This window comes from Pinus tabuliformis, chromosome 5_2 (assembly GCF_031772625.1).
Source record: "Pinus tabuliformis cultivar Carrire ecotype Pingquan chromosome 5_2, CPIR1, whole genome shotgun sequence".
In the NCBI taxonomy this organism is placed as follows: domain Eukaryota; kingdom Viridiplantae; phylum Streptophyta; class Pinopsida; order Pinales; family Pinaceae; genus Pinus; species Pinus tabuliformis.
Window position 1 is genome coordinate 833,030,147 of NC_142306.1, and position 72,089 is coordinate 833,102,235.

The 72,089-nt window shown below is 39.2% G+C and overlaps 1 protein-coding gene and 1 pseudogene across 1 annotated transcript; one reads left to right on the forward strand and one right to left on the reverse strand.

The window, feature by feature from the left end:
• Positions 1-3,330: 3,330 nt before the first annotated feature.
• Positions 3,331-25,853, forward strand: LOC149161914 (phytoene synthase 1, chloroplastic-like; annotated as a pseudogene).
• A 5,070-nt stretch (positions 25,854-30,923) lies between these two features.
• LOC149161915 (cinnamoyl-CoA reductase 1-like) lies at positions 30,924-33,172 on the reverse strand. Its single transcript, XM_089435589.1, has 6 exons — positions 32,920-33,172; positions 32,572-32,726; positions 32,034-32,219; positions 31,765-31,927; positions 31,483-31,675; positions 30,924-31,280 (listed from the first exon to the last, which is right to left on the reverse strand). The coding sequence occupies exons 1-6, from the start codon at positions 33,035-33,037 to the stop codon at positions 31,130-31,132; spliced, it is 966 nt and encodes a 321-aa protein (XP_089291715.1). The 5' UTR covers positions 33,038-33,172; the 3' UTR covers positions 30,924-31,129.
• Between the last annotated feature and the right edge of the window lie 38,917 nt (positions 33,173-72,089).

A 72,089-nucleotide genomic window follows, 5' to 3' on the forward strand; every position in this document is an offset into this window, starting at 1 on the left:
CCCAGGGAAGCTGAGCTTCAGTGTCCTCTCCCCAGCAATGGCGCCAATTATGTTATCACTCCAAGAAACTCTCCTAGGTTGTAGCTCAGAGTTGCCTAGTAACATATAAATCTTCAATATTGTTCTCTGAACTATTGGAATGGATTGGAGTTTGGATCAAGTCAGATGACTGTTTCAACTCTGTTTTAACTCAAGACATGCATGAACACCCTCAACTTGATAAGGCTTTAGACCACTAATGTTCAATAGTTTATAGATTCAATGAATAGGTGGAGAATCTCGACTATACCAGCAGATACATACATAAACACATATGGATGGCTAGCTACAGAAATTAAATGAAGCTCGCAAAATCTAATTTATCAATGCAGAGATAAGATGACAGTTATTTGGCATTAGACACAAAAGAAAACATGAAGAACGTATTCAAGTGCAAGCTTAGAACGGAGGAGAAGATGACAAACTAAACATGTAACAGCAAAAGAAGCTTATATTACTGGAATGAAGATGAGACACTGGGAGGAACAGAGTATCCACAGTCTCCAAAATTTGAACCCTTATTCCTTCAAACTTTCAGCCATTATATGATTTTTACAATACTCTCAAAATCTCTGAGCCTTGAGATGTCTTAATCTATCCCCTCTGTCTTCTAACTACTTGATACCATAACTAGACAAACATAAGCTCAGAGGGCTTTATTTCTAACAAAGACGGTAATAAAATTCTGGTAATTTCTCCACACTGTCAAGTGGCTCGCTCATGCCAGCGATGTTCCATGATCATTTTTGTTGGTTCGGCTGCATCATGTTGTTGTTTTTCCCCTTTCGGCCATGCATTCTGTTATTTCAGTTCAACTGTTTGACTATCAAAAACATTAACAAAGCCAACAAATTTCCTCCCTGGGTGACTGATGGGAAGTGGGGTATGGGGGCGCATAGGCTGTTGGATGGCGTGGATCGACGATTAGGATGTTGGTCAGGTGGCAGAGGATGAACTGTGGTGATCGTGAATGAGGGTCATTAGATCGGGAGTAATGGACGGAGGATATCAATCGCCAGAGGCTTGAAGTCGTGGCGGGAGCGGAATAAGTCGGAGTCGTTAGATCTTGGATGGGTAGATCAAATGCTATCAGGCGGAGGAGGTGTCCAAAGGATAACGCCGGAGAGTGGTTTATTTGAGTGGAAATGGTTTGTATCAGGCGGTAAGTGGTAAAGGTTGGAGCCCGCCCAATTTCATTCATCAAGCACCACGTAGTAGCGGAGGAGAGAGAGGAAATCACTTTTATCAAGCGGGTATCCCTCTCGCTTGTTGCTTGAGCGATATGCACAATAGACATTAGATCTTGCGGAAATGATCTAATGGTGATGATTTATTGAGCATATAACGTTGGTCGGGTGAAGTGCGGACTGTCAGATCAATGGGAAGATCGATGGCAGGGGACAAGAAGGTATGGAACGACCTCGAGAAATGTGCAAAAGGCTGCATATGGATAGAAAGGTAAGGGTTAAGGGGCTTGTGCACATTAGTGCATGGGGGAAAAAATGGATTAATTCACGTAGGGCCAAGGGGAAAGTGAGCTTTGTTATGATCTGGGGGTTGGGTTAGGACATGAGTGAACATGGATGGGAGTAGATGAGTGAGAAAAGTGAGGTGATGGACTGTATGGGAACCTCTTCGCGATAGCAGAATAGACCATTTCCCTCCTTTAGTCTTCAAAATAGCAGCACTGCACCTGAGGGCTAACACATCCCATTCGTCGTCACGCCATGTTTGTTTGTGTACCTGTACCTATAGTCACTCATGAAGAGATGACATCAAATCCAAAAAAATATCCTAGTCTACCATGATACATGATCATTTCAGATGCAGGTGACCAGGAGAGGTAACAAGGTTCTGAGGCAGGATGGAGGCTATGGAAACTGCTGATGAAAATTGCACAAGAGTCACTGGGTGATGAAGATGGGCAATCTGGATTGATAATGACTATCCACTGGGTTCGGCTCAACTGGAGGACAAAACCGCGCCAGTTTTTGAGAGGAACATTCTGGGTTGCGGGAAGGTTGGGCAAGCCAAATCTGCACGATTTCTGGAACGAGTGGGCAGTGGGAGATTAGCGGCCAAAACTATGCAATTCCTGGAGGGAATTGGAAACTGGCTGCCGAGACACTAGAAACAAAAACTATGTAGTTCCTAGAGGGAACTAGCAGTCTACTGTTGGGTAAGTGGCAGCAAAAATTGTGCAAGTCCAGAGGGGAACTGGCAGTCAACTGCTAGAGCTTGGCAGCAAAAATTGTGCAATTCTTGGAGGGAACTGGTAGTCAGCTATCATGAGTTGCTAGGGGGAAAACTGCGCTGATGCTATGAGGTTGGCCTCTTAATCATCTTTGTGCAGCTTCTCAGATGAGTAGATTGCTGGGCAGTAGATGGCTTTCTCATGAAAACTGCACAATTTTCTTCGTGAGTAACTCGTCGACTGTCGAGAGGACTGGCTGGAAAATTTGTGCAATTTGTTGAGGGAGATAGGGATGGGCACTGGGTGTCTGTTTGGTCTATTTGCGCAATTTTCTTAGCCAGCAGATTGGGCAAGTTCTATAGCCTCTACACAGTTTTTCAGGGGAGTCAGTCCTGAGGTGGCTGTCGGGTCAAACTCTCTAGTTGACTAGCATGAAGGCTGATTGATTTGCTTGCAGGCAGTGCAGCTTGAAATGACTTGCTTGGTGCTTCTACACTATTCTGGGTGACAGTCAATCGAATTGATAGCGGGGTGATGGTCTAGCTGTCAGAGGGGAGTCCGGTTGTCAAAACTTCAACAAAATGACTAAGTATGTGAATGAGTGAAAAATGCATATGTGATCTTGTAAACACACACTGACATGACTTGATGATGAGACGAATCAAACCATCCAGACACACACACTCAATATGATTGACCGATGGTGTCAACGACAAGCGCGACACTTGTGATTGATCGTTGGTCGACCGTGATGACACTTTTAGTGATAGTGAATGTGATTCTGTGTGTGAGTGTGACAGATGTTTAGTGAACACAACAAGTACACACGAAGCAAAGACTTTGAGTATAACCAAAACATGGTCACAAGCATGACACTAACATCAACATGAAAAACTTGGATAAAATGTACAAGCAAATCAAGTGAAACTCTCAAGGGAGGCTCCGAAATTGGGTGCAGGCCAAAAAATTTGGAGGGTGGTTGTAGCCGCTACAACAGAAAGATAACATATTTCCAGGATGCAGTTAGAAACGGTCTACAAATGCTCTGAAAAACCCTGTCAAAGGTCAGAAACTCTTTTCTTCTAATCAAGACCTAAATGTTTCTAACAAAATCATGTTACAAAAAGTTCAATTGGCTTTATCATTAATACTACTATGTTACTGGGACAATGGCCTTGATGAGTGTTCCTATAATGGGAATAGATCTAGAGTCAAAAGAAATAATAGAAAGTGTTTATAATGTTTCTTTAGCTTTGGAAGTTTCAAATCATCTTAACCAATATACTAAGAGATTTTGGAGAAGCACTAGATTTAAATTTATATAGTTTGTTTATTGTTTTCCAACATGTTTGAGACTAAGTGGATTATGAAAATGTGTTGAGAAAAAATATATGGAGTTAGTGTGGTTTTGAAATATGCAAAATTTGTTGTTGTTTTTTTCAGGTTCTTGTTTCATTTTTTGTTCTTGGTTTTCTCAAGGGTACTCGACCGTGAAGACGAGTCCCATTCATAGTGTTTCACAACCTAAGGTTTATACCTTACAAATATCCCTATTTTCAATTCTTCTCCTTCTTGTACCTAAATCTTTCATCAATTTTATTTTATTTAGCATTGTATTTTGTCTTGGCCACAGGAACTGAAGAGCAAGCTTGGACCCTTTGCGTGAATGTAGAGTTTTCGTTATAATGATATCCTTCAAAAAATTTCCATTAGTGTTTCTCTTTCTCCCAATGTCATCTTGAAGCTTCTAATAAAGACTCTCGGTAACTTGCTAGTTAAATTTCCCCTTGCCAGAAACACGACTATCACATTTTGGGTTATGGTTGTCGCTTGGAATTATTACCCATCTGGAAGTTATCAAGGTTATTTCTTCATTTTTTGTTTTTTTTTTTTCTCAAGGGTATTCCATCATGAATATGAGTCCCATTCTTAGGGTTTCATAACCTATCATTTATACCCTTACAAAGGTCCTTATTTCTAATGCTTCTGTGTTAAAGTTTTCAAAGGAGTTCTTGTCATATATTGTATATGTTTACATCCATTCTTAGCAACTTTTAAGGTTGAAATTTACACCTAGGCATACTTTATATTATCGAATGTGATTGCATCACCTAATAACAACTTTCAATTTAGGAGTTTGTATAGTTCATAGTACAAGTGATCAAAATCCCCAAAAGACCCAAACTAATGTAGAACAATTGGTTTCAATGCAACCTATATGGACAAGTTTACCTTATATTGCAGATGAATAAGCTTATAATGCACAAGAGTGTTGGTATGATGATTCCCCAAATGGATTTAGCTTGGAGGTGAGTGCTAGATAGTGGCAACTAACAAGTAATATTATGATGGGGTGTTGAATGTGTACTAATTTATGATGTTCATTATCTACAACTTTCTCAATTTGTGATGTTCATATCTGCAAATTTCTCTACTTGCAACTACACAGATAAATTTAGATCAATGGATTACACTAGAATCCCATGCTTCATATGATTTTAAGAGTTATTATCAAAATAACTTTCGCAAAATTTGAACCTATGACTTCGAGGGTGCTTCTTATGTCGTTACCTAGTCTCTAAGTAAGTTAATATTTTCTCCAAGGATTACATTAATTTAGTCTACATATCCCCTACCGTTATCACATTTATTTTGAGGATTAATTTTATGATGTTTTTTTCATTTTATTGTTGCAAAGTATGGAAATTGGCAAATTCTTGACAGGTTATTAGTTTAGAGTAGAGAAGATCAGTAGTACCTAGTATTATACCAAGAGCTAGTTAGCCAATCAATATACTAAGAGATGTTGGAGAAGAGTAAGCACAAAGCACTAGATTTAAATTTATATAGTTTGTTTACTATTTTCCAACATGTTGGAGAGAAACTAGATTATGAAAATGTGCTAAGAAAAATATCTAGAGTCAAAGTGGTTTTTGGCATTGTTTTAAGATCCGGCTGGCTCGGAACCGACTCGGCCAAGTTGGTCCAAGTCGGGAAAAAAAATTCAACCCAACAGAAAATTCGATTCGATCGGCCGAGTTATGACTGACCCAGCCGAGTCATAGCATGACTTGGCTGAGTCAGTCATAACTCGGACGACTCGGCCGGATCCGTAACTACTTGGCTGGTAGCTGACAGTGGCTAGTGAACCATAAAAACATGCCTTTTTTATTTTGTTTTAATTTTTCTAAGTGTGGGGGACTCCAAAGGGGTTTATGAATTAGTTTGCTGGTCTTTGGGGTCCATTTCCCTCTCCAAAACCCTAGTATTTGATCATATTGCCCTACTAAGGCTATGTTATTCATGGTAATGTTAAATTCTTAAAGTAAAAGTGACATTCTCCTTAATCTTCATTTTCATCCTTTTACTTAAGTTTTTAACATTACCATGAAATGACTCAGGATGTTTGAGAGTGGTTCCAGCCTCATTGGATTTCATATGGAGAAAGTAGAATTTTAGATTTCATTCAAAATCCAGCAGACTTATTGGTTTTCCAGGATTTCAGGATTGGGGGATTGCAATGTTTCCATTGAATTTTGTCATGTATTAGGGTATGGAACTCGTATTTAATCAAGAGCACCAATCCCTCTTGTTACACAGTAATTTTTCACTGTCTTCACTCTAGTCTTCCTACTGTGTCATATGTCCAAGTTGTACATGCTCATGTTAGACAAATGCTCTCTAATGCTGCCAAATGACCCACTTTTCCAAAGGTTTCTGCATCATCGCGTCTGTTTGTCGAATAAATGCACTGATGAGCGCTCCAAAACAGTCTAGAAGCGTTGCCATTGCAGAAGTACACGTGATTCCAACGATGGTTGAATTTCATGTGCCAGCGCAATTGTCTCTTATAGTTTCCCACGATGACATGACTAGCTACATTATTCAATAGCGATGTCAGCGCGACAGACCAGTTATGTTCCCGCGATGATCCAGATTGGGCGAATTTGTTTCAACAGTCGACCTTCTAGATGACTCCAGACCTGGTTGTTGGCCTTGTTTATGTCACCTTCCTTTCTCTGGCATGGCTGTTCCATCATTTGTGCTACCTTCCTTTGAGATAAGCTCATCCTCCCACCATTCATGGAGACTCCTTCTCCTATTTAAGCTCTCACCATTGCTATGTGCTGCTAGGTTTGGAATTCTTAGTCTTTGGAGTGTTGCTGATAGTATTGTGAGTTTGCTAGATAGCTGGTGTGAGTGTGACAAGTGTGGGTTTGTTGATAGCTTGAGGAAGGTTGTGAAGTGCCTTTGATCTTGAGAGAGACTTGTGAGTGAGAGAGACTTGTGTATTGGGAGATCCATCTTCAAGAGTGAATGCTTGAGGAACATGCTGGCTGGATCCCTCTGAGAAGGCTTGTGATGTCAAGACTTTGGTTGTAAGCTTACTCTTATTTCATAATTAATGCAATCAATGATGTTTTCCTATGTCTTGTATGTAATGTACTTGATAGCTCATGAATTCTTGACTTTATGAGTAAATAGATCATTTGTTGTATCCGGTTACATGCTTTGTTGTATTTCCTTTGCTTTGTTTCAAGTTGATTACTCATTAGGAGAAGGAAGTGGAAGATGGAGCAGTGCAACGGAACGCCATCGACCATCGGTTGAGTTAGGCCTCCAACTTGAACTATTTAAGGAAAATTGTTGTTGATTCGTCCTTGTTTATGACTAGACCCGCTCTAGGGCTAGAGGGGTTGCCTCTGTCCGCAGAGGGAACACTTTCCTGCATCACAAATTGGTGACTCCACTGGGGAACTTTGGCCTTTGTTCCTTTCTTTTTTACTCTTGTCTTGATTTTTGTTTTGGTCTCTTTTGAAGTTTTGGGGATTAGTTACCTATTTTCTGAGTTTCCTGGTCTGATCTAGGAAATGTCCTTATTTGCTTAAAGATTGACTGTTTTTGATTTGGGAGTTTTTGTTCGCCTATCATTGTTTTTTTGCATCATCGTGGGAAAATTCCTAACAGTCACGACGTCATCACCACTTTGTATCTTTTAACCTGCGATGATCTCGGGTTTCTAGTTTGATTCCCGCGACGACTCTTGAAATCGCATCATCGCAGAAAATAGGTGCTTTTCCGCGATCATCTCAGGTTGTTTGTGTAAAATTTGCGATGACATCTCGGGTTGTCTGTGTAAAATTTGCGATCATATCGGGTTGTCAGTGTACAGATTGCGATGATTCCTGAAAAGTTGTTTTTATAACTTTACCTCCTGAATTCATCAATATTGCTTATCCCCTGTTGTTTCTTGTCTCTCATTAGCTTGTTTTAATTGCTTTTGGTTAGGGGCGCTGTCTCTTTGATTTCATTTGAGTGAGTCTTGTGTTTTTTAGACCATGTGACCTAGCCCTTTAAAAGTTTCATCGAGAAACCATTTGCTTGGGTTACTTGTCTGTTCAAGTTTCATCCATAATCAACTTATTGATTTGCTTGAGGCTTTTTCACTGCTTGTTTCTGGTTGATTTTTAGTGTCGATTATTGAACCAATTTTTTATGTTGATTCGATTTCTTCACTACCAAGCATAGATCACAATTTTTTGGATCGATCAGTTCACACTTGCTTGTTTACAAAAAGAGAAAAATCAACAATTTGCATTCATTTAGCATACGAAAGCGAAAGTATGTTTGCATTACAAATTTTCATGTTTAAGAAATTAGAAAGAAAATTTTAAATCTTTCATTAGTAGTATCGATGCATCATGAGATTAGTTGTTTCTTAGTGCTTTCATTCACTTGTCTTGGTTTGGGAATGATCTCTCTACCCTCCCATAGCGAAGAAAAAGGATATTTCGCTCATTCTAGCTACATCCTAGGTTTTGTTACATACATACGGTAAGGCCTGAAAACTAAAACATAATCCAAGATCAACTTTAAAATGAATTGAATAAATCTAACAACGCATTGGAAAATAACGCACACATTTAGAGGTCTAGGCTAGAGACGTGCTCCGGCGTCGTTAAACCTAGTCACTTTTGTTTCCACTCAAGGTTGGGTGATTCCTCATTCTGTGACTCAATAGTGGTCTAGTACGGAATTGTGCTCCCACGTACCATCGAGTATATGGGGAGACCCCACTAGGTTATCATCCTTTATCCATAAGAAGCCATGACTGCCACCTTACAAGCCGTAACGCACTAAACACAACATTCGAGAAGATTGACTACCGTACGGAAAGTCCTTGGTTTTCATATGACTATCGAGGTGTATATGCAGTTTTACGGATTTGTCTAGTAAACCTTTTGCCTAGTTCTCCAGAGTAGTCACTTTCGTTCCTTTTCGGACTCCCTAAAAGAAAAGGTCCATCTGATCACTTGTCACTTCAGGCTCATTAAATATTCGAAGGCGACTAGAGTCATCTTTTGTCCTTTTCTCGACTCTTTAAAGATGAAAAGGTCAAGTTCTTTTCCTGTGTCTTTAAATTTATTCGGCCACGATTCACATTTACCATGTTAGATCTTTTTTGCGTTAGCTTTAGTAGGGTTCTTTCTCGTTCTCGATGGCAACGTTCCCCGAGTCTACCAACCAAGGTTTTCCCCTAGATGGAAATCCTAGTCCGTTTCCTTCATTTGGAAATGCCAGTGCTCTGTATATGGAAACCTTGTCTTTGCCTAGGTTAACCATCGGTTTGCCTGTATGGTTGTTTTCAACCTCGGTGGTCCCGAGTGTCATGACTCCTGTTCCACCATCTCCTTCGTCCGAACCAAGACATGTTGATTCCAAGGTTGAGCCTACGCCTTCTTCCCCTATTTCTTCCTCCTCCTCTCCTCCTCCGCCTAGTGAAAGTTTCACATCTAGTAACCAGGAACCTAAGAAGAAGAAGAAGAAGAAGACGAACAAGAAGAAGCAGTCCGATAAATCCAAGGCCACCTCTGCAGTTACTGCTCCAAGTCCATCCCAGGTTGAAACACCTTCTGCTCTTGTGCGGAAGGTTAAGTTTCCTTGTAAATTGTGCAAGGGTGACCATCTTCTTCGTGATTTTCCTAGCATTCCAAGTATCCTAGAAGTATGGTCTCACGATCCGGTTCGTCCCTCATCGTCCTCTAATGCTCAAGGCGATGCTATTTTAGCAACTGCCAACGGTAAGAAGGACGGGAAGATTCTATTCCCCTGTAGACTGTGTGAAGGAAACCACCCCCTTCACCTTTGTCCGCTCATGGATAAAGCTTCCGCTGTTTTGGAAAGTCTTATAGCTTCTTCACCCCAGCTTCCCGTTGGCTATCAGCGGCTTTCTTCAGACCCTCCCTACATCGACAAAGAGATTGACTCAGATTCTTCTCTTGTCCGTCCTCCTTCTTCCGAGCCTGGCTGTGCTAAGCCTGTTCCCAACCAACCATTGGCTGGAGAGAGTGTCAACTCGGGTCCACCGCTTGTTGATCAATCTGTTTCGGAAGAGTGCCATGCCCATGTTCTCCTCATCTCATCAGATTCTCCAACGTCCGAGAACGACTCTCCTATCTCAGCCAATCCCGAGAGTCCTTCTCTGGTCCGTGGGGGCAGGGGAGCAATCATACGATTCCCCCACTAGGTAGTTTGGCCGTCACTTTCGATTAGAGTCACCTGACTGCTTTCCGCCTTCCATCCTATGTGCCTTTCGAGATTACAGTATATGCCTACGATAAGGCAGTATCTAGCACTGTCCTGGATGAGGGTGCATCTGTCAGTCTTATGCCTTCCACTACTTGGCAAGCTTTGGGCTCCCCGCAGCTTGTGCCGGTTACACAGAATCTGTTGGCATTCAACGGAGAACCTTGTCAACCTCTCGATATCCTCCCAAAGTTTCCTGTTACTTTGGGAGGCAAAACTGTCTATATAGATGTCATGGTTGTCCAAGGTGCGAATTTTAGTCTTCTCCTTGGCCATGACTATGTTTATGCCATGGGGGTCCTCGTCTCTTCACTTTTCCATGTGGCTTGTTTTCCACATGACAGAGAATAGTGACTATCGATCAATTATCATTATTTAGTCCTTTGGTGCCTCCTACGCAACATTCATCCCCTCTTGGCTCCTGCTCACAAGCAGTGCCTTCCTTGCCACAAGTTAATTATGTGGCCACCCGTTCCATCTCTGCCTCTCCTGATGACCATGTAGCTGGTCTAGTACACAATGTACTGGAGGCATTAGAACCTGATCTGTCATTGGTGCATCCTGACATGGGTTCCTCCCAGAGTGTGTTTCTTCCATCCCGTGAAGACCTCTTGGGAGCCACGTTCTTGGATGGCCCATGAACAGGGTTACGAGCATAGTTCCTGATCTTGTGTCAAGCTCGTTAAAAAATGAAACAAGGGCTACGAGCATAGTTCCTGATCTTGTGTCAAGCTCGTTAAAAAATGAAACAAGGGATATGAGCATAGTTCCTGATCTTGTGTCAAGCTCGTTAAAAAATGAAACAAGGGATACGAGCATAGTCCCTGATCTTGTGTAAAGCTCGTTAAAAAATGAAACAAGGGCTACGAGCATAGTTCCTGATCTTGTGTCAAGCTCGTTAAAAAAAGAAACAAGGCTACGAGCATAGTTCCTGATCTTGTGTCAAGCTCGTTAAAAAATGAAATAAGGGTTGTTAGCGCTTGAGATTTCACCCTAGGCTGAGGAAGGTAAACCTTCAAGGCTACATCAAACCATTTCACCTCGTAGCTAGCCCTACGAGGTATGAGAAGGCTCTCTCGGGTCAGATTCGATAGATCTTTCAATATGATTAGGCTGACCAATTAATAATAAAGATTTTAGGCTAGTAAATTGATAGGGGGTTTGATTTAATGATTTTTGGTTTTTTGATGGAATGACGGGGCTTTTCTGGGCTGCATGGGGAAAATCACAGCTTCAAACAGAGAAATATAATGACTACACAGGTATCAACTGAGGCAAGGTAGGCATGCAATTTAACACCAAATCTGGTTTCAAATGGGATGGCAAGACTGGTGAGGAGCTAAGGAGGGCAGACAATAACTCTGAATCCTCCTTAAACAGTAGAAAACATCGAATGCGAACAAACTTATAGGAGGAGCATATAATACTATGAATTCCTACCTAATCACTTCATTTGTTCAGCTTGAAAGGGTCATGAAATGAAATGGAACATAACTGATTACATATGAGACAAAGGGAAAAACTTATGCTAAATCAACATACCACATGAATCTCAGCAAACAGAGCTTTGAAATTCCATTAAATTCTCTGCAGAAAACTGTACAATACAAAGCTCTCTGCTTCTCCAGCAGCTCCCAGTGCTCAAAAAAAAACTCTCCCTCTCTACCTCTTCACTAACTCTCTTACAAATGATTTTGTTTTTTATACATTAAAAGAAATCTGTAAAGGAAAAAATGAATCAGTCTCCCAAATTCAGCGCGCTGTTTGAACTGCCATAAAAAAAAAAAATCCTCTGATGACTAAAAACAAGCATGGAGCGCAGATCTTTTGGATTTCTGATGTCTTGAAATAGGAAATTAGTTCCTATCTTTCTGTTGCGGTTTGTGGCGTGAATGAGAACCGGATTTAGTGCTCTGGCGAGGTTGACATCACCCGATTCCATATCTAAGAGAAAACCCCTTTTTTTTATTGTAAATATTTGTTATTGGGGCGCCCACATTATTCGTGAAAGTGGCGGTAGTGATAATGAGGAGAAAAAAAGCCACGACATCTAGTTTCATGGGCAAGATGTTCTAGCACTGCATGAGCAATTGCCTGTCCATCTGTTTTGAAAAGGGGCAGAATTACACACAAAATCCGATGATAATCAATGTGGAGGCAACAACTGTAGCTGCATATCCATTCTGAATCGGAACTGAAGCCAGGAATAGACCGCTTACTTTTCTCTGTATCTAGATTCTATTGGCGGATTTTGGCATTTGAAAGATTTACACGTAACCGCATTTCTAATGTCCACGTCATGCTTTCATGCCTCAACATTAGTCACAGAACAGTAAATTGCGTACAATTTGTTGGCGTTTTTCCATCCACTTCCACATCTTACTGCTTTACATGGAGTTCCGTTAACCTCTAGTTGGTCCATGAAATGATGCTCTGGTCAATAATAGCTTTCCCAGGTTCAAACCACCATTGGTTCGATACCTTTTTGTAAAGCTTTGCATAAGCTTCCCATCGCTTTGTCTATCCAAATCTCCACACACGAAAAAGAGCCTGAAGATCATGTGTTGGATTCCAGAAACCATCAACAATTATCACACGATTGGCTGCCGGAAGATTTATACCCAATGATCCAGCTCTAGTTGATATTAATACACACTGGACCTTTTTATTTAAAGGATTATTAAACTTCTACACTAGTTTTTGTCTTTGGGCGCCACTAGTGTGTCCATCAAGCCTGTACCATTCTTTACCTTGCCTCCAGTATTCATCTTTCTTTCCACGCCGAGGTAATTTTGTCAAGAATGACTCAATAAGATCTAATGTACTCAAGCTTTGGCTGGAAACCAATGCCTTATCACCTCGCTCAGAGCTCATGGCCAGGAGATCTAACAACAACACCATCTTACCGCTATAATCAATTTTTTTATAGGCTTTATCTGGAATAATGTCCTCCCACCACTTATCAGCTTGCAGGGGCACCTCTTCCAAATCACTGTCTTTATTTTTGCTTGTCCAATCCACTATGCTTTTCATCTTATCTCCATTCAAGAAATCATGATCCATATCATCATCGCTGAAGCTACCATCCAAAATGAAATTCTCAACTGTGTCATCGCCTTGTTGAGAGTCTCTGTCTTCTTTAGCTATTTGCAGTAACCCTGGATGATTCCAGATCTTGGCTAAAGAATGATATGCATTGAAGAAGCGTTTCTTATGTGCCACTTTTACACATGCATTCTTTTCATTCTTCATAAACCCATGTACTTCTAAATATCTGATGTATAACTGCCGCTGTAATGGAGAAAGTTTTACAGATATCACATATACACGTTTTGGAGGAAGCTCATCCTTCATCACATTCATGCCCATACGTTGTACAAAACCTTTTAACTGTTCATATAAGACATGTGATCTTTGATTCATTATTTTCACATCATCTGCAGTTGAATTAGCATGCTGCCCATTTTTTATGGGATTTTGGAAACGGTTTCTGAACTCTGGTTGTTTTCCCAGGAATCCTTCTCTTACAAAGTCTACCATACAATAGTATTCCATCAAATTATTTTGTAAAGGAGAACCTGTCAATGCAATTCTGCGTTGGGTCTTCACTTGTTTTAATGCCTGTGTTATATCAGCCTTTGTGTTTTTTATCATGTGTGCCTCATCACAAATGAGTAAGTCAAGACCACTCTGTAGTCAATTCAAACGCATGGACTGATAACATCTACCGAAAGCCCTGTAAAAGCAGCTCCTCCAACTTTTCATTCATCTGCACCATAACCTGCGGTTAATATCAACCTTAACAGAGCCCCAATTGTGCCATACCTGCATTACTCTTCAACCCGTGTGACTATGCATAGTCTCCATTTAATGCTTGTAATCTAAATTAACCGCGACAGTTGCCTTGTCAAGAAACCTTAATTGATTTTTAGGCTAAAGCTCTCTACTTTTTTCACCCTTTAAAAGCTGTTCTTCTTGAATAACATATATTTCTTTTCTCCCAAAGAAGGAACAGAGACATTCCATTTACGGATACTGGCTACAAAGACTTGGGCAATTCCAGTGAACGGACTATCAACAGGCAATTTATGTTTGTACAATCTTGTCCCACACATGAAAACAGAAAGTGCTAGTGCCATTGCCATGGTAGGGATACAAAACCCCAAACCCGATCCAACATTTTCTTGACTGTACATGGGGACAGATATAGACACAACCAAGCCACTGGACATTTCAAAATACCACCATGAACTTGTGCAATTGATACTGCTGCAATTGGTATTTTCTCCACATAACTTTTGGCCTTTGATTGCTAATGATATTCTGAATTGTGCTTGTGCAGATAGGAGCTTCAATCACTGCCTTTTGAAGAGCTGGAGCATAAATTACACAATCTGAAAAGCAACATTAATGATTTCTTCTTCAAAACCCTGTTTTGAAGAAGAATCAATCTCTGATATAAGACAGAGTCTAACATCGGCTCCATTTGGGATGGCAGCTGCAGCTTCCTGGAGGTGCCAAGAACCGCAGAACTTTGGGAGAGCAGACCGTGCCTCCACCATTGGGCAATGGAGTCATCATCAACAAATCAACACAGCTGAAGACTTATTTTCACACTGAAACTGAACTCAAACAAACTAAAAGCCAACTGAAACAAGATGCTGCCCTTATGGCTGCTTATTTATGTACATAACCTATTCTAATCTGCTGTACAAATAATAGATCAAGTAATGCTAAAATGCCAAATTAACCACTCGAGTAAACCTGGAAATGAAGCCGCTTGAGAATGCTGCCACGAAGTCACAGATGCAATTGCTGGCAGCCCTTCATGCACATACTGATCCTGGTCACCGAGAAGACAGCCCGATCTGTCAATCAAACTGAAAAATGTGTCCATGTATGCCGCAATAGGATCACGGACACCGGCCTCTGTTGGCTGCCCCAACTCTGCAATACATACTTCCAGCTGCACATTGTCAATGTATACCTCTATAGGCAAGTCTGTTATTGCTTGTTGTGAAGGAAGAAGGATTTCCAAGAACTTTTTAGGGTCTTGGAAATCATAAGACTGAATCTGCTCATCGAGATACTGAATCTCATTTTCAACTCTTTCAACAACTAACTCATAAAATCTAGTTTTGCCTTCAAGATGAAGCTTCGGAGATTTCACACATTGAAAGAAAATACTGAAAAATTCTTCATTAATTTCAATATCCGCTAACATTTCTCTAACGCCATCTATATTTTTACAAAATGCAGGGTGTGCCACATACCCTACCATTGCATGAACATATCAACAGGCACTGGAATGTCTGGATCGAGTTGGAGTCACCAGGTGAATGATTCAGCCTTTCAAGTGTCTGATCGTTGTCCACTATCAACAATCAGATCTAAACTTGATATATGTACTGGGGTAAAGTGTCAATGAAGCGCTATGTTCACAAATCCCATGGAGATAGACTGAAGCAGCGTTTATCTACTTGCGCTGATGTAAAACAAGAGCGTTTTCGAAGGCTTCTGGCGTAACTTCAGGCTCCGTCTAAGACTTATGAAACAAACACATCAATCAACAGACAAGTTTGTTCTTCCCCAGTATGGTCGCCAATATGTTAGCGCTTGAGATTTCACCCTAGGCTGAGGAAGGTAAACCTTCAAGGCTACATCAAACCATTTCACCTCGTAGCTAGCCCTACGAGGTATGAGAAGGCTCTCTCGGGTCAGATTCGATAGATCTTTCAATATGATTAGGCTGGCCAATTAATAATAAAGATTTTAGGCTAGTAAATTGATAGGGGGTTTGATTTAATGATTTTTGGTTTTTTGATGGAATGACGGGGCTTTTCTGGGCTGCATGGGGAAAATCACAGCTTCAAACAGAGAAATATAATGACTACACAGGTATCAACTGAGGCAAGGTAGGCATGCAATTTAACACCAAATCTGGTTTCAAATGGGATGGCAAGACTGGTGAGGAGCTAAGGAGGGCAGACAATAACTCTGAATCCTCCTTAAACAGTAGAAAACATCGAATGCGAACAAACTTATAGGAGGAGCATATAATACTATGAATTCCTACCTAATCACTTCATTTGTTCAGCTTGAAAGGGTCATGAAATGAAATGGAACATAACTGATTACATATGAGACAAAGGGAAAAACTTATGCTAAATCAACATACCACATGAATCTCAGCAAACAGAGCTTTGAAATTCCATTAAATTCTCTGCAGAAAACTGTACAATACAAAGCTCTCTGCTTCTCCAGCAGCTCCCAGCGCTCAAAAAAAAACTCTCCCTCTCTACCTCTTCACTAACTCTCTTACAAATGATTTTGTTTTTTATACATTAAAAGAAATCTGTAAAGGAAAAAATGAATCGGTCTCCCAAATTCAGCGCGCTGTTTGAACTGCCATAAAAAAAAAAAATCCTCTGATGACTAAAAACAAGCATGGAGTGTAGATCTTTTGGATTTCTGATGTCTTGAAATAGGAAATTAGTTCCTATCTTTCTGTTGCGGTTTGTGGCGTGAATGAGAACCGGATTTAGTGCTCTGGCGAGGTTGACATCACCCGATTCCATATCTAAGAGAAAACCCCTTTTTTTTATTGTAAATATTTGTTATTGGGGCGCCCACATTATTCGTGAAAGTGGCGGTAGTGATAATGAGGAGAAAACAAGCCACGACATCTAGTTTCATGGGCAAGATGTTCTAGCACTGCATGCGCAATTGCCTGTCCATCTGTTTTGAAAAGGGGCAGAATTACACACAAAATCCGATGATAATCAATGTGGAGGCAACAACTGTAGCTGCATATCCATTCTGAATCGAAACTGAAGTCAGGAATAGACCGCTTACTTTTCTCTGTATCTAGATTCTATTAGCGGATTTTGGCATTTGAAAGATTTACACGTAACCGCATTTCTAATGTCCACGTCATGCTTTCATGCCTCAACATTAGTCACAGAACAGTAAATTGCATACAATTTGTTGGCGTTTTTCCATCCACTTCCACATCTTACTGCTTTACATGGAGTTCCGTTAACCTCTAGTTGGTCCATGAAATGATGCTCTGGTCAATAATAGCTTGCCCAGGTTCAAACCACCATTGGTTCGATACCTTTTTGTAAAGCTTTGCATAAGCTTCCCATCGCTTTGTCTGTCCAAATCTCCACACACGAAAAAGAGCCTGAAGATCATGTGTTGGATTCCAGGAACCATCAACAATTATCACACGATTGGCTGCCGGAAGATTTATACCCAATGATCCAGCTCTAGTTGATATTAATACACACTGGACCTTTTTATTTAAAGGATTATTAAACTTCTCCACTAGTTTTTGTCTTTGGGCGCCACTAGTGTGTCCATCAAGCCTGTACCATTCTTTACCTTGCCTCCAGTATTCATCTTTCTTTCCACGCCGAGGTAATTTTGTCAAGAATGACTCAATAAGATCTAATGTACTCAAGCTTTGGCTGAAAACCAATGCCTTATCACCTCGCTCAGAGCTCATGGCCAGGAGATCTAACAACAACACCATCTTACCGCTATAATCAATTTTTTTATAGGCTTTATCTGGAATAATGTCCTCCCACCACTTATCAGCTTGCAGGGGCACCTCTTCCAAATCACTGTCTTTATTTTTGCTTGTCCAATCCACTCTGCTTTTCATCTTATCTCCATTCAAGAAATCATGATCCATATCATCATCGCTGAAGCTACCATCCAAAATGAAATTCTCAACTATGTCATCGCCTTGTTGAGAGTCTCTGTCTTCTTTAGCTATTTGCAGTAACCCTGGATGATTCCAGATCTTGGCTAAAGAATGATATGCATTGAAGAAGCGTTTCTTATGTGCCACTTTTACACATGCATTCTTTTCATTCTTCATAAACCCATGTACTTCTAAATATCTGATGTATAACTGCCGCTGTAATGGAGAAAGTTTTACAGATATCACATATACACGTTTTGGAGGAAGCTCATCCTTCATCACATTCATGCCCATACGTTGTACAAAACCTTTTAACTGTTCATATAAGACATGTGATCTTTGATTCATTATTTTCACATCATCTGCAGTTGAATTAGCATGCTGCCCATTTTTTATGGGATTTTGGAAACGGTTTCTGAACTCTGGTTGTTTTCCCAGGAATCCTTCTCTTACAAAGTCTACCATACAATAGTATTCCATCAAATTATTTTGTAAAGGAGAACCTGTCAATGCAATTCTGCGTTGGGTCTTCACTTGTTTTAATGCCTGTGTTATATCAGCCTTTGTGTTTTTTATCATGTGTGCCTCATCACAAATGAGTAAGTCAAGACCACTCTGTAGTCAATTCAAATGCATGGACTGATAACATCTACCGAAAGCCCTGTAAAAGCAGCTCCTCCAACTTTTCATTCATCTGCACCATAACCTGCGGTTAATATCAACCTTAACAGAGCCCCAATTGTGCCATACCTGCATTACTCTTCAACCCGTGTGACTGTGCATAGTCTCCATTTAATGCTTGTAATCTAAATTAACCGCGACAGTTGCCTTGTCAAGAAACCTTAATTGATTTGTAGGCTAAAGCTCTCTACTTTTTTCACCCTTTAAAAGCTGTTCTTCTTGAATAACATATATTTCTTTTCTCCCAAAGAAGGAACAGAGACATTCCATTTACGGATACTGGCTACAAAGACTTGGGCAATTCCAGTGAACGGACTATCAACAGGCAATTTATGTTTGTACAATCTTGTCCCACACATGAAAACAGAAAGTGCTAGTGCCATTGCCATGGTAGGGATACAAAACCCCAAACCCGATCCAACATTTTCTTGACTGTACATGGGGACAGATATAGACACAACCAAGCCACTGGACATTTCAAAATACCACCATGAACTTGTGCAATTGATACTGCTGCAATTGGTATTTTCTCCACATAACTTTTGGCCTCTGATTGCTAATGATATTCTGAATTGTGCTTGTGCAGATAGGAGCTTCAATCACTGCCTTTTGAAGAGCTGGAGCATAAATTACACAATCTGAAAAGCAACATTAATGATTTCTTCTTCAAAACCCTGTTTTGAAGAAGAATCAATCTCTGATATAAGACAGAGTCTAACAAGGGCTACGAGCATAGTTCCCAATCTTGTGTCAAGCTCGGTTAAAAATGAAACAAGGGTTATGAGGATGTTCTATTACTGTGTCGAGCTCATCAACACATGAAACAATATCCCTCGCCAAATCAAGTCTTTGCTTAAGATCTCGTAAAATCCAAGTCGAGTCTTTCCAAAATCTCGCAAGTGAACCTTCATTCCATCCACTTCATTGAATGCAATGAAGCTCAAGGAGCATGCACCTCGATTTGCTTCATTAAGCTGGGGGCATGCGAACTTATAACAAGCATAGTTTTTTGTTTCAAGCTTGTGAAAACATGAAACCGAATCCAAGCAAAGTTCTCCATGGTTCAAGCTTGTGTAAAAATGAACCTGCACCTCATCTACACCTCGTAATTGCCATGTGTGTGTGTGTGTTTCCATGTTTTGGCTTCGTGTGAAGGCGTGATTGCCGCTTATTGTGTCTTTTACTTCTTGTGCAGATGTCTGGTGCACCTTATGTTGGTTTTGCTGATGGTGCCTGCCGCAGTACCCGCAACTTGTCCTCTGTGGCGTGGGTGATCTACGATCCTCATGGTGAGTTGATAGATCTTCAAGGTGTGTGTTTAGGTTGTACCATAAACAATGTCGCTGAATATAGTGTTGTGATTGAGTTACTGGCCGAGGCGATTAATCTCAGTATTCGTACATTAGTTGTGAACCTGGACTCTCAAATTGTCGTCCACCAGCTCAATGGGCAATATTTCGTCAGAGACCATCACATTTTAAGGTTGTATTTACGTGTTAAATTGTTAGAGAGGAATTTTGATTTCATTACATATCAGCATATTCCACGACGATTAAACATGTTAACTGATGCATTGGCTAATCATGTATTAGACAGACATTTGCGTAACATGTAATCAAAACACCATACGAGAAAGCATATAAAGCACAATAATAGACCATAGGAATATGTATATATATATATATATATATATATATATATATATATATATATATATATATATATATGTATATATATATATATATATGTATATATATATATATATATATATATATATATGTATATATATATATATATATATATATATGTATATATATATATATATATATATATATACATATATATATATATATATACATATATATATATATATATATATACATATATATATATATATATATATATCGTGTGGCGCACCAAGGCACTCAAAAATAAGTGTACATGTCCAAATAGAGTCTGTGTTCTCCGTACATCTGAGACACATGGCTCTCAAAGATCACGAGTAGGAAATAAAAACCTAGGTGTCTACTGCGGTGGGTTGTGCTCTCTATAGTACATTGCCGCTCATGCCACCCGCCTCAACAGGTGGTGCATCCTGGGTTCCACTCCCACTGTGTGGATTTGGGACGCTCTGGGGACCTCCTCAATCCCTATATAATCTGGAATCCCTGCTAGCAGACCCTCAAGGTTCTGGATCACTATCTCCATCGTATCATCTTCCGGAGGAGCCAGGGCTAGCGCTGCAATGCCCTGCGCGTCCCTCCGCGCCTCTGGAGCCAGTCCAAGGGGTCTCACCAGTCCTACATCTGCATACCATAACGTTCGTCATTAAGACATGTAAATGAAAAAATCAAAAACATCATAAAAATAAAAATCAAAAAATGTGATCAAGTGTCTTACCACTATCATCCCACTGCTCTCCAGCAGGCAGCTGCATGTCAGGATCTCCACGGAAGTCCATGCCGGCATATGGCCAATCCTCCATGAAGATCGTCTATCACTCTAGCCACTCTCAGAAAAATTTACCCCATGCCACTGGTCGTCCGCCACCTCCTCGTGGCATGACATGAGCCCATCGTGTGGCCCTCGTCTAATGTGGCCTGGGTAATTCCAAATCCATGTCTTGCAACTGCAGTGCCGGCACCCGCTCCAGCATGAGCGGGACTAATATGGATCCATAACCAAATTGCATCGTCTCTCCTCGACGACAGTTGGTGAGTTGCCTATTTATGTTTACCGTCACTGTCTCTGCCTAGTTAAACATGGTGGGATTGAGACACTCGAGAGCCAGCCGGAGCTGAGTCTTCGAAGCCTCATGTTGGGCTAGGGAGCCTATTGCCCATGTCACCATGAAAAGCATAGCACGAAGGATTATGTTGTCCACTGTTGGGATTGCCACCTTCCCACTCCTTGAAATGCGTGCCCATGGACACACTTGAGCCATCAGCATATCTAAGGAATCACCCTCGGGTCATTGCCCCTCCAGAATGGGCCTCTCACCTTGACGGGACAGCCCGGTCAAAAAATATATGTCTGTAGAGTCAAACTCGATATCCCAGCCTCGGATGATAAATTTCCCATCTGTGGGATTCCAGGCCCTGATCAGTAGCTCCAGCAAGTCAGGTTGTGACCACAGGTGTGGAGTTAGGAAGAATTTGAGCAATCCGCATGCCCGTAGTGCGTTTTGGCACCCCGCATCGGCAAAAGCTTCTATATCATTGTTATCATGTGTGTGTTCTTGCCAGACAAATTCCATTATAGCCTGCAGGATGAGAAAAGTTGGATTAACACTTCATTTGGAAATTTCAACGCAAAATTTGCATGAAAACATAAGTTCGCAGCGTCATCGCATCTGTTCTAAAAATAGACGCGATGGCGTGAGGTCACTAGTTCAAGTTTTTTGCGATCATCGCCGAAGTACACCACTTTTCCGCAATGATTGGAGCGTGCCTTGTGTAAAAAAATTTCGGTCATCGCGGACCCAATAGGGTAAACCCGTGATGACCGAGCAGCGGAGCCCGGTTTAAAAATCTGCCTAAACTAACACTTGGAACATTCAAAACACATGAAAGGAGTATTAAATTGAAGCGTAGGACAATGTGTGTCTACCTGGAACAAGTTTCAGGACGAATGATACACGAACAGGGCCAAATTTCTCTCCCCAACTTCAATGCTCCAAGTTGCTCCACGGTGAATTGAATAGTACTATGGTAAAAATGAATGGGTTAATCCTTTTTTATAGTGAATTTTGCAAATTTAAAAATTACATTTCATAAATGTGGGTTTTTCTCATAGTTTTGCTACATGGATAGTCAAAATATGGTTTTTACCTATGATTTTATGTGTATTGTTCTTATTATCTCGAATGGGCTTACACGCGACGTGTTTTTGTGCAGAGCTTTAGACAGTGGAATTACGACAATTTCATATACACTTGGTCCTGAAAAGTCGTCTTTGAGCTCTTTTCCGACTTGAAAAATGAAAAGATGGCCAAGTTTCCCTCTTGACTCGTTACAAGAAATGAGAGGCAGTCGCCTTTAAGCTCTTTTTTGACCGTTTAAACACAAAAATGATCGTCGGGATTTTGCCATTTCAGGCTTGTTATTGGTTGCAAAACGACGTGCTTCTGATCGCTTTTCTACTTTTTCGGGTCGAAGTCACTAGTTACGAAAAGAACTCCTCGATTGTAATGGTTGAGCGGTTCTTTCGAGTATCGTTTTATACTTTTTCAGGCTCGAGAGACACAACTCTATGAAAAAGGACCCCCCTAGACTTTTCTTTTCTCTGTCTTTTTCAAACTCCCTAAACATGAAAAAGACTCTGAGTTTTACCTATTTTGGACTCGTTAAACCCTGACGACATTGGACTCGTCACCATGACGAGACTTGAGCTTCTCCTTCCTAGGGCTCGTTAAACTATTACTAGGTTGGACTCAACAACAGGTTTATCATTGATTGTCTATGGCAGCTAATCACTCTTGAACATCGACACTTTTGCTTCTTGTCGGGTTGGGACATCCATACATCGTCATTTGGCCTTCCGTGGGTTTGGGTTATCATTCTAGCCTCATTCCATTTGATTCATGCCGTCTCCATCGAGCCTCTGATCCCTTGGTGCCTGAATGCTGCCACCCCCCTCCGGAGTCGTGTCGCTGACATGTTCAAGAGTATAATCCTTCTGCAGCTTACACCCTCGCCTTTTCCTCTGGTACTCTATTTTTCCATCTGCCACTTGTTCCTTATCTCATGTCGTTGATGGGGGAAATGTTATGGCCCTCCTGTGACAAGTCGTCTCCTGTCGACATCAGCTCATTATCCAGGAGATTGATCTAGAGATCCCCTTTGGTACCTTAGAGCTTGCATGCCTCAATGGCAAGTTCCTCACACCTGATGGTCAACTTTCATCATTGGTCGTCGATTAGGTGATTCCACGAGTGTTCAACTTCAGCTCCTTTTTCACACTTTGTGGATTGCGCTAGACAGTACCTTGAGAGCCATTGGCATTACTGGTGGTTTCTCTCGCACTTGTTAACAGTTTTCATCATTGACCAGTAATCAAGCGATGTTCTATCATGCTCGACCTCAACACATCTATTCGCATGTTAGAATTTGTACTATGATTAGATCGATTCAAGACCGCGAACTCAGATTACACATGTTCGGGCTGTGTGGATTGGTTTATGATTACATGACTCATTCATGGATGGCTGTGACCATACCTTTCACATCATCATGGTCTCATTAGCTGGATGGCTATGTCCATACCATAGACCTATTTCATATGTCTTTTGGCTGGCTGCACCCATGCCTAGACTACATGTAATTCGTTATCAGAGATATCAGTTGTACTTGCATGCAGGTTCTTCCAGATGGTGTTCCAATTTAGTCAGTTTCGTAAAGCATTTCACCCCTCCCACTCTCTTGGGTTTCATACTTTAGGGGGCATATGTTACGCAGTAATTTGTCACTGTCTTCACTCCAGTCTTCCTACTATGTCATGTGTCCAAGTTGTACATGCTCATGTTAGACAAATGCTCTCTAATGCTGCCAAATGACCCACTTTTCCAAAGGTTTCTGCATCATCACGTCTGTTTGCAGAATAAACGCACTAATGAGCGCTCCAAAACAGTCCAGAAGCACTGCCATCGCAGAAGTACACGTGATTCCAATGATGGTCGAATTTCATGTGCCAGCGCAACTGTCTCTTGTAGTTTAGCGATGTCAGTGTGACAGACCAGTTATGTTCCCGCGATGATCCAGATTGGGCGAATTTGTTTCAACAGTCGGCCTTCCAGATGACTCCAGACCTGGTTTTTGCCCTTGTTTATGTCACCCTCCTTTCTTTGGCGTGGTTGTTCCGTCATTTGTGCTACCTTCCTTGGATATAAGCTCATCCTCCCACCATTCATGGAGACTCCTTCTCCTATTTAAGCTCTCACCATTGCTATGTGCTTCTAGGTTTGGAATTCTTAGTCTTTGGAGTGTTGCTGATAGTATTGTGAGTTTGCTAGATAGTTGGTGTGAGTGTGACAAGTGTGGGTTTGTTGATAGCTTGAGGAAGGCTGTGAAGTGCCTTTGATCTTGAGAGAGACTTGTGAGTAAGAGAGACTTGTGTATTGGGAGATCCATCTTCAAGAGTGAATGCTTGAGGAACATGCTGGTTGGATCCCTCGGAGAAGGCTTGTGACATCAAGACTTTGGTTGTAAGCTTACTCTTATTTCATAATTAATGCAATCAATGATGTTTTCCTATGTATTGTATGTAATGTACTTGATAGCTCATGACTTCTTGACTTTATGAGTAGATAGATCATTTGTTGTATCCAGTTACGTGCTTTGTTGTATTTCCGTTGCTTTGTTTCAGGTTGACTACTCATTAGGAGAAGGAAGCGGAAGCTGGAGCAGCGCAACGGAACTCCATCGACCACCGGTTGAGGTAGGCCTCCAACTTGAACTATTTAAGGAAAATTGGTGTTGATTCATCCTTGTTTGTGACTAGACCCACTCTAGGGCTAAAGGGGTTGCCTCTGTCCGCAGAGGGAACACTTTCCTGCATCACACCTCTATGTACCTAGATGTTAGTGACATTGGTTTTCGAACTCCTCCGGGATTCGCTCCCAAACCGGGAGCTTTTGAAAATGTCGCTCCCGCTCTCATTTTCACTCCCACTCCCCGCTTTCACTCCCGCTCCTAAGTAGCACTAAGCCAGATGATGTTGGCAACTCTAGCAATAGCCAGTAGTACTGGTCACAAACTTTTGTTGTAGAGGTAATTTCTAGCTTCCTTGGTTATGTGTTTTTGTTTTTATCTCTATATCATCATCATGTATGTATTGGATAGTGCACTGGGTGCCATTTTAATATAATGGATATATTCATGAGCCTACTTTGATCATATGTTGTCTTCTATCTATATTCTAATGTTGCATGTTTGGAAACATGAATGAAAATCTTTAAAATTATGTGTTTTTATAAAAAATAAATATTTAATATATTTTTTACAACGACTGAGTCATTGAAATCGAGTTGGCCGAGTCGAAGTCAGAGTCAGATTCGACACTTGGCCGAGTCGAAGTCTGAGTCAGAGTTTTAAAACATTGGTTTTTGGATATGCAAAATTTGTTGTTTGTCAAACTTCCTGTAATATAGAATATGGTTTCCTGTTTATCAATGCTAGTTAGGGAAGGATATATATACCTCAAGATGAACTTGCATAGTTTGGACTAACATATGAAAATATATTTGCTGAAAAGGTGACTGATGGGTGGATACCTTTTATGAAGAACTAAATAAAAAGGGCAAGCGTGTCTTTTGATGAAGTAGAAAAAGGTGTCGTCAAGCTTAATAAAGCTAGTAAATGGACAGTATGTTATTATTTATAGTAACTTATCTTTATGGTGAAGTTCTATAATTATTATTGAAAAATTACATTGATTTTTTATACTGTAATATGGGCTTCATTAATCCTTTATCTCCAGATATTATATGTAATTGAAGCAAATTATTACGATAACTTCACCAAGTGAGCATTCATCGGGAAAGTGAAGAAGTTTATTTCACTGCCCATTTCTTACACGAAAGATTTTATATGGCCTGTAATCACTTCTAAGCTTTCTCGAGCCTCACGAGTCTATGTAGTATGAGCCCTTTGGTAGAAATAGTTGAACTGCAATATCCATTTCACCCATAACTAAAAGGAAAATTCTCACCCTCTTTTTCGAGATGCAGTTCATGGGAAGAACCAATTCTTTTCATTATTGAATTTTATTGACACCATCAGAGTCCTTCTATCAAAGGATGTAAGAACATTACTCCATCATCTTCTTCTGTGTATACCATTCTCCAATTTTTATATGCTTTGTAGCACGTAAGAATTATAATTCTTTATTTTTAATATGCAAGTCTACCAATTGTAGAGATGAATAAGCATGCATGTTAAGTAGTTTAAATAGGTTCCTAGTATAGTCATCTAATGACTTCCTTGACAATTCACGGTTTCAGATAAAAGGATGTAGTGCTTCAATATAATCCCTGACCAAGGGTAAATTCATGTATGATACAAAGGGGTTAGGTTCTTATGGTTTATTGGTTCATGACATCTACTTTGTCTTCACAGGCATATATTCCTTTGAAATTGAAATTGAAATATTTAATCTTAAATGAGATTCTTTCTTCATTGTACAGAATTTGTGCAAAGAAAAATATTTCATCCTATTGGGAATGCAGGTTGGTCCCAATTTTGGTTGTTCTTCCTATCTTTACAACTTCTTTGTCTCTAATAATTTTCGATGAAGGAGAATCTATACTTTCATAGTTACTTCAAATTCATGATGTTCTTAAAATTTTTACAACTTATTTGGCTCTAATAATTTTGGATGAAGGAGAATCCAAAATTCCATAAATTCCACAAATTCATGCAATCGCAATGATGGGCAATAGTATTATGCAAAATATAGGAAGCTCGCTGAATCTCTAACACAACTATAATCCAAAAATGACAAGGACAATCAGCAATATGCATGTGGAAAATTTTCAAACGATAATCCTTGATCCACCATATTTTGGTTTGTTACGGACATTCCCTCCTCCTATTGAAGATTGTTGTGAGCCTGGCCAACCCTCATAAAGAGCCTCAATGAAATAAATCTCAAAATTAAAATAAAGGCATAGACTCTCCCAATGTATTGCTTTCCTGATTAAGTGAAAGTGCACCATAGCCAATGGTTATGGATTTTCAAGACCTTATTGAATGATATTAAGATTTCTCTCACTCAAATTGTAATATATCACATAAGTATTCATCTATTCTCTTTCTCCATATGCTATCAACTTACATCGTTTCCTTTGCAACATTTGGTGCAATTGCTAGTATTAAGTTATAGTATAAACAAGGAACCAAATAAGTACACTAATATTGCTTTTTTATATTTCACATCTCTCATACTATGCTACAAAATGATGCAATAAAATCTTATTATATATAACTTTTTACATCTAATGGCAATCCATTATAACAAATTTTCTATGATTATAATTACATTATCCTTGATCGAATCAACCATGCCAACATTCTTATTTTTTATTACATAACTAAAATTGTTAATATGAAATATCTTCTTGCTGATCTCCACTGCATGTAGGAATGGTTTGATATATTAATTACTTCATCGAATGTTAACTTATAACTTAGTATTAAAAGGAGCCATCACATCATTCCAAACAACGACCGAAGTACAAATATGTCACTTTCGATAAAGCTTTAACCTTAATGGAGATTATATATATTACTAATACTATGAGAGATTTTATTTTATTTTTTATAATTATGTGATAATAGTGTTCTTCAATATGTTATCATCACAAACATCTCTATCATTTCTAAAACTTCTTTTCTATTATTTCTAAAACCAATACCAATGTGGATTTGTTTGTTTGTTTTTCTCATTATAATTATGAATTATTATTGTATTATTGTTTTTTAAATGAGTAGTTAGAATCCTTATCTTAATGCAATCTAGTTTGAAGGTCATGACCTTTTACATAATAGACACTAACTTCTTCATTTGCATTCAAAATTAAGAAAAAGAAGGTCACCCTTGTTCTCCTCTATCTACATTCCACTATTATGAACAAACTATCCTTATAAAGCCTCCAAAAGACCCCTAATACTAATATGTAATTACAAAACATCGATAATCATGAAAACTACTTGTCCTAATAAGCTCCAAGAGTAGGGATTTTATCAGATACTTGAATTTCAATCACATAATGAGGGCAGATATGCTCTGCTTCAAACGTCCCTTGTTGCAGTTCTGAACACAACTCTCATTGAACTCCAAGGTCACTATTTCATCACTAGTATCCTCCATTGATTCTAGATCAGAAGAAATGGTTGAGTTTCTGATCTTAGCATTTAATAGGACAGATACCAACTATAACCTAACCATATTAGCTTCCAACGGATTGAGCTTCTTGTTGAGAAGGGAAAAATGCTCTTGATTCAAACAATTGTATTTCATCCAACCTAGATATCAAACTGATGACATACTCCATGGAGTGTGCAAGATGAGCTATGTAGAAATGAACATTCTCACTTTCAACATCATGTGAATTCTCCATTAGTAGCACAATGAACCTATCTCTCTAATCACCTAAATAATATGAGGACCAGTTGAACCTCTTCGCAACATTAGAACTATGTCGCTTCTTCTTATGCCCAAGTGTTACTGCTCTCTCCATTTTTGCATAAAATTTTACATAATAGACACTAATTTCTTCACATGCATTCAAAATTAACCAAAATAAGGTCACCCTTGTTCTCCTCTGTCTACATTCCATTATTCTGAAAAAACTATCCTTATAAAGCCTCCAAAAGACCCCTAATACTAATATGTAATTACAAAACATAGATAATCATGAAAACTACTTGTCCTAATAAGCTCCGAGAGTAGGGATTATATCGGATCCTTGAATTTAACCACATAATGAGGAGATACATGCTCTGCTTCAAATGTCCCCTGTTGCAGCTCTAAATGCAACTCTTGTTGAACTCCAAGGTCACTACTTCATCACTAGTATTCTCCACTGAGTCTAGATTAGAAGAAATGGTTGAGTTTCTGATATTATCATTTAATAGGTCAGTTACTAACTATAACCTAACCATCTTATCTTCCAACGAATTAAGCTTCTTGTTGAGCAGGGGAAAATGCTCCTGATTCAAACAATTGTATTTCATCCAACCTAGATATCAAATTGAAGACATACTCCATGGAGGCTACAAGATGAGAAATGTAGAAACGAACATTCTCACATTCAACATCATGTGAATTCTCCATTAGTAGCACAACAACCTTATCTCTCTAATCACCTAAATAATATGAGGACCAGTTGAACTACTTCGCAACATCAAAACTATGTCGATTCGTCTTATATCCAAACGTTACTGCTCTCTCCATTTTTCCTATCATTCAAATGCCTTTATGGTCGTAGTACTTTTGAGGCACGTGCCAAGCACTGGGATTTACAATCATGATTTTCTTCTTGCAACTAATCCGAAATTCCTTTTAGGCTATCCAACTAAAGCATGTTTCCTGAACTTGAAATGTGGGGTTGCTAATTATTTTCCTTCATTCAAATTTATTATCCCTGAGATCTCACATATATCTATCCACTGACATATCGTGAGATATATGGGTAATCCATCAGATAACACAAAACATATTCCTTATAAATGAAACAGGTTGTCAATACCTTAGTAGAGAAAAGGAATGAAATAATGCTCCAGCTACTATATAGATAGAGGGATAGGAGTCATCCCATCCCATTACTTCAGGTTTGAATTCACTAACTAACTTTGCCTTCATACTTGTCATGGTTGTGGATGATGAGTGTAATTCCCCTCATTCAAAACCAATTCTTCTTGATCCAAGGTGGCACCTATGTTGGTTAATGAATCTTCAATTGGGTTAAGGTTTCTTTTGATGTGATAAAATTCCACTATTTCAAAATTTTCAATTTGGAGACTGGCCCTATGAAGAATGGGGAATTGAGGCTAATCTGAATTCTCAATGATCTTGATCACTTGCTAAATTACTATCATGAAGTCCCCAAAGACAAAAAGATGACGAATTTCCTTGGAGGTTACCGACTCTAAACCTTTCCACAATGTTAAGTATTCAGTCTGATTGTTGGTAGATGTTCCTAGACCCCAAGCATATTGGATTACTCTTTCTTCATTGAGGCTAAAAATAACCCTTGCGACTCAAGCTTCCCCAATAATTATGAATTATTATTAATATGGAATAAATATAAATTTTTTATTTACATATAATTATTACAATCAATATATATTAAAAAATATATATCAATATTAAATTTATATATAATTGAGAATTTATATAGCAACATCCAAATGTTATCCCTAAGATTTAACACATATTTATGATATAATATTTCATACTTTTTGCATCACATTCTTTCCATCCGCATGATATGTTGATATTTTTATTTTTTTTTGCAAATATCAAATTATTATATTTAAGAATTTAATATTATATATATATAGATATGAAATTGATATTAAAGAATTTAATATTTAATATTTATAAGTTTATATATAAATGTATGTGTTGTTTTCTATATTTTTTTAAGAATATAATATTTTTTTAATAAAATTGCAAATTGCATATCATAAATTCAAATCTAGAAATGATCAAATATGTAGATTTCTATAATACTGAAAGTATTGTACCAAGATGAAATTTTAAATTTATAAATTAAAAATTTCATACATCAATTTGATATTTATTTTATTATTATTATTAAAAAAATATATTGAAACTAATGAAAAATTCAAAATAAAATATGATAATTTATTAAATAAATAGTATAATGAAACATAAATAAAGATGTATTATATATTTTCCATATAAATTGAATGATCATTATTATAAAATATTGAAAACAAATAATAAAATTATTTAAAAACAATAATAATTTATTAGATGAACAAATAATAAAATTAATAATAATTTATTAGATGAATTGAATAATGTAACGTAAAGATGTATAATATATTTTCCATACAAATAAGAAGAAAAGTTGAATAAATAAAACTGGATAAAAATTTTAATATTAAGAATATTTAATCCATATTGTGAGTTGATTATTCTTCTTCTATTCCATAAACAAAGAATAGGCTAAACCTAATCATCTTAAAAACATATATAATCCATTAAAAAAAACAAAAATTGCCCACAGGGAAAAAAGTTGCTCTAAATTTTTTTATGACCCTGTATATTTGATTTGGTCGACAACACCAAGAATATATTTGATGAGTTAATTGCATATGCAAGTCAGTCCACTACTGGATTCCCATTTCCATAATGGAAAATTTATTCTACTCCGTGTTGTGAGGTCGTCAGAGATAGTGAAGAAAGCCCCTCTCCCGTAAACTGGCCACTGTATCAGCCAAAGACTTGTCTATTGGCGTGAATGAGAGGCCCAAATCTCTGATTTTCCGATTAGAGAACTTGTATGGCTGCTTCCTTGGATTTATCTCGTCTGAACATCTGCACGCATACACGAAGTTGCAGAGAATTAAACCGCACTCTCGCGCGCGCATATATAGAGAGAGAGCGCATTAACTTAATTTAGATTATTTTAAAAAATGTTAGCGAAGGACAGTTAAACCACCTTTCAGCTGAATCTTTAAAATTGCACAAAAAATTCTATGAAAGGACCACAAAGTTTTCTTTGAAAGCAAGCACGTACTTGGTAGGCACGGGGCAGCGCGGGCACAGTTTTGCCAACATGTCCACGAGTTCTCCTCGGTGGAGACTACATTCGCCGCACAGATATCTTTGGCCACTGGCTGAACGTGCCTCATAAACTAAAATGTGAGCATCTGCCACGTCCCTCACGTCCACATATGCTTGAGTTAAGTTCGCATATGTTTTCGCTGAGCCTGAATATCATCCATTCAACTCCCATTACATCACTGGTATTCCATTAAATATGAATATGTCGCTAACCAACCACTCTAACATTACCCACCTGTCAAATATTTCATAATATGGGCAGTGCTGGCGTTCATGGTGGATTGCAACAATGGGCCCATAACCAGACATGGATTGATGACTACCATATCCAAATTCCTTCTCTCAGCAATCTCCCATGCAGATTTCTCTGCCAACGTCTTTGCATAACAGTACCAGTTCTGTAATGAGCCACACAAAGAAACAAAATTAGCCCATGAAATTCCATTAGTGTCTACATTAGAATTTATATTTCTAGGTTTTTGTTAAAGCCAAAGTAATAAATACATTGGTGTGTATGCAGTAGTCCAGATCGCTCCAGCAATCATCATCGACAATGGCGCGAGGGTCTCTGTGAGGGTTCATGTAAACCGCACCGATAGAAGATGTAAATACTACGCGCTTCACACCCATTTCTGCGCACGCCTCCATAACATTCCTCGTTCCTTCCACCGCTGGCTCTATCACCTGATTCTGCATCATTATAGAAAACGTTTAATCCAAATGTGCAGATTTTCATAGTAATAAATCATGCTCATGTGTAGGGCAGAGCATTAATCTGTTTTTTCCAGAGAAACTGTGTATCTTGATTAAAATGACCGAAATTTTGAGCTGGAGACAAACAGCTTATGTGTCCCTCATTATGGATGTATTTCATAATGAGTGATACATCTCTGTCGTTTCAATCAAGATACATAGTTTCTCTAAATGAAATTGGCAACACAAATATTCAATCTGCGCATTCATAAATTTGAAAACCCAAGAAAGAAATATTAATATAAGAGATGATATGATATGTATATATGAGAGGAGAAACAATAATTACAGGGTCATCGTTGAGAAGGCAAGCCATGTGAAAGACACCATGGCATCCTCGGATAACTGTGACTAAGCTCTGGTAATCAAGAATATCAGCTTTCACAATCTGCAGTCTCTCTTTCGCCCCTTCCAGTTCTCTCAGATGCTCATACTTGGCATCCTCTGTATTTCAATCTTGAAATAGTTAGAATCCTTTCGATCCAAACTAAACAGAGACTTAACACACAATTATGTCATTGAAAACAAAAAAACCAAGTGGCTATTACCAGGAGGTTCTGGGATGAACTCACAGTAAACCTAGTTATGGGTAAACCTAATCAAGATTATGATGGTAAAAGTAGTAAGTATAACCTACCGGGATTGCCACGAACTGTTCCTCTGACAGTATAGCCTTTACTGAGGAGTTTCTTGACCAGCCATGAGGCAATGAATCCCCCTGCTCCTGTCACACAGACAGTTTGATCTGATCTCATGGTTTTATTTCAGGCTGCAATTTGGAGGAAGCAATGAACTATAAATGCCTGAGTTGGGCTTCTCGTTCGAAGCTATCAGTTGAAATATGACAGATGAGGAGTCGTTAGAGGTGTGGGAAATGAAGGAGAGAGCTCACCCTTTTAAAGAACATGAAGGGGTGGGAAGATACTGAGAAAATACTGAAAAGGATAAAGCTCTGTGCAACCAACATGGTAGCTCACCTTACACTGGAAAGTCAAGGCTGCCACCTAAACGTGTTGTTGGGGCAGCCGACGCAGGCTGAGAAGTTGTTGAGGAATTACTTAAGAAATACAACATGAAAGCTGAAGAAGTGTGGCGAGGGCATGGAACAGTAAAATGAAAGCTGCTTCCATAAAGGAGGAGGATTATTGAAAGAATGAAAACGCAGATTCCTTCTACATGGGGAAAAATTGATACGAGGTTTTTTTTGTTAAAACAGAAACGTGTCAGTCAGCGATAAATTGAAACCATGGGTCTGGATTGACTTACTATTTTTAATACCGGGTACTTTCCGGATATTTTATCCTCACTCCTACACGCGGCCATTCACTTTTGATTTCCTTGGCTCCGGAGCAACAACCACAACTGAGTTGACTAATTATTAAAAAATAATTAGGCTCTTAAGGAAGAAAAGAGCTATTTATAGGAATAAAATAAATATCTGATTGCGTCTGGATTCTTTACCAATCTTGTACTCTCGATCGCCGCCGCGGATGGCGGAAGCTTACAACGGTCCCTCTTGTGTAGGGAGCGATACCTTCCACAGAGTTGACTGCGTCTCCATGAAATGAATCATTTGAAATTGAAATTGAAATTGAAATGTCAATCGTTGCAATTACTACCAATTTGTATTTTCTTTGTATTATGAAACTGGAATCTCATTCACTAATTCACTAAGTTACGTTACACTTTTTTTTTTTAATTATGAAGTTGGAATCTCATTTCTTGTATTGGATATATTTTTGGTGTTATAGTGATAATGTTTGATTCTAGCTTTTGTCTAGATTGCTCCAACAAGTTACTAATTCACCATAGTTTAGGGAAAAAAAAAAATTAGTCTTTGGGATATATGGGCTATTGGTAAGTCATAAGTTATTGGTATATGTGGCTTGAGGGAGGATTGTTGGATATACCCTTATGTTATTGTTGTGACTAGAAGGTCTAAGTCATAAATTATTGGTGTTGTTAGCTCTGCTACATATTGTTGGTATTTGAGGATCAGAAATAAGTGTGGTCCTTGGTCGTGCTCAAAGGAAGCCTATAATGGTTACTCTCACCTTTTTTTTTACCCTACTCATCCTCTTCTCATCTCCATTTCCCGTGCTTTTTGTTAAAAAATCATATAAAATGCCCTCGCTCTTAAGCCCCGAACGTTAAAGCCCATACCCTGTAAACCCATGCCCATACCACTGTGTGCCTTCACAAAACCTTAACTCGTAACCTCCACTGTCGATCTCCGTTTCCTGATATAACGACTCCTGTCGCAATAATTTACGTGATCAAATCATCGTCGTCCGATCATCTGCGCTACGATCGGACGGCATTCACTCTCCCCACATCCACAAAGTAACGGTGTGTTAACGCGCGATGGAGGGTGGTTTTCCCCTCTCCCCCACCGCCACGCATCACACTCTGAATGGGATCGCGCTCCATTGTCCTTTTACCACCTGACGATCAACAGCGGTGCAATCAAAACCGCTTACCGCTCAAACCCATATTCCCACCCATTAATGTCCTCATGTTTCCACTGCCCGACGACCATTTGATCTGCCCGCTAGAGATCCAACGGCCTACGATCATCCCGCTTCCGCCTCCTTCAATATCCCCGTTGACTCATCCCCGTCGTCTACCCTCCCGATCCAACGACCAGTCTAGCTCCTCCGTCTTGCTCGTACACTCGCCATGCAGTCCACGTCTCTTAATTGTTTCGTGCTTCCGAAGGACGAAGGTGATCAGTCTACCAGTACCTGGTGCATTTGCTCCTCAACAACCGCATTCAACAGACAGTATGGCCGAGAAGGAAAAGGATAGAGCTCGAGCAGATAACTACATTTAACAGTGATGGAGCTTCATCCTATACGGCACTCCAACTGCCCAAGATGATAGCAGAACACAGGAAAAATATTAGATTCATCCATTGCAGCAAGAAAACGCGCTCAGAAGCTCCATCAGGCAGCTAAATGCGATTGGTGGTCAATTATGACCCTTCCATACTTAGAATGGCCGAGTGCTTTTGTATTGAAACTCTATATATACCCAGAAACAAGATGTAATCAAGGTTGATGGTTGATGTTTTGATGTAAGGTTCAACTTCTGGAGACTATAACTATTTTGGCACTTGCAGCGTCTCGTCTTCATTTTCAGCTAATACAAGCTTATTTTGTTGTTAATTGCTCACTTTCCACTCTTCTTCTGTTCCAAGTTGTGCCTGATATGCTGTATTTCTGAGCTCTTGATGTTTAGCATTAGAGAAGTTGTCATCCTATCTCTATGTTAAAGTCTTGTGTGTATCAGTGAATGAGTTATTCAGGTTTCTTTTCACCTAGTGCCAGAGGGCTGTCATCCTGTTTGTGCATAGGGAATTATATTTGCATACTTCTTTACTGCTTGCATCCAGCCATCACATGGTCTTGTGCATCTCCTCGTGTGGTTAATATTCTCCATATTCACCCAATCCTTAAACTATGAGTAATTGGTGGTCTAAAGCCTTTTTTAGTCTCGGGGTGTTCACGCATGTCTGGAGTCAAGCAAAGTAGAAGTGGTTATCTAGCTTGAACAAGCATCATTCCCTCCATTCATCCATTTGCAACAATAAGTTGAATTTGTATGTTCCCAGGCATCTCCGAGCTACAACCTAGGAGAGTTTCTTGGGGTGATAATAGGTGTTATAGTGATAATGTTTGATTCTAGGTTTTGTCTAGATTGCTCCAACAAGTTACTAATTCACCATAGTTTAGGAAAAAACAATAGTCGTCGGGATATGTGGGCTACTGGTAAGTCATAAGTTATTGGTATATTTAGCTTGAGGGAGGATTGTTGGATATACCCTTATGTTAATGTTGCGACTAGAAGGTCTAAGTCATAAATTATTGGTATATACTACTTATGGGTGAGTTCTTGGATATACTCTTAGTGTTATAGTGGCAACGGAAAGGATTGGTTCTAGGCCTTGCCCAAATTACGCCAACTAGTTACCAATTCACCATAATTTAAAAAGGAAAAAGAAAAAATCATTGTCTTTAGCCCTAAAGTGATTCCACTCTGGTGGGTTGGGATATCTTTGCTCCTACTAAGTCATAAGTTATTGGAATTTATGGCTTGTATGTGGGCTATTGGATATACTCTTGGTGTTATAATGGCAATTGGAAGGTTTGATTGTGGGCCTTGTCTAGATTGCTCCAACTAGTTATCGACTTACCATGGTTTAAAATAAAAAAATCAATATCTTTTGCCCTAAAGTAGTGGATAAATTGGAGCTAAAAAAATTACTATGGAAAATAATTTGGTGGATGGATAGGTTCAATATTTGGTATCTAGTTCATCTTACATTGTATCAAAAGTATCAAAGGACCATGAGGGATTCAGTCAATGAACCTCTCATTGCATTCATGGCATACTAAACAATACCCCTAATTTCACTACATATTGGAAAATACCTTTACAAATCACATTATTTATAACCCCTTACTAATATCAACCCAATACACCTTTCCAATTTAAAAAACTCCTACTTTCACTAGATATTATAGGTATCTATTATTTTATTAACCTTTTTTATACCCCTTTATATCTTTCATTAACTTTTAGCTCAATTTTTTGTACATGTCAATATAAAAACCCTTTACCCCCTATTATCTACCCAATATGTTATGTCATTTTTTCTTCAATATATATCCCCCAATATGAACACATGTGGTATGGCCTTGCTCCCCCAGTGAAGCCCTCGTGCAAAGGACTACGAGGTGGTTTCCAAAGGGGATTAAATCACTTATGAGGTTGAGAACATAAAGGAAACTTCCTCAATAAACTAGTGTGAATCTCTTGCAAAGCAAATAGCATTGGAAGAGATAACAAACTTGGTGATCTTACACTTTAGCACAAGACTTGAAATTCTATCTATTTGTGACTGCATTCCTTTATGTGATCTTACTCTAGCAATTATTAAGTTTGAGGACAAACTTGTTTCTAATTTTTTAAACTTTAAAGGTCTTTTGGATTTTGGTGTTAATCATGAGGAAATTAAATCTGAGAATGGATAGGTTCTCATCTAGCCTTAAGAGATTAGAACATGAATGATTAGGTGGTTTTTTTATAACCATTCATACAAATCAATCGCAATATCTGAAGGGAAACCTATTGATTCCATGGGTAAGGAGGAACATGGAAATGAATTAGTGCCTAGATATTCCCTTAGAACTAAAAGAATAGAGGTACCTAATAATGAGTGGGGCATGGCATTTGGTTTGGCCATGTCTAAAGTGAGGGGAAGAAAGAGGAGTCTCAAAGTAAGGAAATCCAATCTCTCATTGGCACAAGAGAAACAAACTTGGAAGTTCAAGCTAGTAAAAAATTATCTATTGCGAAATTTTGTTAGAGCACTTACCAACCTTGGGGAGTGGATAAACAATTATAATTTTTTCACTAAACTATAGGGAGCTAGGCCACCCCTTAAAAAACCAAAGCATTAAAAGTTATACAAAGGGCCAATTGTCTAAAATTCTGTTACTATAGGAAATTACGAGGGAGTTTGATATAATTGGTACTGACATAAAAAAGATCCTTTTTGGGTGAGATTTCATTTCCTCTAACTCAAGGAGAAGATGGTTTAAGTTCAAGGTGTAAAACCAATTCTCTTTTATGAACTAATGCTTGGGCTTTTAACTTGGGTCTACGCATGATTTTTCATTCTCAAGATTGTAGAATGAAAGCCTTATAATTTTTCTTGTCTTATGAAAAGGAGGTTCATTCATGGGAAATACTTTTCAACTCTATGCAACTAGACCATGCCCATAATATTGTGGCAGAAGAAATGAATTTCTCCATATAGATGCCAAGATATGGGTGAGGTAGCTCAAGTGGACCCTTTATCAAACTTAATTTTATAAGGAAGATGGAAGGGATGGGTTTATTTGGTATAATGCTAGTGAAATCAAACCCACTTGGAGGAACAAGAGAGTAGGGTTTGAAAGGATTTCAAAAAGATAAGCCATGTTATTAATGAAAGGAGGCTTCCAAACTAATCATATGAGAATCAAGTAATAAGTTGGAATAGGGGATGAATCTGATCACTTCCCTACACTTTGGGACATGGTTTCTATGAGTGAAAAGCTACCTAGTCTCTTCAAGTTCGATGCAAAATGACCTGAAGATGACAACTTCGTAAACTTGGTGGAGGATAAATGCAATCCATTTGATGGGGATAGTAAAGAGTTTATAGTTATTCAACTTGTTGCAAATCTTAGGAGAGTAACAAACATAACTAAGAATTGGGCACATGAGAAAAGAATAAAAAGTGAAGAGGACATACTAGAGATTGAAAATCAACTGGAGGATCTATACTTTCAAGATTTAGCACGCTTCTCTAATGAGGATAACAAGAGTTTTAGTAATGCTATTGAGAAAAGGAAGAGATGTATACTATATGAGAAAGATGCGACTGGAGGTTCAAAGCAAAGCCTTATGGTTGAAAAAGGGTGATGTCAATACATTTTTTTCCATTAGTATGATAATCATAGGAAAAAATTCAATACTATATGATATGTGTAGGGCTTTGAAGGATCATTGGTCACTAGCTTTAATTATTTGTAAAGTGTTGGTTTTAACCACTTTAAGTGTATCTTTAAATAAGATGATAGGGTCTCTATTACAATGTTGAGGTGGTTATAGTGGCTACTTATTTTCCTAGTTTCATGTTAGGGGATGACTATGCTAGTTTGATAGAAGTTGTCTTGAAGGAAGAACTTGAGGTGGTTACATTTTTTTCAAAAGGATAAGAAACTTATACCAAATGGGTTTCCTATAACATTTTTCCTAGGTTTTTATGAAATATTGGATGGGGACCTACTAAGGGTAATAAAGAAATATAGGAAATTCAGTATGATTTTGGCACCTTTTAGTACCACCATATTGCTTTAGCTCCCATATTTCTTTAGTTCATATATAAAATAACATCAAAATTATTGAACAATGGTGGAGTAATTACTATCTAAAACAATACCATACCATCAATTTGCATTTCTAACTAGGAGGCAAATCCATAAGGCCATAGGGGTGGCCTAGGAAGTATTTCACTCCATTAAAGCTAGAAGAAACCCTATCATATTTGTTAAGGCTTATTTCAAAATTCCTACAATAGATTAAAGTAGCTTTAGTTAATGTTAGTGGTTATCCACGTAGATATCAATCTAAACATCACTAATTAGGTTATGAAGTTTATATTGACAATCAATTTCACAGTTTTAATCATTGGGCCACCCTCAGATTTCTTCAAGACATGGAGGGGGTTGATACATGGATTTCCTTTTTCCCATTTTCTCTTTCTCATAATGGTTAAATATTAAGAAAATAATTTTGAAGGCAAAGTCAACCAAAAATTTTATAGGGATCAAAGTTGATAGGACCTCAGACATCTCACACTTGTTATTCATTGATGACATGGTTTATTTGGTGATGGATATTTGAGGAGATGCACAAAATAATAAAGGAGATTATGGACCTCTATTATATGGTCATTGACATGGTCATAAATTTAGGAAAATCTACTATGTCATTTATGGGAATCATGAAAGAATACAAGGCATTCTTCATCCAAATGCTTCCTTTTTTACAATTCAAGTTGCAACTAAAGATAAAGTACCAAGGATTTCATATAAATCCTAATAGTTACATTAGATACAATTAGTGATGAATGATCTCCAAAGTGGAGAAAATATTGATCTTATGATTGTTAGGATATTCCGACACATAGGATATAGTTAAGTTCAACTTGGTCTAGTATAGAGTTAGGTAAAGTGTGTTTCTTTACCGTTGTACATTTTGTAACTTACAATCCGACAGTCACGATATGTAGTGATCCGACGGTTCACTCTCACCTCGGTATTACCGACACTTGATCCGTGGCTTGACACCCGATTGGTCCATGAGTTCTATTTAAAGCGCATGGAGGGTCATTGTTCGGGTAATCTGTGCATGAGAGAAGCTTATGTAAATTTTCATTCTTTGATTAATAAATTGCCTGTAGTACCCACATTGGGACAGGCCGTGGACTGTTTCCTTCCTTGCACTTTGAGGGTTTTAACCACGTTAAAAACACTGGTGTATTGATTTGAGATCTGGTTGTGAGCGGTGTCCTTTTGGTGTTCTTTCTGAGGAACTTACCCTGTAAATTCCTACATGGTATCAGAGCTATTTGAGGGCCGCGTCCGTTGGTGATCCAAATCTGAAGCCGGTAGAACTGCATGCGGCTGTCGTTTCCTAGATCTGCTGTTTCTGACTGCTTTCGGGCCGAGAGGACTGCTCTGTTGCGTTCGGAGCATCTGTTCCAGTGAGGAACCCCTTTCGTTTCACGCGAAAAGGTTTCCGATAGCCCTAGCTGCGTCATTTTTCAGATCGGGAGGTATACAGTGTTTTTTTTGCAGTTTACTGTTATTTTCTCTCTGCTTATTTTGGTCTCAGTTTATTTAGCCTTTTTTTTAACCGGATCTATACCTTTCATTTCTGCGTATGCTCTTTGCCCTGCGACTCTGTGCGATCTGGGCAAATCAGAAACAAAAAAGAAGGATTTTTCTCATGCGTATGCTCTTTTCCCTACACCTTAGTGTGATCTCGGAAAATCAGAAACATTGAGAAAAATATTTAGTTTTTCGGCTAAAGCTAACTTTGAGATTTTTTTTTTAAATTTCCAATTTTTTGGCTAAAGCTAACTTCGAGCCGCAAGGTTCGTTTTTCTTTGCATATTCGTGTTGGGTTTTGTGTTTTGTGTTTTGTAGGGAAAAAGAGCTTTCTCAAGGCAAGCACGCAAACCAAGCCCCCCCCCCCCCCCCCCCCCCTCTCTCTCTCTCTCTCTCAAATTTTTTGTATAGATCAATTGGTTCAAAGCTATTTTAAGAGAGTAGAGGTCTTGGGTTCAAGTCTCCATTTTTTGGGGGCGGATTTTTTTTCATTCCCGCACATTCGCGCACTTTGCCGGCAACGTCAACAATTTTTTTCAAAAAGCCATAACTTCTTCATCCGGAAGCCTTTTTCAGAGCCGTTTTTTTTAAAACCGCCTATTTTTTCGAGATCTATCCATTGGAACACTTACTTTTAGCATCTTCAGCTTCAGTTTTTTTTTAAAAATGGAAAGTCCATGCCAAGTCATTCTTGACAGCACTAACTACTTCCAATGGGTAGCCTACATGGAAGATTTACTTAGAAGTAAAGGTCTCTTCAGAATAGCCACAGACCAAGAGAAGAAACCAAAAGATGAAGACAAGGCTGCAAAATGGGAAAATAGACAAGATCAAGCACGTGGTTTGATAGGGATGTCTATTTCTCCTGATCTTAGATTCCACATTGCAGAACTTGAGACTCCTCATGAAGCATTAGAAAAACTCGCTAAAGTTTTTGGGATTAAAAATGAAATTAGAGCCCATCAACTTGAAAATGAGTTGCTTACTTTGGATCCTAATAATTTTTCTTGCATTGAAGATTTCTTGTCCAAATTCAAGACCCTTAGATATCTCTTGGAAGGTGTTAAAGTTAAGAAAGAAGATGGTAACCTTATTTATTCCATCCTTACTAAGTTGGGACCAGCCTACTCTGTATTTGTTTCCACTTTCCATTCTACAAGGGAAGCTTTCATTTGTCAAGGAAAAGACTACAAGGCCCCTTCCTTTGACTCCTTTTGTGATTCCTTAATAAGAGAACAAGAAAAACTCTTACACCTTGGTCTTCTTAATCTTGGAAACTCTTCCACGAAAGCGTTAGCCGCCCAGCAGCAACCAAATTCAAAGAATCCTAAGAAGTCATATCCTCAAAAGAATGGTCCTAAACCATCTCAGCCTCAAAATGAAAGATCATTTCAGCAAAATGATAAGACCAATAAAAACAAATGGAAGAAGACTGATAGACATTGTAACTTTTGTAATCGAGATGGCCACTTAGAATCTAAATGCTTTAAGAAGATGGAAGCCTTGGAAGCCGCAATGAAGAAACATAACATCCATGTGGAGCCTACTTCAACTTCAACTTCCGGAATGGCACTTTCTGCATGTCATTGTCAATCATCTCAGTCTGGTTATGCATTAAATGTATCTTCTTCTTCTTCTCATTCTCATGAGTGGCTCATTGATTCTGGAGCCTCTTGTCACATGGCCAAAAACCAAGCCATGTTTTCTTCTTTAAATGATTGTAACACCAAAAATATATATGTTGGTGATGATAGATCTCTTAATGTTGTAGGGACTGGAACTGTTCATCTAGACAATGGTCAGTTTAATGATGTATTATGTGTTCCAACCTTATCCTGCAACCTTCTATCTGTCTATCAGATAACTCATTCAGGTGAAGGTAAAATTGTTGAATTTTCACCTCATGATGTTGTAATCAAGGATCTAAAAGATCCTAAACAGATTCTAGCTACTGGTCTTGCTGATGATTCCAAAAGGTTGTATAAGTTTCACAACTTTGGGTCATCAAATCTTCCCTCAGTATTTGTTGCTCATAATGATGAAGTGAGCAAACTTTGGCATGAGCGATTTGGTCACTTAAACTATCGCTCCCTTCAGCATCTATGTAAAGAAAATATGGTGACAGGTCTTCCTATGGTATCTTGCAGAGATGGTGTTTGTTCCGGATGTGTACTCGGAAAACATCATCGGGACAGTTTTGACAAACGTGCCTCTTGGCACGCCTCAGCCCCTTTACAGCTTGTGCACAGTGATTTATGTGGTCCTCTTCCTGTTGCTTCATTCTCTGGCTGCAAGTACTTCTTAACTTTCATTGATGATTTCTCCAGACGCACTTGGGTATACTTCTTAAAACTCAAGAGCGAAGTATTTAACACCTTTTTGGCCTTCAAAGCCTTTGTTGAAAAACAATCTGGACATCAAATTCTTAAGCTAAGAACTGATAATGGTGGAGAATATGTTAAAAACACATTCATCAACTTTTGCACCGAAAATGGAATTCAAATGCAACATACTGTTCCATACACTCCACAACAAAATGGTGTAGCTGAAAGGAAAAATCGCACCTTAAAGGAAATGGCTAATTGTATGCTGCAATCTAAAGGACTCAGTCTTAGTTTTTGGGCCGAAGCAATTAATTGTGCAAATTATATAATCAATCGCACTCCTACTAAGGTTCTAGAGAATATCACTCCAGAAGAAGCTTGGAGTTCCATTAAACCAGATGTAAGTCACTTTCGTGTGTTTGGAAGTGAAGCATGGGCCCATATTCCAGATGAAAAGCATAAAGCTTTAGAACCTAAGAGTGAGAAATGTACTTTTGTTGGATATTCTGAAGATGTAAAAGGTTATAGACTTATTCCATTTAAGTCCAAAAATGTTATCATTAGAAGAGATGTAAAATTTGATGAAAATAAATCGGCCTGCGAGCCTAGTCCGGCGGATGTGCCACCTCTTCCTATCTCTTCTACTTTTGAAAACATTTCTTCTTCAGATGATGAAAGCGAGGATGATAATCCTCCCCCACCTTCTCAGGATCCTCAACTTCCAAGATGGGTCCGTGCTACTCGGGATGCAGCAGGTGATCTTGCCGGTGATCCTACAGATCAGCGACGTACACGTTCTCAGTTTGAAAGAGCCTCTTCTTTACTGGCTCAAGCTCCAGTAAATCATGATCCTGACACTTTTGCAGAAGCTTCAGGCCATCCACATTGGGAAGCAGCTATGAATGAAGAATATCATTCATTGATGACAAATGATACATGGGATCTTGTTCCTCTACCAAAGGGACGCAAACTTGTTAGATGTAAATGGGTTTACAGAACCAAGTATGGACCAGATGGGAAAGTTGATAAACATAAAGCTCGTCTCGTTGCTAAGGGCTTTTCACAGGTTGAAGGCATTGACTACACTGAAACCTTCTCCCCTGTTGCCAAAATGAACTCTATCCGCCTTGTTCTTTCCCTTGCTGCCTCTTTAAAATGGGAAGTCCATCAGATGGATGTTAAATCTGCCTTCTTGCATGGGGACTTGCAGGAAGAAATCTATATGGAACAACCCATTGGCTTCATACAAACAGACTCCAGCCTTGTTTGTCGACTTAAGAAATCCCTTTATGGCCTCAAGCAAGCTCCTCGGGCTTGGTATGCCAAAATGGATAGCTTTCTTTTAGAATCTGGCTTTTCTAGGTGTCATTCTGACAATACTGTCTACACCAAGAAAGTGGGCAACTCTCTTATCATCCTTGTTCTTTATGTTGATGATCTTATTCTTACTGGTAGTGATCCCAACCTTATAAACCATGTGAAGTCCAGCCTTAAAAAGAAATTTGAAATGACAGACTTAGGACACTTACACTATTTTCTCGGTCTTCAAGTCTTGCAATCCGCGGAGGGTATTTTCCTTTCCCAGTCCAAGTATGCTTGTGATATTCTTCGTCATTTTCACATGGAAGACTGTAAGCCAGCCCCTTCTCCCTTTCAGTCTGGAGTCAAACTTTCAGTCTCTTGTACTTCTCCTGAAGTTGATGCTACCTTATACCGTCAACTTGTCGAAAAACTCTTGTATTTAACCCATACTCGTCCTGATCTTTCCTTTGTTGTTGGCCTTGTTGCTCGTTTTATGCAAAACCCCCGTGAAAGTCATTGGAAAGCAGCTAAAAGAATACTTCGTTATGTTCGAGGTACAGTACAGTTTGGGATTCATTACAGTGCCAAAGCAGCTCCTCTGTTAGTTGGTTTCACTGATTCTGATTGGGCTGGTGACCCTGATGATCGGAAGTCTACTGCCGGTTATGTCTTCACTCTTGGTTCAGGACCTATTACATGGGCTTGTAAGAAACAGGCTGCCATTTCTCTTTCGTCAGCAGAAGCAGAGTATCGTGGTGCCGTGGAAGCTAGTAAGGAAGCCTTGTGGCTTCGTCAGATCCTATCAGAGTTTGGCTTTGAGCAGCAGCATCCAACCACACTTTGGTGTGATAATCAAAGTGCCATTCAGCTATGCAAAGATCCAGTCCAGCATCAGCGCAGCAAACACATTGAACTACACATGCACTTCATCAGAAAGCTCATTCATGACCATGTTCTTGAAGTGCAATATTGTCCAACAGATGATCAGGTTGCAGACATCTTCACAAAGGCTCTCACAGAGGCGAAGTTCACTAAACTTCGATATATGCTTGGAGTTCAGGAAGTTGTCACTAAGGGGGGATAGGCTCTAGTGCCTCCTTCCTTCTCCTATTGTGTCATATTTGTAAATCCTTCAATCCTATCCCAAGTTGTTCTTAAGGGGGGATGTTAGGATATTCCGACACATAGGATATAGTTAAGTTCAACTTGGTCTAGTATAGAGTTAGGTTAGAGTTAGGTAAAGTGTGTTTCTTTACCGTTGTACATTTTGTAACTTACAATCCGACGGTCACGATATGTAGTGATCCGACGGTTCACTCTCACCTTGGTATTACCGACACTTGATTCATGGCTTGACACCCGATTGGTCCATGAGTTCTATTTAAAGCGCATGGAGGGTCATTGTTCGGGTAATCTGTGCATGAGAGAAGCTTATGTAAATTTTCATTCTTTGATTAATAAATTGCCTATAGTACCCACGTTGGGATAGGCCGTGGACTGTTTCCCTCCTTGCACTTTGAGGGTTTTAACCACGTCAAAAATACTGGTGTATTGATTTGAGATCTGGTTGTGAGCGGTGTCCTTTTGGTGTTCTTTCTGAGGAACTTACCCTGTAAATTCCTACAATGATGCAATAGGTGGTTATCAAGGTGGGGTGTTAATTTTTCAATGTTCTAATCTTAATACAATCATTTATCCCAAATCTTCTTCAATTAGCAATCAATTATCCAATAAATTCTATCTTCCATCAATCAATAAGCAATTGTAGATAGAAAAATAATTCCAATGCATAATATAAGACAACCAAGAGAAATAACAGGAGATATAAGATTTGGTCAAAGACCAAGGAAAAACCCCACAAGGGGGAAAACACTTTCAAAATTCTTTTTTTATTAGATTGTCATCAAATTTCTAGTAAAGAGATATAATGTTCTGATTCATCAATGAATATTCAAATTCAAATATTTGACTTGTCTAATTTAAAAAGTCAATTTTGATCTAAAGACAATTTCTATAATTTTTGGTCTAAGTCAACAATAGTCAAAGATGCTCTAACCAATAAATGTTCAATAGTCAAATCAGCTCCAAATAAACTTGGTCAACAGTCAAAATATTTTTCCTTCCTAGTTGGTCAAAGATTAGTCAAAACAATATGAAAAAACTCGGTCAAAGGAGAGAAAGTTTTTGCTATCGAACTTCAGTCAACATGCATTCAGTAAACCCAAGTCAAACTACTTGAAAAATTTTGCTGCTTTGCCCAAAGAATTCGGCCACCCAAAATCAAAATTTTCAAATTCAAACGAAGTCAAAACCTTTAGTCAAAATTGGTCAACAACTACTCAAACTATCTCAAATCGAGAAGTCAACATAGAAATCATAACTAGCCTCCTTCCCTTTGCATGTGTCAGCTTGGACCTCCAATTGTAGACCTGTATGCACCAATTAAGAGAAGAGAGGTGCTCCAAAGTGATATGACATGTGGTGTATTTATTTGCACCTTAGGAGGCCGAATTAACTTGTTGAGGAGAACTTGTACTTTTGTGTACTTGTGGGTTTCACTTTAAAAAATATTTTTTCCCTTGACCAAATTAAATTCTTCAAAGGGCTAGGAGGGGTCTTTCTTGATGAGGAAGGCTTTGCATCGGAGGGATTTTATCCTTGAGCTGCCAAATTAACACTCCCTCTTAGTTAGGGAGAAATATATGACTGTATTATGAATCTCATCTCAGAAATCTCATCATCATGATCACTCAACCAAGTCATATCTCACCTCTATTCATCTCTTCTCATCCGTTGAACATTCTCAAATCTAAAGAAGGAGAATCATCATTATAGGGGAACTCAAGCTACCACCCTATATCCGAGGGAAATATGGAGGATAACCCAACTTCTCATGAAAGACAAGGATCATAAATCCTATTTCCTATTGACCTTCTCACCTTGACCCTCAAGAATCAAGTTGTTATATACCTAGGGGAATAATATGGGGTACAAAGGGAGGTACCCAAGGAAATAATGTAATAATGGGATGGGCCATAGTAATAAATAAGGTGGTTAACCCGTATCATGTAAGGGACCACAAGTAGTTAGTAATAATGTAATGCCCCATGGTATTAGATAGATGGTATTGAGGGAACCATGGTAATGACCCATGGTATTGTATGTATGAGGCCTATATAGAGGCTAGAGACTCCACATTGAGAGGTGTCAAGGATTATTGTATGAATAGGCATATGGCTTGTGGAGTGTTCTCCTTCCTTAAGGAGTGAATGTATGGTGTTGCCCTACCTTAAGGGTTTGATCAATAAAGAAGCATTTATATATATATATATATATATATATATATATATATATATATATTTATATATATATATTTATATCTTGTTATTTTTGGTGATTATTTGCAGTTATTGGGTATATTGGTATGTTTTCATATATTTGCAGGTCAGATATATAACAAGTGGTATCAGAGCACTTTCTTGGGCAAAAGTGGAGAATTTTTTTTTTTTTTTTTTTTGCAGGAACTTTCTAGGGTGGCAAGTTTACAAATTAGATCTGTACATTTTGGGGAAAAATCTATAGAATCTAATTGCAGATTTGAATTTTTGGGAAAAAAATACTCAATTTCAAAAAAAAAAAAAAAATCAGCTAAATCGAAGTCCAGATGAAGGAGATATCGCTAATATAAAAATCAGTGGTGTTGTAGACAATTTTTCAGGGTAGCGAGTTTGCGGTGCAGATATGGACGTCATAGTGCGAGATCTGCATAATCTAATTGCAGATCTGGATTCTTCGTGAAAAATTACCTGATTTCAAAAAAACATTCAGTCGAATCAGAGTCCGGATGAGGGAGATATCGCTGATTTAAAATCAGCTATTTTTCAGCAATTTTTGGTGACGACGAGAGAGTTGCAGTGCCGATCTGAAATTCCAGTGCCTAGATTGAAATTTCTATCACATGGGCAGATGCAGAATGACTATTCTATTTCCGAAAATAGGTTATAATAGGGATTCTGAGTAATATTGACTAAACTGTGGCAATTTCAAATTTTCGCCAAGTAAGTGAATTTTTTTTTTTTTAATTGTGACTCCATATTTTACAAGAAAAGATAATGGTCCTACTATTGAAGAACATATAAAAATACAAAAGTCATTATGGCCAGAACATTGGAAATTTTGGGTAGTGACTAAATTTAAAGATGAGACAGCCACATGGTGGGAATTACTTAACCAAAAGAAGTGTTCCAACTTTCCCGATGAAGAATTTGAAAATTTTCTTTTATACAGATGGTCTCATGCCAGAAAACAAGATAATGAGAAACATGTGAGGTTATTTCCTATGGGTATCTCCTTATTGCAGGTTCATGGATTGATTCAGAAGAAGAAGATCATTGTGTCTATAAATCCTAGCTGCAAACATAATTTTATCAATGTTAATTTGGCAAAAAAATTGCAAGTTCCAGCCAAACACATTGAAAACACACAGGTTGATGATGAGGATGTTCACATTTATAAGGATTTGAAGCTTTCTATGGATAAGTATGTGTTGCATGGTGACTTTTATACTTCAGATATGGATAACATCGATGTCGTTTTGGGATATCCTTGGATGGAATTCGTGGGTAATATCAATATTAATGTGCAGAAAAAATTCCTGAAGATCTGGTATAAAAAGAAGAAAATTACGTTACAGGATATTTCCATCAATAAACAAGTAGAGTCCAAGGAGCCTGAAGTAGAAGATTTTCCAGGGACTGACATATCAGATGATGAGCCATTGATGATCAAAAATCAAACACAAACAGAGGCTAAAGCAGAAAAGGATACAGGTGTTGATACATCAGATGAGGGCTCAGTGGTTGAAGTAATATTGGAAGATAAGACACCACAACAGGCACCACAACATGCACCAAATAACAGTTAGTTTCCAGTAAGGGGTGAATTAAAGAAAAAGACATCGTGGGTTAAAAATTCAACATATCATCACCCACATCACCCCGCAAGACAACAACCAACAAGATGGCAACCAATTAGCCATAAGGACAACAACCCTTGCATGACAGATAGAGAGGAGTGAAGATCCACCTACTACACATCAACACAGAAGAGCTGCCACGATCAACTTCCATCTCAAGCGAGCGAGGCACTAGCGAGATAGAGGGTTCACCTTTCTCTTGGATGGCTAGATGCATGTGCATGGTACCAGTGGACTACTCTTTTGAGTAGATATTATTATTTGTGTTCTTCCCATGTTTCGAGGACGAAACATGCTAAGGGGAGCAGAATGTTATATACCTAGGGGGGATAATATGGGGTACAAAGGGAGGTACCCAAGGGAATAATATAATAATGGGATGGGCCATAGTAATAAATAAGGTGGTTAACTCATATCATGTAAGGGACCATAAGTAGTTAGTAATAATGTAATGGGCCCATGGTATTAGAGAGATGGTATTGAGGGAACCATGGTAATGACCCATGGTATTGTCTGTATGAGGCCTATATAGAGGCTAGACACTCCACATTGAGAGGTGTCAAGGATTATTGTATGAATAGGCATATGGCTTGTGGAGTGTTCTCCTTCCTTAAGGAGTGAATGTATGGTGTTGCCCCACCTTAAGGGTTTGATCAATAAAGAAGCATTTATATATATTCAGATCTTGTTATTTTTGGTGATTATTTGCAGTTATTGAATAGATTGGTATGTTTTCATATATTTGTTATAGATCTAACCTGAAAATATATGATAATAGAAATAAACCCAAGAATAATAAAATCTGAATATATATAAATGCTTCTTTATTGATCAAACCCTTAAGGTAGGGCAACACCATACATTCACTCCTTAAGGAAGGAGAACATTCCACAAGCCATATATGCCTGTTCATACAATAATCCTTAACACCTCTCAATGTGGAGTCTCTAGCCTCTATATAGGCCTCATACATACAATACCATGGGTCATTACCATAGTTCCCTCAATACCACCTATCTAATACCATGGGTCCATTACATGATTACTAACTACTTGTGGTCCCTTATATGATACGGATTAACCACCTTATTTATTACTATGGCCCATCCCATCATTACATTATTCCCTTGGGTACCTCCCTTTGTACCCCATATTATCCCCCTTAGGTATATAACACAAGTAGTAGAATGAGCTACATCCTTTCACTTGGGGAGGATACCCAACTTACCAAAGGTAAGGATAACAAACTTCCAATTCTCTCCTTAGCCATTGGCCAGATGGATGGCAATCCCAACAAGCCTAGCTTGTGGGTAGGATGCACATTCGAGTATACTTTGTCAAGTCTCAAACAAATGGTAGGGGAGGATAGCCCAACTTGTCATAAGTGAAAATAATCAAATACAACCTATAGTGACAATGAGCAGGATATCCCAACTTGCCATAAGTGGAAAGGATAAAAAATACTATTGTGTAGACATCCCTCAACCCTAGGATATCTCATGGCTGAATTCCTCACCCTTGGAGCTCAGAAAGGGCGGAAGAGCATAGATCAGTGTCCTTGATCAGCTAGTGATCCAGGTGGATATTGGTGGCCACCTGCCAAGTCCACCTGGACCCCCACCATTGTCTTTCTCAGCATTTTCAGTTTCCTTAATTGTAGCACAACTTACTATTTTTAGCAGTTTTTCGGGTCCTGAACTTCCGGAGCCGTTTTGAGGCCCATTCCAACAATGATAGTGCTCAGATAGATCTTTCTAATGAGCTATTGTACGTGTCAAACGGAGATCATATGCCAAAGTTACGACCCCGGGAAGTTGATGTACCAATTTACCCCCAAACGGGGCCCACAGTTTGGCGTTTCATCTCCTAGGGTTAGGTTTTGGAATGTTAAGGGTTTTCCATTGTTTCTCAACAATAAATAGGCCTTCGAGCCTCATTGTAACACAGTTCAGAGGCATGTAGCCATCACATCTCTTCTCAGAGATAAGCTACCATCGCCCTAGCTGGTTGATTTCCATTTCTGGTTGTAAGCATATTTCAGTATTTTTCCATTAATGAAATGAAGTATTATTTCCGCTGCATCTTTGTGTATATGGTTATCTCTGTAATTTATTGCGTTCCTGTTTAAATCTGGATCAGTGGTATCAGAGCGGTCTGCTTTTTCTCTGTTTTTCTTTGCATGTCCCCAACAAGGTCGGGATATAAGGAGTTAGGGCTTGAACTGGTTGAACCTTTGCAAGACCAGCCTCGCAAATCCCGACAGCCTCCCATGGCGGACGAGAAGAAAGACGAGGGGGCAGGAGATCCCATCAAAATCTTGCTCGAAGAAGCCCTCGAGCGACAACGGAATGCGATGATGGACAGCTTTGCCCAGATCCTTCAGCGGCTACCCAGAAGCAACGCATCGGCTTCCAACAGCTACTCTGGAAATGCCACACCCTTTAAGGTACAAGTTAATTTTGAAATCCCCATATTCGAGGGTCAGATAGACGCAGATGCCGTAGATAAATGGTTAAATCTGCTAGAGGGTTATTTTTCTGTTCATGAATTTTCGAGTCGGGAAAAGATTGTTTTTGCTCTTCTCAAAGCAGCCCCCCACGTCAAGGATTGGTGGGAAACCTACGGTGAGCAGACTTAGGATGAAAGTACTGGCTCACTATTTTCAGCCGCACCCACCTGGGATTCGTTCCGGGATGCCATCAAGGAGCAGTACTACCCTGTCGGAAGCTATGAGGATGAATACATAAAGTGGACCACGCTGCGGCAGGGAAGGGACCAGGATGTGTCGGAGTTCACCAATCTTTTCCATACCCTTCGCACAAAGTTGGGTATCAAGGATTCAGAGCAACATTTGATACTCAAATACCGTGGCTGCCTGCACAAGTACATCTAGGAAGAAATACAATTCCTAAACATCCCCTCGCTCGGCGCAGCATACTGATATGCCGTCAAGGTCGAGCAGAAGTTTAAACAGAAGAAGCGAGACTTTGGATCTGTGAATCCAAAGCAAGGGAAAGGTGCCCCTAAACCACAGAACAAAGGACAAAGCCAAGGCGGGACAGCCCAAGACAACCAGCTGAAGCCGCAAGCAAAGAACAGCGTCGCGAAGCCGAGAAAGGACACTGGAAAATGGTGCGAGTTCCATAAGAGCTCCACTCACAACACAAGTGAGTGTTGGGCCAAGCAACTGGTGGCTGAGCTAAAGGTTTCAGAATCAGATGCATGTTCCGACTCTGAGTCAGAACCCGATAAGGGGTATGAAAAAGGGAAGCAGATCATTGATGCGGATCCCAGCGCCACTGTTGCTACCACAAAGATCCAGAAAAATGAACCCGAAGATCCAGAGGAGGAGGAGCGTCTCTTCCACTCCCAGATGTGGGTAAAGGGCTCCCCGATACAATTCATTGTTGATAGCGGGAGTCAAAAGAACCTCATTTCGGCAGAGGTCGTGAAGCGGTTGGGCTTACCGACCACAGCACATCCACAACCATACACCATTGGGTGGCTTCACCAAGGACGAGATCTTCGCGTGAGCCAGCAGTGTCGCCTTCCATACAACATCAAGCCCTTCACGAATGAGGTATTGTGTGACATTGCTCCTATTGAAGTTTGTGATGTATTACTAGGACAACCATACTTGTGGAAGCGACATGCTGTATATGAATCAAGGCCTCAACCTGTTATTATTACATTGGGAAATAAGTTGTTCAGGATACTAGAGGTAGCACCACCTGCCGCCATCTCTTTGATTACTGCAAAACAATGCAGTAAGATCATTTCCAAAACCAGGAAATTTGTTTTCCTGATGATACGCCCTCAAGGAAATATGAAGATAGTGGTCGCGGCCTCCAAACGGGGCCCCTCCGCACGACAACTACAGATGGACAAGGTTGTGGAGGAGTACGAGGACATCTTCACCTCCCCGACAGGGGTTCCTCTGCACTGTCAAGTCAAGCACTCCATCGATCTGACACCAGGTGCGCCGCTACCCAATGGACCAATTTATCGGCGCTCCGTTCTGGAGAACGATGAAATCAAGAGGCAGATTGAGGAGCTCCTGCAGAAAGGTCACATCCGTCCGAGTTCATCGCCCTATGGGAGCCCGATCGTGTTGGTACAGAAGAAGGATGGGACGTGGAGACTCTGTATTGACTATCGGGCGCTGAACAAGATCACTGTCCGTAATAGGTACCCGATCCCGCGGATTGATGACCTCCTAGACCAACTAAAGGGGGGAAAATATTTCAGCAAGATCGATCTGAAGTCAAGATATCACCAGGTACCAATCGAACCCTCCGATGTGTGGAAGACTGCCTTCAAATCCAAGGAGGGCCTCTTCGAATGGTTGGTCATGCCTTTCGGATTGACGAATGCTCCTGCAACCTTTATGAGGCTAATGGATGACATCTTGCGGCCATTCACCAACTCCTTTGTAGTAGTATACTTGGATGACATTTTGATCTTCAGCCAGAGTTGGGAAGAGCACCTCCAGCACATCCGACAGGTTCTCCAAACACTGCGGCAACACAAGTTATGTGCCAATTTGGAGAAATGCACTTTTGGCATGACCCAGGTTCAGTATCTGGGATACATCATTGATGAACAGGGGGTGCATGTCGATCCGGCCAAGATTCAAGTCATTCGAGATTGGCCCTCTCCAACCACTCTAACAGAGCTCCGCAGCTTTCTAGGTCTTGCCAACTTCTACCGCAGGTTTGTGTTGGGGTTTTCTCATATTTCTTGGCCCTTGAGTCAAGTCACCAAGGGCGGGGCGAAAGCACAATTATTTTGGTCTGAATCTCAACAGAAGGCATTCAGGGAATTGAAGGATCGCCTCTGCACGGCACCAGTGCTCGCGTTACCAGATTTACAACAACCATTTGAGGTCGAGACAGATGCCTCTGACTATGCTATTGGGGCAGTCCTTACTCAACATGGACATCCAGTGGCATATCACAGTGAAACACTTTCAGACACAGTCCGGAAGTACCCCACTTATGATAAAGAGATGTATTCCATTGTACAGGCCTGCCAACAATGGAAGCATTACATTTTGGGGAAGGAAACGGTCATCCACACAGACCACCGACCTCTGCAGTTCATACAGACCCAAGGGAAATTGCAGAATGATCGCTGTTGGGCTAATTTATTGACTAAATTAACACAAGTATTTAATTATCAATCCGGGTTTGTAAAACTTGGAGGCAAATCCACTGTATATGGACATCAGATATAATCAAGCTTAGAAGATAAAATTTGAAGATTTAAAGAAGTACATATTACAAATATAAACCTATTTTAACAATTTCTAATTCACTTATGTAATATATGAGGGAAGAGGCTCCTAACTTAGGAGAACCAGGTTGTGCTTCCTTACAATACTACATTCATGAAGATAAATCTAAGAGCACTAATTAACAATGGCTTATGATGCAGAAGATGTAAAAGAAGAGGCTCCTAACTAAGGAGGTCCAGATTGTCCTTCTTCACAATCCTACTATATCACAATCACCATTGCTTCAAACCAGAAATGCATAAATAACTTCAAATAAGAAATGGAGAATGAAATTCAGTTTTAGTTCAAGATCAAATAGAAGGAGAATTTAACTTAAATTCTTGTGTGTTCCTTCATATGTAGATTAGAATTAAACCAATATTCATTCAGCAATCATCACACATCTAAATACATTTGAAACAAAAACTAGTCTATGAAAACTATGAAAATTGAACCAAGAAGTGTACTTAGCTTGGTGTGGGGGCCCTCCACCCTTGCTTTGCACACTTGAAGAAATCTCAGCTACAACAGCTTTAGTAGATCAACCAAGCATGAACAACAAATTGGAATGAAACAAGTTCTTCAAATTAGCTCCCAACTCCAATTATACAAAAGTTACATACAAATTCCATTACAAAAGCCATCAAAGTCTTGGCTTTAAATAGAGGTTTAATGAAACAAACTGATCTATATTATCTCTAACACTCATATCCACCTATCTAAGTCGAACTCATCCAATCCATCCCAAGAAATATGGTCAATCCCATAAAATCTCAAAACTGCCCTATTTCCTAGGGATTTTCTGGTGACTAGTCATGTTTGACCAGCCTTGACCGGGCCTAATAAAGCTTGTTCTGGCCGAACCAAGTGGAGTTAGCTTAGTCCTAGTTCCCAAGTTGTCCATCCATGCATCAAACTCGAGCCCAAGTGTCCTGCAAATAGGTCATCCACATAGCTATTACGGGAATTTCTGATTCAGTCCAAAATTGCACTTGAAACTCAATTTTCATAAAAACTTCTAGAAATTGCAAAATTAAAATTAAACACCTGAATATGCATAAAATACATCAAAATGAGATGGATGTGATGGAAAATGGATGGAAAATATAAGAATTAAGTAGGTTTCCCTAAGAAAAAATAGACCAAAACTGAGGCCCAACATCTCTCCCTTGCTGATCTTCAAGCATGTCCTCATTCTTGCCTTTGTCTCATTGATCTTCTGCCTCTGTATGCTGACCTCCCTTGCTGTTCTACCAATGGCTATGTCCCTTGAAGATTTCTCTTGAGCTACCTGTAAAAGGATATCTATGCTTTCATATACTTCTTCTCTTTTCTTGTGGATGACTTTCTTTACCAATATATCATTCTGGATGAGCGGCTTTAGAGAAGACAACAAATAAAATGAATTTTGCAATACATTCTTGCATAGGATCAATGTCCCTCTCAAATCAACAATTTTGCTCAAAGCATCCAATATCCAGTTTCCCTTACATCTCATTAAAAGAAGCAATTTTTTTATGTCTAGGCATTCACTCTCAATTTAGCCACTGATTTACCCATGCAATCTGCAAAATATGGGTTGGAAGAACCATAAAAATATCCCAAATAAAAATGAATTTGAGAAAACTGTTCACGTGGAGTCTAACTAGGCTCGTTTTGAGGAAAACCCATGTTTTCGTTTTTCAAATTTCATTTTCATTTGCCCAGAAAAAGCAACGAAAAATAGTAGCTTCTCAAAATTGAAATGCATTCTGAGATTGAATGATCATTCAATTTGCAATCAATTTTTTCTTCAAAATTTTCTCCAGTATCCTGCTTACCTATTTCTGATTCTCTTTTAAAACAATTAAATTGCAAGCCTGTTTGATTTCTATGTCACGGCAACAACAAGTCACTGCTTTTTTTAAATCATTACCCTTTGTAGAAAAAAACAAACACCTCTTGTAAAAAAACTGAGTTCTGCTTTGAAATGGAAATACAAAAGAAAAATATCTTAATGTAATCTCAAGATATTGTTCTTCTGCTCCTTGTATAATTCACCATGCAAGCCAAGATTCAATAACTAATCTTCAACACTGTGCTAATCATTATAAAGAAACTTGTTGCTCACTGTTCAATGGTTTGTATCAACCCCTGCACTGTTTTATTTAATCAATGTTATTTTGGCTCTGCGCACTCACATATAAACTCAAATCTTCAAACAATCAGCGCATTTCCTACAAAAGACTCAAATAACACGGCCTCTTACAACCCCTGCAGTAATCAAAATTCACAATATTCATTTTTTTTGTTACACATTACAGTCCTTCCTTAAGCAAAATCGTGCAATATATATCTGTGTGTAACAATTGGAAAAAAAAAAAATGCATCGGCCATACAATCCTTATGTCATGAAACAGCACCTAAAAACGCATCCTCAGCTCTTAAACAATAATGCTCTGCCTCCTCTGCTATACAAGGTCATTGTTTACAAAATCTTTGGTTCGACTGTGCCAAATACGCACATGATCCCACAGAGATGTGAATGACGTGTTTTGCATGTGAAATATGGTGGAAATACCGCATAGTTTTGCATAATTTTCGTGCCGTGATTTATGTAACTACACCGGTGAATCATGTTGCCTTATCACATAGCCGTTTATTCATTAATACTGTTGTTCATCTAACCCTTGTATTTATTAACTTCTGGAATCAATGGTGTAGTTTTGGCGTTTACCTGGCTATTGGCAAGTTCTGAGGATTGTTAAATGGCGCTCCAAATCCCTGTATCATCGTTTTGCTGACTGCGTTATCCCGAGATTCTGGCAACCACATGGCTGTATTTCATATCATTTCTCACTTATTTGTTGACTGCCTCTTCTGCGCAATTCTTGGAGTTTGTTGGAGTGCTTTAACCACTCGGCGAACAGAAATTTCAGTTTTTAACTCATGTTAAAACCGATGCCTCTTCTCCTATTTCTTTCGCTGCTCCAGCTTATTCAATTATAGTTCCAGGCCTTTTTTACTTAGCATTTCTCCCTACGTTTTTTATGGCTCTGGCTTATTCACACGGTGAAAGGATCAATTATGGAAAATAACATTACAGAGTTTTTTTTAAACAATGTAGTTTGACTTTTTTTATTTTTCAAAGTCATTTCCTGTTCTGCGTACCTGTAGCTGCCATGGTTGCATCCTTCCTGTGGCCACGTTGCATAATAGCTGAGAGAGTGTGTTCTGCATAGCTGTAGCTTTGTTAAAACGCACAGGGTTTTTTAAAATGTTTTTACCTTTTCACTGTTTGGTTGTGCTCTGACCGGAATGCAACGTGGTTTTTTCTTTGCTGTTTCAAAAACGTTTTTACTATTCACTGTCCTATTGACTGTCACTGTAGCTCTATTAAAACGTTTTACTTCCCTCAACTATTGGCCAATGGCATCTACCATTCTCTCAATGGCTGTGATGGCAATAAATTTACGGTTCTGAGCTTCAACAATGGCAGAGCTCTTCTTTGCTGAACGCACAGGGTTTATTTCTCTGTTGTTTTAACTGTTTCACTTATTTGGTTACTGTCCTTTTGGTTGGTATGCCGTGCATAACCATTGAACTGCTGAATGGAGCTGTTTATACCGTGTTGTTGCCACCATCCGGTTTATTATTTGCATTCATATTTGAAGCCATCCTTCTATCTTGTTGTAGCTGTTATATATACATCACCTTAATACCATGTCAATTGCATGATTCATCATTCTTCACGTTCCACTTTTTCTATTATATGAACCATACACCTCATCGTATTACCATATACTTGCCTTTACACCATTGTATCATATTGCATCTCATGCACTATGATATGTTTAATACGTTAATCATTTCGATTTTGTATTTTCATTCAAAATGTGCATATGATGTTGTATTACCTTTCTCACTTCCTTTCAAAAATGTGCATATATTTCCTTTTGAAATATTGCATTTCTTATTTCCTTTGCACATGTATTTGAAATATTTCTCATATTACTCATAATCTAAAGTTGTGTCTGCACATGTATTGCCTTTTCATAGGTTTATTTTGTATGTTTTCTCATAATGCGCACATTACATATGTTTGGTAATATATTTCTTTAATTTTAAAATGACCATTTAGGTCATATTTAAAATTACTTCCATGGGACTAATGCTTGCCTTGTTTGTGCAGGTTCAACTTATTGCATCCTTTTTAATCCTTTCTGCTTAGAGGAAAAATACTTAGGGTTAGGGTTATGAAATGGATATGGAATATATGAAGGGAATGTAGAATTATAAGGATAATGGCATATTAGGGTTATGGAATGAAAAATATGTACATATGTACATTGGGCATAAAAGAATGGATATAGGATGAAGGTAAATGTAATGAATATAAAATATGCATTCAGGTATTAACTCAATTTTAACAAAGTCTAAAAATTTCTACAAAAATTTGAATTTACAAGAGCAAAATTTTGTACTTACGATTCTTGTACTTCCCTGTAGTATTGGATGAATGTTGTTGTTCTTTAACAATATTGGATGAAGTTGTCGTGATCAAATAGCATAGATAGATAGAAACATAGAGCTTATTTATGCTTCATGTTCTAGCATCCTTCATTGATTCTAGTCCATTGCTTGTTGATGTCGTTCAGGTCCCTTTGCAATTGTTTCTTAATAACTCAGGTCCCTTCTGTCATGTACATTTTTATGCAATATATACATGTTTTTGCTAACATTTCAGGTCCCTCTGTAATTGATTTCAAAAATATTTCAGGTCCCAACTGCCAACAATACAAGTTCCGTCGTCAATTCAGTTGCACAACTAAGTTTCTTTTTGTGAACCTTCCCCCTTGCTGATGGGAAGACTTGTCCTCAAGTCTTGTTTATTTTGGAGGATGATTCCTGCAAACTCAAATTGAAGAAATGGTAAAACAAAATAGAGAATTCATATTGGCCAAACAAGTTGGTTTTTCGATATGAATTCGAGTTTGTATTGTGCCACTTTCGTGGATTTTCACAACCAAACTCCTTTATTATTTTTTATCTTTTTCTATATATTTTTTTCTTTTCTGAATGGAGGTGGGGTGTAATGGAGTAGGGAAGTATGAAAAGCTTATGAAAATAGGTTATATCGAAGTCATGATGTAGTAGTAAGTCTGGACTTCAACATGCTTGGTCATGGAGCTTAACATACAGTATGGATGATGAACAATATGAATTCAATATGAAAGGCTTCTTTGAAGATTGATGTGACTTGACATAGTACTGAACTTGACTGATTCTTCTAATGATTGTCTTCATGTCTTTTTGCCTTGATCTCGATCATGTTGTAGGGTTTGGTGGTGCTGTTGGTCAACATTGAAGAGCAAGCTTCAAGAGTTTGAGTTTCATTGAATGAACTCAACATCAGGTGTATCTTCACTTTTCTTTGACTTGAACATTTGTATTCATATTCTGAAATATGAATTTGATTTGGAAAATTACTTCATCTATGGAGTTCACTCCTTCATTCTTCCTATGACCTGCAAAAACATAGCACTTGCCTGCAATACAACATTAAATGATGGAGGAAGAGAGGTGTATAGTCTCTCTTCTTCCAATAAACATGTAAATCATTACAAGCATTGCTTAGAAAACAAGTCCAAATATGATAGACAAACATAATGCATTTATTTACCCCTTTGAGGAATGGTGGCCAGCCTAGACCTCCTAGCGGTATTTTGTTTACAAAATATTTGTTTGATATCCTATTGTTATAGACAATTTTGTGCCTTACAGCAACAGGCATGAATTGTCAATAATCCAAGGGATCCAAAGTTCCCTAAACATGATGTTCCTACCCCTAGAGGAACAAGGTCAGCAAACCAACAGCTCTCAGATCAGTTCTCCACCTGAAATTACTCAAAAACAAGCAATCCTGAAATCAAAGCAGGTGCTCCACTAGGCTTCTGCGCTGAAACTCAGATCCTCCATGGTGTACCTGCGTTGCAAAGCAAGTGGAACAAAGGCCACCTGCGCTGAGCGAGATGGGACAAGTGGCACACTGAGTCATTGCTCCAAAAATGACACTTGGATCAGGGATTTCGCCTTGTGATGAGTCAGAGGCTCTGTTTCTCCAAGTGGAAGCAAGGTTCTCCAAGTGGACTCAAGAACTGAAGATCAACTAAAGATTAATTGAAGAGAGAGAGGACACAAGGCAGCTACACATCAGTTGCAAGCTGACTCATCCTTTCTCAATTCATCTATATATTGAGCTCTCTCCTATGAGCTCAGGAGGCTGGAATTTTGTGCAAGGTAATGCTATGTTGTTGGTTTCACTATAGAGCTATTGGGTGATTGCTTGAGGGAGGTGAAGAGGAGAAATTCTTTCTGCTGGGAGGTGTTGCTGGATTAGGACCTTCAATGGTTGTAACACTCTCAGAACCTTTACTTCTTCATTAATAAAAGCTATTGAGGTTCTTCTATATGCATTTGTTCCAATGATGTTTTGTGATAATTGTATATTTGGTTTATGCTAATCCGTGAATCAGTTATGATTGCATGCCTCTTGTAGTCTCCTTCTTTGTCATTTTGCAGGATCTCATTGTAGCTGGGCCGGCAAAAGAGCAAAGAGCTGGGAGCAAGCGGCCATAGAGAAGAGTTTGGATTCGACATTAAGCGCAAGGCAACGGTTAGTGCATTTATCCACTCTCTTTTGCTTTCATAAAGAAGTGAACCTTAAGTAGTTTTCTTTACAGTTGTTGCTGAGGTACTATCACCCTTAGAGTGGGATAGGGTCATCCGAGTCGGATACTTTTCCCTACAACAAACTGGCGAATCCACTGGGGATCGTATCTGTTTGATTGTTTGTAGTATTTTGCTATTCATTTCCTGAACAAAAGAGTACCAAATTGAAAAGCTTTTGACTATATCAAAAGCGAAGTAGAGGGCAGCTACTCTAGCTCATTTCTGAGCATGTTCATGATTTGAAGAGCTGATCTACAAGGATCCTTGTAAGCTCTTAGTGATAGCTTTTCATCCTCCTAATCATCCCTTTGAGTGTGCTTGACTGATTGCTTCTGATTTGAGCAAAAACTGTGCATTTTTGAGAAAATTGTGACCCAGAAACTGTGAAAACGCAACTTTCGTTTTCCAAAGCAGGTATTACACAGGCTACCTGCTTTGCAACGCAGGTCCCGAAGGGGCTACCTGCGCTGAGAGCCAGACTGGCTGAGCAGCACCTGCGTTGGCCCAATTTTGCCTAGTGCAGTTGGGGTTTCCTCCCTTTCTCTTGCCTGTTTTCACTATAGATTTGGCAGCCAGTTACCAGTCTTGTACCAGTTCTGAAACCAACCTTACTTGCCATCATTCCGCCTCTGTTATATAATGAAATTGTACTTGTTCTTTGTATTTCTTATTTCATTTACAATTTCCCATAACGAAGAGTAAACTAGTCTTGCTTTTGGCCTCTTAGATCTGAACCTGTGTTAGGCATTTTGCTGGTCTAAAGAGTTAGCTTGTTTGCTGTCCATAGCTGATTAGTCATTTTACTTTCGTCATTATGGTTTGATTTCATGCATTTCCAGTGATTGAACAAGTAAATCTTAAGGTGTCTTTTGATTTTGGACAAACTTGTTTGTTTTCGCTTTAAATCGAAATCAAAATTATATAACAACTTTCTTTTTGTAACCAATCAACATTAAGAAAGGGAAAAGAAAATACATGCATTGTGCATTTTGCATTGGAAAAAGTTTGCATGATGATTTAGGAGAAAGTGCATTAGTTTGTGCTGTATGAACTGTGTGAAAAGAATTTGCCTTTCTTCTCCCTCAGTAGTTAAGATTTTCATCAGTCAAAAAGATTTGAAAAAGCTTGCTTCTCATCTTAGGCTGCATCTAGGAATTGTTCATATACATCTCGTGGTGAACCTTGAAAGGCAAACTTTAAAAAGATCAACTTAAAATATACTGAATGAACCTAACAACGCATTTGAAACATAACGCAAACACATAGAGGTCTAGGTAGAGACGTGTTCCGGCGTCGTTAAACATAGTGACTGTCGATCTCTACGAAGGTGGGTGATTCCTCCTGAGAGTCGGTGGCACTAATACGGACTTGTGCTCCCACGTACCGTCGCGTATATATTGGGAGACCCCTATAGGCATTTATCCTTTATCCTTAGGAAGCCGTGTCGGCCGCCCTACTGATCGCGATGCAGTGAACACAGCATTCACGAAGATCGACCACCCGTATCGTAAAACGTATTCTGTGGTTTCGCGAAAGGTTAGGCACACCCTCTGCCTAGATCTCCAGAGCAGTTTCTTTTGGCCCTTTTCAAACTCTATAACTGAAAAGGTCCAATCGAGCATTTGTCACTTCGGGCTCGTTAATACATCGAAGGAGACTAGAGTCATCTTTAGCTTTTTCTCGACTCTTAAAACATGAAAAAGCAAAGTTATGTTTAAAAGCGTCTAATAAAATTCATTCAAATCGGAAACACAAATTTCCCCCTTTATATTTTAGTTGATCGAGTAATCCGCAATCATGGAAGAAAGTCAATTGAATATCCGTCGTTCTCGGAGGCTTGCGAGTCAACCATCTTTGTCTCCAGAATCGAAAACAATCCAGACAAAGCGAGCTCGTCGAACCAGTTCAAAATCTCCTTTAAAAGTTAGAACAAGTGTTCCGACAACATCTGAGATTCTGGTTACTCCAAACATTTCCGGAAACCCTGCCTCTATAGAAGAAGTTCAACCGCCACAGAAGGACAGTAATACTGATCCTAGTCTGGGGGCAAATACTTGTATAACTGAACCAGTTCCATCTGTAACTGGTCCAGAGAGTTTTGTTCCTCAAACATCTGTCGCTGTTGATACAACCCCTTCTTCGGCACTGGAAATCTTTTACGGACCTGACGGTCTTCCTCTTCCACCTGGTCTGATTGCGATAGAGGAAATTATAGAGGAACCGCAAGTATCCACTCCAACTCATTTTGGAGTAGGGGTCACTCTATTTCCTGCTACAACAGAAGTTTGTCCATCACCAGTGGAAGTTCCTGTAGAATCACTAGGCAATCAATTGGATAGACTCAAAATGTCTGAACAACCGTCGACATCTAGGACTGTGTCAAATGACACGGCGACAACAGAATTACCTGCTGCGAATCCAACAATGTTCGTCGGCATACCATCTGTCCCAACTAGCTCTCAATCGCTAGAAGGAGTCCACCAAGGGACTATCTCGACAGTATGGTCTGTTCCTGTCTGTTCCGGAGTAATGTCTGGTAACTCTTATGGTGAGACTCATCAAATTGACCCTTTTGGGAATCAATTTAGGCCATCCAGTCCTCCAGGACAATCAATTGCCTTGAGTTCTGGATTACCACCGTATGGGGGGCAGTATGCCTTTTCATTACCCCCTCCGGGAGGGTACCCATACGGGAGTTCTCAACCTTACTCAAGTTATGGTGGAATTGCAACGAGTAGTTGGGTACCTATGCTATCCCAGCCACCAAAAGTTGTATATTCTATGCAACAGTGTGTACCTGTGACGAACATCCCAACTACACCGGCTATCGTAACCGTGTCGCAAGTTCAAACGATGCCTGTTGTATGTCAACCTCAGATTTCTCAGGTTCTCATGCAACAGCCCCTTGACCCTGCGACCCAACCACAATCGCCTACTGGTGGGGCAACACAAGTACAATCGGGTACAAGTACTCCACATCTTGGTCCAATGGTTAGTGTAGCACAACAACCCATGGTATCGCAACTGTGGATAGTGCAATACCAACAGCCACAATTCCAGCAAGTGTACCAAGGTTCTGAACAGCAAATCTTTGCGAATACTGGACAACCATATATCCAAAATGGTCAAAATCAACCACTTTATAGTGGTCAAGTCCATCAACCGTATCAGTCATACCAACATCAACTCCATTATGCTGGTATGCAAAGACCAACTGTTCAGGCGATTCCATCGTACCCTGGTTACGCTTCACCTAACTTGAATCAACAGTTACCATTCGTGGCGACTTTAGAGTTGCCTGATTTACATCGGTTAACCAATGATCCAATTGCTTACGCCCCATGGTGGCCAGTGATCCCACACAAACTTCCATCCGACATTCCTAAATTCAATGGAAATCCAGGTGAAGACCTGTCGAATCATGTGATGACATTTCATCTGTGGTGTTCATCGAACACTTTAAATGATGATTCGATAAGGCTTCGCCTCTTTCAGAGGACATTGACAGGTCCAGCGGAAAAATGGTATATAGAATTGCCAAGAGCTTCGTTCGACAATTTTAGCTCCCTTGCCACGACATTCTTAACCCACTTTCAATTACCAATAAGGTATGAAACGGGAACAGAAATATTGACTAACTTCAAACAGACAACCGCAACTCATATATCAGATCATATACATGAGTGGCGACGTCGACGAAGAATGGTTAAAATATACGTTCCTGATCAGCTTTTAGCTGAGTGGTTTATAAAGTCGTTACTTCCGGCCATAACGGAAGATGTGGCAAAGGGGGGAGTCGTAACAGAAGAGTAGGTTATCGCTCGTGCGCAATATTTGGACTTAGTATATACTCAGTCCGACACGCTCTATGACAAAATACCAGACGCCCCTAGACCAGAGTTTTCAATCCCTCCTCCTCCTAAATCAAATAGTGACTCTCATGCCGACGATGGCGTGATTGGCACGGCAAACACGAATCCGAAAAGGACCAATCAAAAGAAGGCCCGTAAGGATTCGAATCAAAATGCACATGAAGAAGTTCTTGCTTCGGAAGTAAATGTCGTATCGGCAGATAAGGGCAAAGAAACCAATCAACCAGGAAGCAAGAAGAATCAAAACAAAGGGAAGAAGAAGAAACAAGGAGAGTCATCTCCTCGAAAAACTTCTTCAAGCCCTCCTCGGGATAGGAGACCACCTTATGGGTGTCAGATATGTGATGAGGATCACTGGACGAGAGAATGTCCATACAAAGCTGATCTAAAAAGATTCTTAAAGAGTTCGCAAACTCCAGCTGTGTTAACTGATCCGTTTCCGAATAGAGGAACAAATCTGGTTGATAATGGAAATGCTTCCCCGTCGCAAGTGCTAATGTTGTCAGTATCCAAGCAACAAAATGATGCTTTGATTTCGACAAGGAATAAAGATTACGGGAATCCACAGGTGTCGAACGATAAAGGTAAAGATCAACCTAGTAGTTCGACAACAACTTCGGCAGAAGTTGTACCCCCCATCACGCATGAATTAACAATAAAACCGCCAAAGGGAGTAGTACACAAGTCGACATTTAATCCTCGTGCCAGAGCGGCACAGCATTATAACATAGTGGAAGATTTGGCGCAATCGCCGTCCGCTATGTCGACTCTTGAAGTACTACAAAATTGCCCATCCCAAAGGCAGGCATTGTTATCAGCAATTGGTGGAGTGGATCCTAAAGATTCCAATCTTGTATCCTTTGATCACAAAGGATATGATCCTCAGTTACCAGCTCAACTAGCTTTCCTCGTCCAAGTGAAAGCCCTCAACAAAACTGTTCATCGAACAATTATTGATGAGGGGGCATCGACATGTATTATGTCGATGAGTTGTTGGAAAACCTTAGGATCTCCAACCTTGTCGCGATCATCGACGACATTAAAAGCATTCGACGGAAGGACATATACCCCTTACGGTATCCTTAGTAACTTGAAAGTTGAACTAGGGGGCAAAACAGTAGAAATAGATGTTGAAGTCATCGATGGCAATCTTGACTATAACATCCTACTGGGAAGACCATGGATTTATGCCATGGAAGCTGTTGTGTCGACCTATTTTAGGAAAATCGCATTCCCCTTTCAAGGAGGGATTACGATCATTGACCAACAAAATTTCCTCCCTAATGGTTCACAAGTTACAGGAAGCGTTCCTATGATCCATGAAAGTAATCAATCACTCCAAAATATCGGAGTAGGTCTCCTAAAAGACCCTGCCTTAATGGGTACTTTTGCCCTACCGCCGGCAAGTAATCTGGCAGAAGTAGCCACAGTGGAAACCTACAATATGAAATCTTCTATATCCAACGGATTCGGAAGATTCCTAAATATTTTGTCAGCATGGATCATCGCCCTAATGGAAATACTGTAAATACAGTGGGCTCCGAGGACGGTTCTTATCTCGTGTCAACCTCGTTAAAAAATGAAACAAGGAGTCATAAGGATAGTTCTTGTACTATGTCAACCTCATTAAAAAATGAAACAAATCCCCTTTTCAAAATTCAAAGGTAAACCTTCATTCCAACCACCAAGTTGAATGCAATGAAGCTTGGGGGGCACCCTCCTTTGACATGCGTTATTATGATGCTGGGGGCATGCAAAAGTTCGAGCAGTTTTAGCACAAAGTTCATGCTCGTTAAAAAATAAACGCAAGATCCGAGCAGTTTTAGCACATAGTTCATGCTCGTTAAAAAATAAACATAAGTTGTGAGCAATCTTCCCCTAGAGTTCAAGCTCACCCAGAAAAAATGAACCGGTAAATAACCTTGGTAAATGTAACCTTTGACAGCCATATTAAAGCCCTTGGTCGTGTTTATATGCCATCACCTCCATCCGTTCGTTTGGCCAATCGTTCATCTCCATATGTTTATTTACCCATTTTGAGGAACAGCTGCGGAGAGTGATTTCACTAAGCCATCCTTGTGACACTGCCGTGATTGGAAAATTCCAACCTGTACCTAGAATCTGCTGCTATCCCTGTTTATCACTCGTTCCTCAAAAGACGAGTCTTCTTTGAGCTCTTTTCACTGACTCGTAAAATATGAAAAGTTTGCCGAGTTTTGGCCTTCCAACTCGTTAAAAGGACCGGAAGAGCTATCCCTCCTCTAGATTTTAATCTTTTTGGACCTGAGGGATTATTGCACAAAAAGATCGAGCGCTTGTTTTGTTCGGCTCATTAAAGAAATCGAAAATTCATCCCTTCTTTATTGTTTTATACTTTTTCGGACTTAAGGGATTAGATAACGAAAAAGGAATTTTGGAGTTAACTTTCCGTACCTTTTCAGACTCTCTAAAAATGAAAAGGACCGAGTTTTCCTTGTCGTTAGACTCGTTAAAATGATTAAATAGTGACAAACTTGTCTTTAGACGAGAACGAGTTTCCCTATCGCTAGGCTCGTTAAAACATAGCGATGGGCTTACCCGAAGGGCAGGTTATAGAACAAGCATATGTTATCCTCCTCAAGCTTGACAAAAATAAAGAGGTACTGGTCAGCAATGACTGGGGAAAAATTGGGAGAACCTCACAGCTTTGATGGTAGCAAGTCGCTCTTGAACATGACACTTTGTCCTCCGTATCACATCGGGTTGGGTTGTTTCTTTCACCGGTCTCATAACCATGGTCCTCGCCACACCATCCACATTTTGGGGTAATGCTACCAATCCATCACATCAGTGTCGTTATATGTTCAAGAGATGTTGTTCTGCAAAGAGTCAACCGTGTCCCATCCACTGCCATACATTGTCCTTCATCCATTTCATGACCGCCGCCCTGAATCATACATCACAGTTTGTTTTCACCTCATCACAATCACTAGCTCCGTTCTGTGTCACTGATGTGGGATTCATTAAGGCCCTCCTTTGACGGATCGCTCCTTGTCGACATCAGCTCATTATCCAAGGAGTTGATCTAGGAACACCCCCTTCAGTACTTTGAAGCTTGCATGCCTCAATGGCAAGTTTCTCACTTCCGGCGACAGGTATACATCAATGACCTTCGACCAGAAGATTTTGCATGGTGGTCGACGCCAAGTCCTTTATTCCCACCATGTGAATTGTACTGTCGTACCTTGAGGGTCATCATCCTTATCGGTGATTCCTCTCGCGCTTGTTAACGGTTTACATTATTGACCGGTAATCAAGCGATGTCTTTCCATGTTCGACTTCAAGAAATTCTCACATGGATCGACTTGTACATCGAGTGAAGATCGGAAGAGATTGAAGACCCCAGATCTAGTTTCATCCATCCGGGCTGCGATATATATTCAGGATATAAAGACATTTGATATGTACATCATTGCAACAGATGATCATCCTTCTCAAAGGTGATAATTTCAGCAGAGAATTATCGGTCTACAATCAGACGATCGTTTGTTCTATGTACGAAAATGTATTTATAAAGCTGAGCATGGGAATGCCCGCCTCAACTAGATCATGAAAATGTATGAAAAATAATGTACTGTATTGTATCTTATTACAGGACACTTCTCAGCAGATTGAATGAACTTCGGATCCTCTCAATAAAGCATTTCACCCGATAAACGACCTCATACTTTAGGGGGCATCTGTTATAGACAATTTTGTGCCTTACAGCAACAGGCATGAATTGTCAATAATCCAAGGGATCCAAAGTTCCCTAAACATGATGTTCCTACCCCTAGAGGAACAAGGTCAGCAAACCAACAGCTCTCAGATCAGTTCTCCACCTGAAAACACTCAAAAACAAGCAATCCTGAAATCAAAGCAGGTGCTCCACTAGGCTTCTGCGCTGAAACTCAGATCCTCCATGGTGTACCTGCGTTGCAAAGCAAGTGGAACAAAGGCCACCTGCGCTGAGCGAGATGGGACAAGTGGCACACTGAGTCATTGCTCCAAAAATGACACTTGGATCAGGGATTTCGCCTTGTGATGAGTCAGAGGCTCTGTTTCTCCAAGTGGAAGCAAGGTTCTCCAAGTGGACTCAAGAACTGAAGATCAACTAAAGATTAACTGAAGAGAGAGAGGACACAAGGAAACTACACATCAGTTGCAAGCTGACTCATCCTTTCTCAATTCATCTATATATTGAGCTCTCTCCTATGAGCTCAGGAGGCTAGAATTTTGTGCAAGGTAATGCTATGCTGTTGGTTTCACTATAGAGCTATTGGGTGATTGCTTGAGGGAGGTGAAGAGGAGAAATTCTTTCTGCTGGGAGGTGTTGCTGGATTAGGACCTTCAATGGTTGTAACACTCTCAGAACCTTTACTTCTTCATTAATAAAAGCTATTGAGGTTCTTCTATATGCATTTGTTCCAATGATGTTTTGTGATAATTGTATATTTGGTTTATGCTAATCCGTGAATCAGTTATGATTGCATGCCTCTTGTAGTCTCCTTCTTTGTCATTTTGCAGGATCTCATTGTAGCTGGGCCGGCAAAAGAGCAAAGAGCTGGGAGCAAGCGGCCATAGAGAAGAGTTTGGATTCGACATTAAGCACAAGGCAACGGTTAGTGCATTTATCCACTCTCTTTTGCTTTCATAAAGAAGTGAACCTTAAGTAGTTTTCTTTACAGTTGTTGCTGAGGTACTATCACCCTTAGAGTGGGATAGGGTCATCCGAGTCGGATACTTTTCCCTACAACACCTATTAGAGTGATTCCAAAGCCAATTTGAAGTGAATTCATATGGCTACCTCCAGTATAAACAGGTTTTCAAAATGGTTTAAAATGATATGGTAAAAATTATAAGGAGTGCCATGTTTGATAGGGCTGCTTGTGAATTTGTAACTAGACCAACAACCACTATTTGAAGCGTAACTTCTTTGATAAAGATCAGATCAATGTGATTCCACTTGGATATTAAAGTATATTCATTTTTTTATTTCCAGTAGAAACAGGTTTTAAAAATTCTTAGGCTTGATATCACAAAATTGGTGATGAACAGGCCTAGGAGGCAGAGTTTTACTATGCTGGTTTGAAGACATTCAGTCACTAAATGTGGCATAACTTTTTCATTTTACCTCCAAATGGGATGATTCAAATTGTGTCTTAAACTAGACTTGAATATATATCTCCCATATAAACAGGTTTCGAAAATAATATGATTTTATATTTCAAATATGCCAATGAACAGTCAAGACCTAGAATTGTCACCTTGCAGATTTTTCGACAAGCAGTTAGTATTTCAAGAATAACTTTTTCATATAATACCTGATTGAAGTCATTCAAATTGATTTGGAAACTAGATTCAAAGGGCTATCTTCCCTATGAATTTCAGATAAAAATGTTTCCATTAGACACTTCAAATATAGGCTGTACTAACTCTGTTTTCAACATTTCACTTGAGACCTAGTTTTGATTTTGATCACATTTTTATTGTGATATAAATTGAAAACTTTAAAATGGATTCCAAAACTAGATTTCAAGAGATATGTAAAATAAACCATGATTTGAAAATGATCCTATATGGTTACCCAAAATAGGCTTGGTCTTACTGCATTTTGCCATGTAGTCCTTTCAAATGAATATTGAACAATGATTTGAAGAAATTGTTTGAAACAAATTTATTATGGAAGTCTTATTGCGAATTTATTCCACTTGTTTATTTATTATATTCTATCCTATTCTATTTTAGAAAGATAATTCATTCTCTCAAGTATAAGAGAATTTCCAATGCATCCATTTTCGTAACAAGATCATAAGTAAACTCATATCCAAATTTGAAAAATATACTTTAATGAAATTTTGGACATGAAGATTTATTTGATCATTAAGATTTGATGAGAAAGAATGTTGAATAATGGAGTAGTGTTGTGAGCTAATGACTAGTTGAAACCATATTTTAAGATGATCTTTTTCTGCTTGGTTCTCATTAATTGTCATAGCACAAAACTCTTCTTGTGGTACTTGTTCAAAATCTTGTATGCACAAGGGATCGTGTGATATACTTGCTAGAAATTCTTCAATTTCTGGCTCTAATGTTTGATCTTCATTGCGTGTGATCCATGATTCATTAACCTCCTCACAAAGATAGCTAGAAGAAAGTTCTAGGTTCTCTTCCCGTGGATCATCTTCATGGATGTTTTGTGGCTCTTCTATCCTTTGACATAACGATTCAACCCTAGTGAGCATTCTAAATTGAGGACAAGGACTTGAAAATAGTTTTGTGGTAGCATACCCTCCTTCTCTAAATGATTTCTTTAACATCATTCTTTAGATCTTGTCTTGCAAATGGATTTTGTAGTTATTTTTTTTGATTTTATGTTTTTGTTGGGGGGTTTTGTTTTGGGAAATCTACTTCTAGGATCTCTATTTCTAAGCATAAAGAAACATAACTAAGAGAAATGCATACTAACTAGTTTTTTAGTGTTTTTGTTTATCTTCTATTTGACTATGCTGATAATTACCTCCCCGGCAACGGCGCCAAAATGTTGGGCTAATTTATTCACTAAATTAACACAAGTATTTAATTATCAATCCGGGTTTGTAAAACTTGGAGGCAAATCCACTGTATATGGACATCAGATATAATCAAGCTTAGAAGATAAAATTTGAAGATTTAAAGAAGTACATATTACAAATATAAACCTATCTTAACAATTTCTAATTCACTTATGTAATATATGAGGGAAGAGGCTCCTAACTTAGGAGAACCAGGTTGTGCTTCCTTACAATACTACATTCATGAAGATAAATCTAAGAGCACTAATTAACAATGGCTTATGATGCAGAAGATGTAAAAGAAGAGGCTCCTAACTAAGGAGGTCCAG

Bases quoted from the DNA above. Each gene is read 5' to 3' on its own strand.
- LOC149161915 (XM_089435589.1), bottom strand. From the start codon at position 33,037: ATGAGATCAGATCAAACTGTCTGTGTGACAGGAGCAGGGGGATTCATT. The intron at 32,220-32,571 runs GTAATTATTGTT...ATAATGATGCAG, and splicing joins GCCTTCTCAACGATGACCCT to AATCAGGTGATAGAGCCAGC. The intron at 31,676-31,764 runs GTGGGTAATGTT...GATGATATTCAG, and splicing joins TATTATGAAATATTTGACAG to GCTCAGCGAAAACATATGCG.